Raw genomic sequence first — 72,089 nt, forward strand, 5'->3', positions numbered from 1 at the left:
GCGCACCGTGAGAGAGCGTTGTTAACGCGGGGCCGCCTGCAGGGCTTTTGCCCCTCAGGGGCCGGGTGCGTGCTGCTCGGCCCGGCTGCTCCGCTCGACACGCTGCTGCTGCCGCGGGACCGCGGCGCAGAGCCGTCCGGCTGCCTCGAACTGCTCCCGCAGGCCGGGGGTGGGGGAAAGAAGGGGACTTTGGGGCGGCCTGCGGGCACCCGCAGAGAAATCCGGCAAGGTCAATCACATCACTTTGAACCCAATGACGGCTAGGCCAGAGGGAAAGCAAACAGCCGTTGTTCATTACCTCTGCCTCACAACGATGCTTTAAACTTACATTTACGAAGTCCAAGCACGAGCAACAAGTCTGCATCAGAAAATCACAGTATAGTTAGGGTCAGAAAGAACCTTAGGATCGTCTAGTTCCAACCTCCCTGACATAGGGGGGTGTGAGGATGGAAGGCACAGACCCAGGGTTCCCCACAGTTCCCCATCTTGTTTTGTCAATGCAGTATAGACATGTCTCTCAAAAGCGTGGGATAACATTTGCTGTATACATTGTAACAAACAAGGTACAACACATACGATGGCAAAGAGAGTAAGCAAGAAGATCAATCGTGCTTTAACCGAAGTCAATAGCTACCCACTTATACCCCCTGCATCATCTTCCCTTAACTTCATCATACTGTCTTTCAACTTGTGGATACTTTCATGTATGGGTTCTGAATGGTCTGATAAATTCATGCAACACATTCCTTCCAAAATTTCACACCCATGTCCATGCACTAAGAGGAGAAAATTGACTGCTGCCCTATTTTGTAAAGTCGCATGTGTAATAGAGTCGACATCAGTGAGCAAAGCAGACAGAGCAGATGCTGTAGCATTAGTTTGTTTAGCAAGCCAACATCCTAATTTATTCAATGTTGCTAAAGCTTGAGTGCTAGCTACTTCAGGAGCTAAAAATGAGGCAGCTATTATTTCACCCAGATTCCAAAAATTTACTTTGTCATCACAGCTCGGTTGAAAAGCATGCGTTGACCTTCGAGAACGCAATCCTCGTTTATTTATTATCATAGTGTTAGTAGGGATAAACATGCCTAAGGTACCTACTGCACACAGGCCGCCCTTTGTATGGGATGGCACCCCCTGCCAGGCCTGATATTGTGGCAACTGAGGCACAGACTCCGTTTCTGGCTAGAAATGAAATCCCTTATTGAGTGAGCTTACGGGCTTTTATAGTGTTCTGCCTAGCGGTTAGTAGCGGTTAGTTTCTTTGGTACTTTTCCATCATGAAACAATCTTATTGAGCACGCAGTCTTTCAGCCAATCACATTACTGTCCATGCGCCTTTGCTTCAGTAATTATTTCTAAACATGGTTCTTTGATATCACTACTCGTTACATCATCACTTCCACTTCCCCTTGACTACACATTCTTTATCTTGTCTTAAGCATCCTCCTGTTTCCAAATTTATAGTCCTCAGAAATTATCTTGATGCTCTTTCTTCGTTTCCACCCGATGTTCTTTCTCAGGTTCTTCCTGACTTGTCCTGTTCACTTCTTCCAAGGTTTGTGGCTGATAAGAGTTCAGATGTCCGGGCTCTCATCCGGGTCTACTGGTGCAGCTTCTTGTGCAGTACTCCCCACATCTCCCCCTTCTTTACAAACTAACAAAACATTGTTAATAGACTTAGCAATCAAATTATTTATACAAGCAATTAAACAAGGAACTGTGATTAAAATATACAAAAAGATTTTTACACAGGGTACTGCGATTTTAATAATGTCTTTCAACCATGCACTGATGCCCCATCCTGACAGCAAACTTTCTAGCCAATTCCAGCTACTCTCCACTCGCAACTTCTGAACTCCATCCTTTAGGTTTTGAATTGCATCATGGACAGACTCAGAATGATCAGATACGTTCATGCAACACATCTCATCAAAGTCTTTACAAACATATCCTTGAGCTAATAGCAGAAATCTATGGCAGCTCTATTTTGAAGGGTAGCATGTTTGACTGAATCGTTATCTGTTAACAGACCATTGCTGTGGGTCAAAAACCTTCGGGACAGAGGCTGGGTTTCTTGCCACCTCTCACCGAGAGGAGTGGGCCCCCCGCCGCTCCGCAGAGCGCATCTTGGCGGGCGCAGCGCCAACCCGTGCCTGCCGGAGCACACAAAGGCGAGGGGCGAGCGAGTATCATAGCCCTCTGCCCGCGGGCAGACAATGGGGGGAGCTTGCCGGAGCCTGCTGCAGCCCCTCGGTCGGAGGGGAGCCGCCGCCGCAGCCTCCACCCGGCTCCTGCAGGAGCGCCGTTTTCCTCCCCGCCGTCCAGCCCGCGGTTCTCCTCATAAAGGACGGGATATGTAGCACTCAGTTTTTAGGGCAGGTTTACATCACCTTGATTTTTCGCTTCTTTTTAAATGTTTTTCCCCATATCGTGCGGGTCAGAGGGGTAGAGGTCGGGTTCTCTGTCAGGGTCGATTGGTGCCGGATCAAAGGGGTTATCTTTGCCTGGCTCATTTGCTGTCGCAGCCTGCCGGCGGATATCTTCCCACCAATCGGTACGCGCGGGAGGGTGCGTGAGCACCGGCAAAGCTTGCGTCTCACTACAGCCAATGCCAGGATCAGGCAGGAATAGATCTGGCTCAGTTTCTGGCTCTACTGGCCCCGGGTCGAGAGGGTCCGGAGTGTTGTTTGTTGGGACAGGAGGGGCTGATGGTGCCGATGCCTCCTGTGCTGCCTCGTCAAGTGCCTCATGGACTGAGCGCCATACAACCAGCAATTTGGGGGCCGCCACGTCATCCCTTGTGGCTGCATCCCAGAGGCAGACCCCAATCTTCTCCCATATTGCCTTCTGATAAATATTAGTTGATGCCGCCTCAGGGGCATGGGTCGAGACCCATATTAACAAGTCTTTCAGTCTGTCTTCATTCACAGTAACCCCTTTCTTCTGCAGGAATTTTACTAGTACTCTGTACACCAACTTGTGCTCAGGGATACTGAGTTTCCCATGTTCCCGTTCCCAGCTGCTTACCTCAGTCAGAGGTATCAGTTAATTGCTGCAGCCTTTTGGAGGTCGGCTGGGCGTCCTCACTGGCCACTGAGCCACAGGTGTCTGTCAGGTCCCTATTCGGGAGCCATTTGTGAGGATGGAAGGCCTGGACTCAGAGGCAGAGTACAAGCTGGATCGTTTATTACACTGATCACACGATATTTATATGCTTCCAAGCAATTAGCCAAGCACATCTGTGTCTGCCTTGCGGTTACAGCAGGTGAAAGGTCTATCTGATTTTCTTATCGACATCCTCTTTCCAGTTGCGATGTTCTTGTTCCTTGCCAGTTCCAACATCTTCGAAGTACCAGTCAGGGACGGGTCACTCTTAATTGCCTGCTGTAGTTCCTCCTTCCCATGGTCTCTAACAGTTTCAATGCATTCCAACCCCCACAGGTAGGGATGGCTCAAAGCCCCCTTCAACCTGGCCTTGAATGCTGCCAGGGATGGGGCAGCCACAGCTTCTCTGAGCAACCTGTGCCAGTGTCTCACCACCCTCACAGTAAAGAACTTCTTCCTTGTATCTAACCTGAACTTCTGCTTTTTACGTTTTAACCCGTTACCCCTTGTCCTGTTGCTACAGTCCTTGATGAAGAGTCCCTCCCCAGCATCCTTATAGGCCCCCTTCAGATACTGGAAGGCTGCTGTGAGGTCTCCACGCAGCCTTCTTTTCTCCAAGGTTGAACAGCCCCAGTTTTCTCAGCCTGTATGTATGGGAGGTGCTCCAGTTCCCTGATCATCATGACACCTGCTTTGGGTACCTCATTCTGGGGTTAGCTGTTTTGAAGAGCTTGGTAGTAAACATGCAGATGTTTTTCTTTTTTACATACATAATTATGCCACTACTGTTTGATGAGGCACAGTATTTCTCTCTCACAGATAAAGATAGCAAGTGTATAAAAGAAGTTGTATATTCTTCACCTACACAAAACGTGTCTTTCACACACCATTACATACAACTTGGGTAACCATCCTCAACTAAAGCACAACCACTGAGAAGTATGGGGCTTAAGTGCCCCATCAGCCTGAAGCTGAAGTCAGCAATATATATGCTTGGAGGGGGGAGGCTTGTATATGAATGCAACTAATACCTTCTTCATCAGTCATGGTCTACCATGCAGGCACAAAGACCTTTACCCTCCTGTACTTCTTTAGGATGCTTCCAATCATCACTCCTTAGTCACTTGTCTGCAGAATGAATCTCAGCAGTAAAGACTGAGCATGGACTGGAACAGCAGCCTTGTTCTAAGATGTTTTTCATGTTCAGTACATTACCAAAGTAACATAAAAGCAAAAGTCAGTATTAAAATCTGTATAGTTCAAGTAAATAACAAGAAAATTTTTTGATAACTTTATCAGTATAGGAAAAATTTTAAAATAGTTTCTTTGCTAGTAAGCTCCCATTCTAAGCAACTGTTTCAGGCCCCAAAAGGTTACCAGCAACTTCACTTTTTATGTTGCTTCTGCAGTTCTTATAAAAATTTGATAATAAGGTTTACAAATCAATGGGTATTTAAATACATTTACATAAAATTTTGAATGGATGAAAACCTGGTTTTATTCATAGCTATGAAACAAATCCTACCAGAACAATTAAATTAGGGGAGATGACACATGTTAATCCTTCTCCATTTTTCGACACTGATAACTAAGTACTCACAGGAAGTTTTCCAGCTTTGGAAACAGCACCAACTCAGTGTTCCCCCATATAATTACAGGGACTGAGAATACAGGTGGTTCAAAATAGGTCTTTTAGTTTATTAGTATTTATTGCTACTTTTTATTAGGATGAATTTAGTTGTAAACTATTATCTTAATTTATTGCTATTACTTCCGATACTGTTCTTTTTCTAGAAATTTTTATTAATGCTGTGTGTCCTTTCGAGTTTTCCTTTGTATGTGGGAAGTTGCTCTCTTGAGGAAATATTCCCATAAGGCAAACACGATCTTGGATATCAAGAATTGTGAAGAACATACTTTTCTTCAGTGTTAGTTTTGAATTCATTCCCTGAATTTTACAACTTAATGTAGTAGGTATGTATGCCTCCTCAACTGTGTTTCTTCTGTGTCACATATAATTCTGTAAATTATGGCTCTGCTCTTTTACTACTCCTTAAGCAAACAAAGGATTTATTGCTTACTGGCTTAATGCTTGTAATATATATCCAATTTTAGGGCTATGAGATTAGTGGCTATAGAGAACTTGTAGTTGCAGCAGCTTCAAAGTGAGAAGATGGGTGGAAGCAGAGTGAGTTTTCACTCTGATGCAAGTTTAGACATTTCATTGCTAAACTACAAAGTATCACAAATGGAAAGGGTGAGTATGCATAGATCTGTTTGTTCCTGTCTGCCCCTTAAAATAACTTCTATTCTTGAGATTATCACATAGTCCCTTAGAAGCTTACATACTTAATTCCCATCAGCAAAACTGAAAGTAAGTCTGAATAGAGGGCTGAATAAGGCATACATAGTCATGTCCATCTGCTCTGGTTATTTTTTAGTGTGTTGTGTTTTTTTTTTTTTGTGGTTTTCTTTGTGTATGTGTGGTTTTTTTCTTTTTTTGTTCGGGGGTTATGAATTCTACAAGAATTATTTTTGAGGGAAAACTGACTTTATTTCATATGAAATATGCTAAAGATGACAGTTGGAAGTATTTTCTAGGCTTTTTTGCTAGCTAATATTTTGCTTGAAAATATGTTGAGGGAAGTATACAAAAGAAATTATTTGAGAAAGCTGCACATCTAAAAGTTTACAGATAGGTGGCTACAGATGCATTAAAACCAAAAGAGGAGTTAGGGTCCCAGTTCCCTAAGACCACTTTAGGTCAATTCTAGCTTTCAACTTTAATAAAAACAGATGAATACGGAAAAAAAAGAACCATGACATTTCTAAACCCACATAATTCTACTAAGTTGTTATTAATTCTACATTTAAGTCAGGAATACTAAAAAATACAACCTAAGAAGAAATAAGAAGCTTAAGTCTGACTTTAATTATTATTATTTTTTTTAATTTATTTCAAAGTCATAAATAACAGTGGTTTCAATTTCACAATGTAACTAATTCTTTCCTGAACAAGAAAAGACAGTACGTTGCCAGCTCTGGAAGCACTTCAAGTAAAGCTCAAGTTCATACTCTTAATTAAGTTTGTGGCTAGTATAAGGATCTTCTTCACATTTTATGAAAATGGACATGTGTTTTCCTCAGTTGCCAAATATAATACCTCTATTCTTTAAAGCATTTTTATCTGTATCCTCAAGGGCTTGAAAAAGATTCTTAGCAGCATCAAACAGGACTGACCTGCTTCTTAGTTTTTCTTGTTGCACACAGCAGCTAATGAACTCCCATAAGAATCACAGAATAGAAAAACCCCCACGAAATCTCAATGGCAATGCTTGTCCAGAGATTGTTTTATGTATGTTTACTAACTTCTATGTTTTCAGTTCTCCACAGGAAAAAAAACCAACAAACCAAAAACTTAGCAGTTTACAAACATTTAGAACACTTTTAAACAAGGATTCAGTATACAATCAACATTAATAAATATTATTTGCTGCTTCAAAAAATCAATTTTTGAGTATAATGTATTTGGCTTGCACTCAATTTTAAAATGTGCATTTTAAAATGATCAGATGAAATGACAAAACCTTGCAAACAGTCCATTTTTAATACCTGCCCTTTTTTATATGATTTACAAAAAAAAAAAAGAAATACAAAAAATTATGGCTTTCTATTTAAATACTCCAACAATCTATTTCAGAGCAGGGGTCAGTATTGCTTGTACTACCAATCTAAAATAAACCACCGATATTTCATTAAAATTAAGTTGAAGGTTGTCTATTCTTCTGTCCTGTGAGTCCAGATGCTTTAGACAAAGAAAATTTTTTAGATGAATGAAGGGTCTGTATTGCAATTTAACAGTGCTTAATATCCCTCATGATTCTTGTTGGGTCCTCTTCTGTGAGGCTTTTCCCTGAGTCATGTATTTGTTGGAAAGGCTGCCTAAGATCGGGAGTTTAATGAAAAAAGAAGAAAAAGACAGACAAGACATAAACCAACTGAAACAATCAGGAGAAAATTGTTGTTAAGTCGAACGAAAAAAAAAGCACACACAGTTCAACTTTAGATCATTACATGCTGGAAGACAGTATGAAATACAGAAGTACTAGAATACAAAAGTGAAAAGTAACATTTTTTAACTAAATACCTCGCCAAATGACAAGCACTTTGTGTTTAAAAATCCCCAAACTTGGATTTGAAAAAGCCTTGCACTGAAAACAAAAAATACTTTGTCTTCCAACAAAACTGAGAATTTAATTTGAGATAATTAATTGCAGTATATTTTTCCATAGTTTGTAAAGACTACTTGGGTTCCCCCCTTCAGATGTCCCAGAAGATATTTATGTATTTTATTAAAAACCCTTTTAAAATCTTCATGATACCTCTTAGTAAGTTTGTGAAATTACTGTAAAGAAGCTGCATTTGTAACCACACATCTAATGTAGAACATCTCCAGAGAGAGTACATAAAGGCCTTTATACTGTCATCTGAATGCTACTTATAAGTGCAATTTTAACTTCCCTTCATTTTCTCAGCTCAGACCAAAGATGTGCTTTGATAGCCTCTCAAGTTAGCTGATCATATGGAATTCTAGCCAATTACTTTGAAGAAGCCTTAAAAGAAAGTGCTCCAGAATTTCTGAATTGAAATGAAGATATACAAACCTGACTGGGGACTCAAAAATACTTTTCCTTTTTGTTTCTTTTTTTCTTCATGTATAAGCACTCCCTGTAAACAACAGATACACATTGATGAACCAAGAAAATTATATTATGTCATTCCACAACTAAGAAAAAAAAGGTTCTCCTTGAAAGCTTAAGTAAAGCTATTTTTAATTACTTTATATGGACTTTAGAACATTTAAGGAGAAAAAGGTCAAAGAAGAAGGACACTTAGTGTTTACCTGATTTAATCTACCAGCATGTTTGGAAGCACTGGGTAACAAAGGGGATCCATACAACACTTCTGGTTTTGAACCACCTGAAAAAGTCATAACAAAGATTTGCTAATTTAAAACTAGATTCTATTTCAGGTATTTTAAGATACAAAAATACCATGATATTTACAATCTACCTTCATAGACAGTAGAATGTAGGATATTGCTGTTTTTCTCATTTCTGTAAAATGGAAAACTGGCACAATGAGATGAGGTGCTGTCCTGGGTTCAGATGTAGCAGTTATTTTTCTCCTTCCTAGTAGCTGGTGCAGTGCTGTGTTTTGGCTTTAGTCTGAGAACAAAGCTGGTAACACATGGATGTTTTTAGCTGTTGCTCAGTAATGCTTACCACAATCAAGTACTTTTCAGTCTCATGCTCCGCCACTAAAAAGGGGCACAAGAAGCTAGGAGCAAGCAGAGACAGGACACCTGACCCAAAGTAGCCAAAGGGGTATTCCATACCACAGCATGTCATGCCCAGTATATAAACTGGGGGGAGTTACCCAGAAGGCCAGACTGCTGCTTGGGTCAGGCTGGGTATTGGTCAGCAGGTGGTGAGCAACTGTATTGTGCATCACTTATCTTTTTTGGGTTGGTTTTTTTTTTTCTTCCCTTGCAAGTTTTATATTCTCTCCCCTTGTTATTTCCCTTATCATTATTAGTGGTAGCAGTAGTAGTTTTGTATTGTACTTTATTTACTGGAACTGTTCTTATCTCAGCCCGTGGGGTTTACATTCTTTTGATTCTCTTCCCCATCCTGCTGGGAGTGAGCAGGGAGGAAGGGAAGAATGGGGGGGACTGAGTGAGTGGCTCCACGGTGCAGTTACCAGCTGTATTTAAACCACAAGAGTCCTTTCTGGCACCCAGAGTGGGGCCCGAAGGGTTGAAATAAAAATAGATCTGACCAGAGTGTGTCTAAAAATATTTGTGATAAACGTTCATTGTTTCAGACTAATAGTCACTCCTTGTAGTGTTGATTTATTTGGTCTTGGAGTTGTTGGCCTTGATCTCACAGTGTCAGCATGCCACACCTTACTTGCAGCCAGCATTTGCTGTTTTAGCATTTATTGGCTTTGGGGTCTGGGCTAAGGTTCTTGTTTCGTTGCACTTTACAGTAATGGCTTGTAATACAATAGAATCATCGATCATTAAACTGATGTGGTATGCATTCTCAGCATGGCTATCAGCTCTATATTTTGGGAAGTGTGTAATGGGAATCGTTAACAATTGCACCTCTTTTTTCCCTGCCTCAGGGGGCAAACGTAGGAAGGAAACATTCTCTCACACTGTCTCTCCTGCCCTGAAAGACTGTTATGACACATAAAGCCCAACATCATGTACTGAATGAATTCAGTGAACTTCACAGGGATGGTCCATGGACTAAGGAATGATACCTTTCTCTTTGTGTGTGTGTATATATATATATATATCTCAAGAGACAAAAAGTGATGGTATACTGAAAAATGTGGGATGTGAGCATAATGTGAATGGTATGGAATAAGCAGTGGATACTGCCCTGGGTTCAGCTGTAACATTTTTCTCCTCCCTAGTAGCTGGTGCAGTGCTGTGTTTTGGCTTTAGACTGAGAACAAGGCTGATAACACACTGATGGTTTTAGCTGTTGCTCAGTAATACTTACACTGATCAAGCACTTTTCAGTCTCATGCTCTGCCAGTGAGGAGGGGCACAAGAAGCTGGGAGGGAGCAGAGACAGGACACCTGACTCAAACTACGCAAAGGTGTATTGCATACCACAGGACGTCACGCCCAGTACATAAACTGGGAGGAGTCACCTGGAAGGCCCAGATCACTGCTCAGGTCGGACTGGGTACCTGTAGTCAGATGCCAAGCAATTGTGTTGCGCATCACTTGTGTTTATTGGGTTTTTTTCCTTTCTCTTTTTAGTTTTATATTCTCTTTGTTATTTCCCTTATTATTAGTGGTACTAGTAGTTGTTTTATTATTACTGGTGGTGGTAGTAGTAGTAGTAGTATTGTTTTATATTTTAGTTCCTGGACTGTTTTTATCTCAACCCATGGGTTTTACATTCTTTTGATTCTCCTCCTTATCCTCCCCATCCTTCCTCCAGAGTTGGGGGGAATAAAGAGGGTGGATGAGCAAGCAGCTGCATGATGCTGAGTTATGGGCTGGGCTAGAACCAGATGCATATATAGTTATGCATCTAAGTTAGGAACCTATAATAAATTAAGCTCTGTACCCTTCTCCACAATCAGAGGGACATAGGGAACTTCAGAAAATGAACGAAGATAATTGAACAGGTAATTGAATTATCCATAGTCTTACAAAATGGAACACAACAAAAAAAATATAATCTCTTAGGTCTACTTGTTCATAGTGCTCTATTCAACTAGACAGAATATTCTGGGCACAAAGCACACAAAAAAAAGCAAAGCTCAACCTACAGCAATTCTCTTCAAACTCAAGTATAGTAATTTGTAAAATACAGATAACAGACAAAAACCACCTACTCCATAATTCATGAGTTTAGACTTACATACCGTACAGCCTTAGCATAGTTCTCATATGATGTTATGAGATACAACCATGTCACTAACTACAAAACAGTCAGGCATATGCCCCTTCATCTTAGCAAATTTAGCACCATAGAAAATTGAATGGTAGAAAGAAAAGCTCAACAAGACAAGGTCAAAGATAAAGAAACTCAGAAGTTAAATTTAGACTTGACATACAGCTTCAAAAGGTCAAAAGCTGAATAAAACATGGCATCAATTTTTAAGCACCTTTTCTATCCAGTCAACACTTCTAGTGACCTATCAAACTAAGAACACTTCTAAGTATATTGGCACCATTTTCCTCCTACTTCCAGTACTCTGTTAGCACAGTCTTATGCTCTCTTGCACCAATTACATCTGATTAAGAAAAGTCTCCTGATCTAAGCCAGAGAGAATATTGTTGCTAGTACAGGTTTGAAACTATGTTTATACAAAGGATTCCTGTTTGTTACTTTCAGAAGTCAAGTCATGACTAATCTGTAATTCATCATATTATAAGCAAATTAATCCAGCATGAATTTAAATGTTCCTAGGTTTACCTCCAGGGAAATAATACTACTACCTTTCTTTGGAAACTAACTAAAAGTACCATTCACTGCCTTAAGGAGTCTCAGTTTATCTTAGAATGATAATCTTTACAACACAGATGATACGAGATCTGTCTTATCTGAAGGATGACTTAGATGTTACTAAGCAAGTATTTAGTTATTTTGTTCAGATCTGTCAGGATCTGTATTTTGGGGCATTTGTGCAGTAACATTTTTTATTTTTTAAAGTCAAAGTTGCAAACTGACTCTATGAAAAATAAGACAGATTGCAGTATCCCTCCTGCTGAGTTGGCAGGAACATTATTTCATTCACAATATTCTATCTTGTGTGATTTCATGGTCTACAGAATAATTCTGGTTTAGGTGATGTGAAGAGCTATAAGGTGAGCTTTAGTTGCAATTATGATGTACTGAAAGAGAAGCTGTAATTTGAAATGTTAGCAAACTCTTACACAGTGAGGACAATGAAACCAATGACAATATATTAGACATTCATATCTTTTATATTGCAAGCACCTTACCTGCTATGAGAAACTATGTTAAATCTATTGGGATATGGCAAAGTTCTGAAAGGTAGGTGAGGGTGAAGAGAAAACTGGCTAATGTAAGTACATTAAAAAAAAAAAAAAAAAAAGTTAGCATTTATATAATGCAATTCAAAGCAAAACCCCTACATGTCAGTCAACCAAAAATACCGAAAACCAAAAGCTCTGTTTAGACTGCTCAGCTTTATCTAGTTTCATACCTGCAGCTCCTTTATACTCTGGGCACTCCTTTTTAATATGACCTTCTCTTCCACAGATAAAACACCGTTTTTCTCTTAAGTCTCTATCTTCCAGGCGCTTCCACTTCTCTGCTGATTGCCTTGGAGTCTTTTCTCTTCCAGTTTCCACTATTGCCCTTCCTAGTTTCCTCTTCTGAGGTGTACAGACATGCAACTTTCCCTCCTTGATTAAGCTCTCCTTTTCTGTTGTTCTAATCTGAGTTTCTTTGTCCTCATTGCTTCTTTTCTCCTTGCTTTCTGTGTACCTCTGGTTTTTCGTATCTTCATAACCACGCCGCCGTCTTAGTCTGCAGGAGAAGAAAAATGCTGTAGAGTTCATAGGGCTTACATATATACATGGAGGAAAAAAAAAGAATATCCAACAAATCAAGGGCTGTCTACAGATAAAAGACATATTTCATGTATTTCTTGAGTGGGTTAAATAAAGTGAATTAATGCACTTGTCCCCTTGACTTTTCTACCAAATAATGCTACACTGATGTAAAATGTATTTAATAATCTAACTTTACAACAATATTACAATACAGCCCAAAATTCTAAAATATCTTAAAAAATATGAACACAACAGAAAATCTGTGTGAAAAAGATAGGATTATAGGTTGTTGGGGTTTTTTGTCTACTTACACAATTCAATCAGAACTCCCTTCTCAAACTGTGTATTTTTACAGTATCTCTAAAAGTCTCTTCTACTGGGACAAGCTTTTAACATTCTACGTGATTTTGTATAGGACATATTTGCATGTGTGCAATGAACTGGGGTTTCACTCCAGAATGCAAGATTAAAAATCTATTGCGTCTGATACAGAAGTTTAGACATTGAGTAGGCTTTCATACCACCACCTCCAGGATTCTTTATTTTAAAACTACCATCAGCTACTGTACTTGTAGTTGCTAAAGTTGAATAAATTCCCAAATTAACAGTCTCAACAATGTAAGTTCACAATTCTCTATTGTGTAGCAAAAAGATGATTTCATCTGATCCGATATAAGTAGCTTTTTACCCACTTACATAAGATTGCAGGTGATTTTTAATTACAGCTCTTAACATAAACAGACCCTAAGGGTACAAGTTTCCATTCACCTTACAAATGAGCACAAAGGCTTTCAAGATTTCATACTCTTGAAGTTTTATTTGCCAATTTTCAATATTTTATAGCTATAACCCTAATCTTTCTTCTGAACAAACCCATGAAAAAGTTCCACACTGTCCTGGAGTAGCAGGAGTTAGTTAGTTTAGCAGCAGCAGTCAGTTTTTCTCCTTCTTAGTAGCTGGTGCAGTGCTGTGGTTTTGACTTTCGGCCTGGGAATAATACTGATAAAGCCGATGTTTTCAGTTGCTGGTCAGAATGTTTACCCTGACCAAGGACTTTGTGAATCTCATGCTCTGCCAGGGAGGAGGAGAAGCCGGGAGGAAGCAGGGACAGGACACCTCACCCAAACTAACCAAAGAGGTATTCCATACCACAGCACGTCATGCCCGGGGATGTAACTCGGAGTTCCCTGGAAGAGCACGTCTTCTCTGTCGGGCTCATTTTCGGCAGGTGGTATTGTATTCTCTTCCCTTGTTATTTCTCTTATCATTATTATTATTGGTGGTAGCAGTAGTGATTTGTGTTATACCTTAGTTACTGGACTGTTCTTATCTCAACCCGTGGGAGTTACATTCTTGGAACCGACTGCCCCAGGGGTGGAAACACAGCCCTACCATCTGTCATGGACTGATCCAGAATGCACTGGAACAGGGGCAAGTTCCAGAACACCTGCAATACATTGATGACATTATTGTGTGGGGTGATACAGCGGAAGAAGTCTTTGAGAAAGGGAGGAAAATAATCCAAATCCTGCTGAAAGCCGGTTTTGCCATAAAACGGAGTAAGGTCAAGGGACCTGCACAGGAGATTCAGTTTTGGGGAATAAAATAGCAAGATGGACGTTGCCAGATCCCCACAGATGTGATCAACAAAATAACAGCAATGTCTCCACCAACTAATAAGAAAGAAACACAAGCTTTCTTAGGTGCTGTGGGGTTCTGGAGAATGCACATCCCAAATTACAGTTCGATTGTAAGCCCTCTCTATCATGTAACCCGGAAGAAGAACGATTTTAAATGGGGCCCTGAGCAACAACAAGCCTTTGAGCAAATTAAACGTGAGATAGTTCATGCAGTGGCCCTTGGACCAGTCCGGAATGGGCCAGATGTAAAAAATGTACTGTTCACCGCAGCTGGGAAGAATGGTCCTACCTGGAGCCTCTGGCAGAAAGCTCCAGGGGAGACTCGAGGTCAACCCCTCGGCTTTTGGAGTCGCGATACAAGGGATCTGAGGCCAGCTATACCCCAACTGAGAAAGAGATACTGGCAGCCTATGAAGGGGTTCGAGCTGCTTCGGAGGTGATTGGCACTGAAGCACAGCTCCTCCTGGCACCCCGGTTGCCCGTTCTGGGCTGGATGTTCAAAGGCAGGGTCTCCTCTACACATCATGCAACCGATGCGACATGGAGTAAATGGGCTGCACTAATTACACAACGAGCTCGAATAGGAAACCCCAGTCGTCCAGGCATTCTAGAAGTCATCATGGACTGGCCAGAGGGCAAAGATTTTGGAATTTCACCAGAGGAGGAGGTGATGCGTGCTGAAGAGGCCCCACCATATAATAAACTGTCAGAAAGTGAAAGGCAGTATGCCTTGTTTACTGATGGGTCCTGCCGTATTGTGGGAAAACACTGGAGATGGAAGGCAGCCGTATGGAGTCCTCAACGACAAGTTGCAGAAACTGCTGAAGGAGAGGGTGAATCGAGTCAGTTTGCCAAGGTGAAAGCCATCCAGCTGGCCCTGGACATTGCTGAACAAGAAAAGTGGCCAGTACTTTCTCTCTATACTGACTCATGGATGGTGGCAAATGCCCTGTGGGGGTGGTTGCAGCAATGGAAACAGAGCAACTGGCAACGCAGAGGTAAACCCATCTGGGCTGCTGCACTGTGGCAAGATACCACTGCCCGGGTGCAGAACCTGGTGGTGAAGGTACATCATATAGATGCTCATGTACCCAAGAGTCGGGCCACTGAGGAACACCAGAACAACCAACAAGTGGATAAAGCTGCTAAGATTGAAGTGGCTCAGATGGACTTAGATTGGCAACATAAAGGTGAATTATTTTTGGCCCGGTGGGCCCATGACACTTCAGGTCATCAGGGCAGAGATGCAACATATAGATGGGCCCGTGATCAAGGGGTGGACTTAACAATGGACACTATTGCCCAGGTTATTCACGACTGTGAAACATGTGCTGCAATTAAAGAAGCCAAACGGTTAAAGCCTCTCCTGTATGGAGGACGATGGCTGAAGTATAAATATGGGGAGGCCTGGCAGATTGATGATATCATACTCCCACCAACTCGCCAAGGCAAGCGCCATGTGCTTACCATGGTGGAAGCAACCATTGGGTGGCTGGAAACATACGCTGTGCCCCATGCCACTGCCCGGAACACTATCCTGGGCCTTGAGAAACAGATTTTGTGGTGACATGGCACCCCAGAAAGAATTGAATCAGCCAACGGGACTCATTTCCAGAATAACCTTATAGACACTTGGGCCAAAGAGCATGGCATTGAGTGGGTATATCACATCCCCTACCATGCACCAGCCTCTAGGAAAATCGAACGGTACAATGGGCTGTTAAAAACTACACTGAGAGCAATGGGTGGGGGAACTTTCAAGCACTGGGATACACACTTACCAAAGGCCACCTGGTTGGTCAACACCAGGATCTGCCAACAGGGCTGGCCCAGCTCAGTCAAAACTTTTACATATTGTAGAGGGGGACAAAGTTCCTGTGGTGCACATGAAGAATTTGCTGGGGAAGACAGTCTGGGTTATTCCTGCTTCAGGTAAAGGGAAACCCACTCATGGGGTTGCTTCTGCTCAGGGACCCAAATATACTTGGTGGGTAATGCGGGAAGATGGGGAAGTCCGATGCGTACCTCAAGGGGATTTGATTTTAGGGGAAAACAGCCAATGAACTCAATTGTATGCTGTTGCCTCCTATGTAATACTTTTATAACCCATCAACTAGAAGTCTGCAGGGCACCAGCGACTGGCCCTGACTTCCCTCCGACCATCATCCCAACAGAGAATGAACTTTGATAGAACCAGACGAGTTCTACAGTAAAGGAACGATCAGCATCAGCAGGCAACGATCCACCACTGCACACAGCCTCTCCTGCCCTGAAAGACTGTTATAAGAGATGGAGCCCAACATCATGGACTGAATGCAATCAGCAGCTTTATAGGAATTAGTCCATGCACTAAGACAACAGTGCACTGAGATGAGAGTGAGGGTATATGGAAAATGTGGGATCTGAGCATGACGTGAATGGTATGGAATAAAGCGTGGATACTGTCCTGGGTTCAGCAGCAGCAGTCAGTTTTTCTCCTTCTTAGTAGCTGGTGCAGTGCTGTGGTTTTGACTTTTGGCCTGGGAACAATACTGATAAAGCCGATGTTTTCAGTTGCTGGTCAGAATGTTTACCCTGACCAAGGACTTTGTGAGTCTCATGCTCTGCCAGGGAGGAGGAGAAGCTGAGAGGAAGCAGGGACAGGACACCTGACCCAAACTAACCAAAGAGGTATTCCATACCACAGCACGTCATGCCCGGGGATGTAACTGGGAGTTACCCAGAAGGGCACGTCCTCTTCTCTGTCGGGCTCATTTTTCGGCGGGTGGTATCGTACTCTCTTCCCTTGTTATTTCTCTTATCATTATTATTATTGGTGGTAGCAGTAGTGATTTGTGTTATACCTTAGTTACTGGACTGTTTTTATCTCAGCCCGTGGGAGTTACATTCTTTTGATTCTCCTCCCCATTCCTCAGGTGCAGGGGGGGGGAAGGGAGTAGAAACTGCGTGGCTGACTTGCCGACTGGCTTAAACCAGACACACACACATGCCAAAACTATACTCACTTTCTCCTCATGGGACAATCTCTCATGAAATGGCCAATTTTACCACAGGTTCTGCAGCATCTATCATTTGGTGCCAGTTCCCCTTCTGTTAGTACCTCAGGATCAAAAAAGTACTCCTAAGGAAGAAATAACACATTTTAAATGAAAATCCATACACCTAGGAATCAAGACAGATAGGCAAGTGTTAGAACAGCAAAAAGTTACAGACAAGAGTAAGTGTGGTGTGCGTAGCTGAATTCCTGAAAGATCCAGTGAGGTGAACTGACTGCTGGCCTCTTTTCCTTACAGGCAGCCTGCTGACCACTAGGTCTGCAAGCTCTCTTCTAAAACTGCAGTTTTAAGAAACAGTAAGCTGGTTTTGATAGGGACTAAAATATGTAAGCCTCTACAATAAACCTTTGACTTGATTAGTATTCTGCATGCCAACAAATTTTACATGCAAACAACACAAAACCAGTCCTGAGTAGTAACTCCCATAAAGATTTTTAGTGGACAGTTAAAATTTAGGAGAGAAGAGCTTAAGGAGAGTGTAACATTACTCCTGCAATTGCTAAGTTATACACTCAAGAGCACGCACCTACTGATCTTAGAAGCAACTTACCATTTTTGATGGATATTCTTTAGGAAATACTTTTATAGGGGTACCAAATAACCTTCTGCCATTGATAAAAGCCTTCATTATAAAATTTGTCACTAGGAAGAAAAAGAAAAAAAGAGGAAAACATCAAACAAACCAGTAAAGTATGATCTAAGACAAGATCTTCACTCTGTAACCAGATTTGTTAACAGGAGACTTACTTTTTCTTGACAGTCCAGCTCCAAGATTGTGGTTCAAATCAAAGGGGTCTGTACAAAAAGCATTACAGGCATTAATTAAGCCCAGGACTAGATCAACAATGTATACATACACATTAACAACCCAAGGCAGCTATTTCCAATGCAGAATTAAGATACTGAAATTGAACTGTTTGCAAATCTGTTGAAAATAAATTGACTCCATGCACAAAGGATCACAGTCATCTAGCTCCGAACTGACTGAAGTATGGTAAAAGTTATTCTGAAAGTTGAATGCACAGACAAGAGAGTAGAAATTCTTTCCATGAAAGTCATAGATGCCAGAAAGTGGTTTAGGGAACATTTCTAAAATGTGTCCCTGTATTTTCTTGATAGAGACCATGGTATTACTTAACAATGTAATAACACATACTTTTAAATCCCTCATGTAAATAGCAACTCAGCTAAACTTGGTATTTGAGAGAAAACCTCAACTACAATACAGGTAATTTCTTTTCCAAAGAATTTAGTTTAATCTATTTCAGTTGCTGTCATCATGGTAAGTATCATGTTTGCTTTGCATGTTCTTTTCAGTAGAGAAAAAAAACCCCTAAGAATAATTTTTATAACTAGTGAAACTCAATGGAAATTTTGCAATGATTTCAAAACATCACCAAATAACAGATTATAATCTAGTAACACAAAAATAAATAAGCCTTGTGGAGCAAAGTTTTTCATGTGGGCATTAAAGAAACCCCACATATTCATTTACTTCATATTTTTACCTTCAATTACAATGTATTTGGAGGTCCACTGCTTTTTGAAGGTTGTAAGCAGATTTTTACTCCGAATGCAGATAACATGTTCTTTAAAATCAAATTCTTCTGTGTAGAAACGGAGAAGCCCCAGCCACAGTTGCCCAACAGATTCAGTGTTTTTGCCATAGTCTGGCCAAACAACTGACTGAAAATACAGAAATATTTTTACTTCCAGTACTTACATTAAGCAGAATAATTTTCATAACTTGGAAGCTCAAACAATGTAAGTCTTATTTTATAAAGAAACGCAACTGAGTTACACCAGAGTACTTACTTTCATAATTGGTATTAATAATCCAATACCAATTTTTAAATGGTACATTTTTTTAAAGTAACAATGAAAGTGGAGAATTAATATAACTTCTAATATTTGGTCTTGCCTATTATACAAAGAATTTATTAATGCATTTTATGTGCCTATTTAACATAAAATTATTCAATGAGATTAAGCAGTTATGACTAAATATGCAGCTGCTATTTGTAGGAATCATCTTCACCCAGTAGTGTGATGCACACAGCAATTAATCATCATTAACATCTTAAAATACTTTTTTAAATTATTTTTTGCAGATTTCGTAGATTCCCCCCCAGATGAATTACAACCAACCATATTCTTAAAGATTACAGCTTGGTATTGGGATTTTCAAAGCAATAGATACTCCACTTCCATTTCTATATTCAACCACCACATCTGAGGACCGTATTTCTTAAAAGGAATTCTTTTTCATTTGCAAATTAACCTGATTTACTCACCAACTCGTCTATCTTATCAAAGAAATAAACATTCCAGCCATCAACTAAAATTTCAGGCTTCTTTGGTTCTTTGTATATCTGAAAGCATAACATTAAACTCATTAGAATAGCCCTACAGGTTCAGCATTAATGTTCTTCTGGTCAATACTGTGTACAGATAGTAATTTTTTTCTTGAGATACTGTACCTCTTGAAGAACGGGGATTACAGGTGGATTTCTCTGTTGAAGAAAATAAAGTACCATAAGAGTATATGCATAGGAAGAAAGGCTACCTCGAGATGCATCTCCAATGTCACATATCTAGAAAAAGAAACACCATTCGTATCTTTCATTGTTATAATCTCTTGCTGCTTGCTTCTAGAATGCCTGAAATACACTTACCTTTGTAAAGACTTTCATTGTGTAACATAGATACTTTACTCTTGGATCAATGGCTGCATATGATGACAGGAGTCTTGTGTTATGCAAGGCCTATAAAGAGAAGGTCATACACAAAATACAAGAGCTGTGAAGAAATTAAGCAGTAAGCTGAAACACAAAACCCAAGAGCTCTAAGTTGCATGCTCAAGAAATGCAGATGCGAAGCCCTGAATAGTAGAATGTGTATCGAGAAAAGGAGTGCTTGATGAGGTTATCACCTGCTCTCTTAAAAAGCTGATCAACATCCTTTATCTACACACAAAGTAGTATTCACAGAACAGTGCTTCAGAATGGGAAGCATTAATCTACCACTTCATTTTCAAAGTGTCTGGTAGAAGGTAGGTTCTTGAACTAAACAATTTCAGCCCAGAAAAGTGAGAGCTAATCAACTGACCCATATGGATGTATAACTTCAAGAAGAAAACTCTGTGGTTGAGGTATCTTTCTCAAGACTTCCCTTGAGCCCATATGAAAACTTTAGAAAGTTTAATACTGGGCTGTAAATGTTACTTTCCTATACTATTTCAAGGAACTAGCTTTTGAAGTTTAGGGGTACTGGAAAAAAAAAAAACAAACCCAAAAAACCCCACTCCACCCAAAACCAGTTTTTATAGTATTTTCCCAAAGAACTTGTGGCTTTTAATAAATTCTAACATGTTCCAGTTCAGGCAAGCTAGGTTCAAAATCATTATTCCAGGTCTCAAGGCAAAGCAAGAGCGAGCCATGATGAGAACTGGAGCGTTAGAACACTGAAGTTACATTATTTTGTCTCTCATCTACAGAAAGACTTAAACACCTAAACCACTAGTTCTTGCTATTACTGAAGAATGAATATATTTTCTTAGGGAAGTGGCAACTGTAAAGTCACAATTGTGCACTGACCTCACTCATGATCAAATAAAAAAAATAAAAGGTTATTTGAATATCTAAAAGTGCAAGAGGTAACTGGAAACAGTTGATAACTGAACCTCAACAAAGCAGTCACTTCAATCTTAAGATGATGACCCACACTTTTCTGTTAGAAAATAAATGAAAAAGGCAATAACCTTACCAGAGTATTATATAAACTGATATCTACTTCAAGACCACTTCTGACATGGAAAAATTTGACAATTGGGACTTTAGCGGTTGTTATAGGCAAGACACTTCTTAAACCTAGGATGAAATGTTTAATTACTGAATGACTGCAATACCAGTAACTCCAAACTGTAGTAAAAAGGCTACAAAATAAAAATCTTAATTGGTACCAAAATTGTATTTCAGTTATATTTTAATGTTGATTTTAGGCATTTGTCAAACATGACTAATTTGCTAAATATATACAAATATACATTTAGCTCCTCAATAAAACAAAGATCAGTCTAAATGTTATATAAAAATAAGCTTAACAGATCACTGATAGTTCACTTCAATTACATTAAATTCATGTGAAATACATCAAAGCAAGCACTATAAATTGCAATTTCTTCTAGAAAAAAACAGAATCCTCATTGCAAACTTGTATCAGCCTACCTTTTACTATTAATTTACTGTGCACTAGAGCATACAACATAACGACTACCTTGAAGCCTGAAACTTTATCCTTATGCATGCAGGTTATAAATACACTGTATGTCCAGTTCAGATGCAGTCCTATAAGATTATAACGTCATAGACTTACATATGCAAACAACAATAAATTTGAGTGTTCAGAACATATAACCTCACTCTTTGTAATGTTATGCTCTTCAGTATAGTTTTATCTTAATGATTTTAATCTATAGTGCCCCAGAATGTTGTCACTACAGCAACTGAAGTCACATAAACAGAACCACTTATTTTAATTTTCAAGAAAATTACCTGACTGTTTCTTGAGAACTTTTGCTAAATCTTCAATGATTCTGATGCAATCAAGTCCCTAAGACATTAAGAAAAAAAGTTGACGGTTGTATCTGCTACATTTAGGAAAAACTTTAATTACTTGCCAGTAAGATTGAAGCTGTATGACTGAGAGTTTCATATTATATACAATTATCTGAAGACCAGAAATAGTTTCAGAATAGCACCTGCAAAGTCAACAATATACAGTATCTCAACATAAGCTTTTAAAGTTTATATATTGCCTAGACGAACAGCAGAACCCCTTAAAATAATTTTTGTGGCACTGATTTGTGCTTTCTTCCAATCTGAAAAGCTTCTATAAAATAGTAAGTTTGTTACACTATATATACACAATATAACCATAAAATTTTGCATGTTTTAAAACAAAACAAACAAACAAAAAAACCCAAACCAATGTTTAAAACTACCTCAGCAGTTTCCCGCCCGTCAATTGTCATACAGATATCAAGGTCACTTTCTTTGAAGCCAAAGCCATTTTTTGATGAGCCAAACAAATTCAGCTTGGTTCCTGTAAGAGATATGATGGGTTATAACCCCATATGGACACAAAATCTCAAGTTGCATGTAACTTCAATCCACTGAATGTCTTTTAATACAGGCATAAAAACATTACTGTGATACATCAAAACTTATTTTCTCATTAACTTTGCTGATGTGCAAAATCTCTCACTTTCATTGCTTCAAATGAGCAGTCTGACAAATCCAGAAACAAGACAGGTTTTCTGATAATTAAATCATCAGCATGCAGCAATCAGCTGACATCTGATTGAAAAAAAAAAAAAAAAAAAGTAAGACTGTTCTCTACAGAGATTTTCAGGGTAAAGGATATATCTGACCACATACCAAGCTCCAGCCAAAAATATCTGCTGCTAATTTTAAAAGACTATGAACCAAAGTCCAGGTGTTACAGAAACACCTGGTAAGGACTCCAGAAACAAAGCAAAACAAAAAAATTCAAATAGCTAAGTACTGCAAATACAGTACCTGTATTTTAAAATGTTCCAAAATGAGTAAGTTTCAGTAGGAAGGATTACAAAAAGCTTGTTTTTAAGAGCAAATAGAACAAGAAGAAGTCTGGCTAATGAATACAGCTAAAACAATTACAGGCTGTTCCACTACTGTGTTGACAGTTTTCTCCTTAACTTCTCATTGTTCCTTCCTACTAATGTGTTGTATATATTACTAAGTAAAAAAACAACTTAAACCAAAGCCTTAAAAAACATAAATTAATGTAACTAATTATAGCAATGCTGAGCAACAATTATAGGTTAAGTGTTCAAACCGGAAGTGTTTATTATGTTGATGTTTTCTTGGAAAACACACAAGTACAAACACACCAAAGTATAAATAAAAAGCTAAAACTGACTAATTACCTGGGAAATCATGTCTAATGAAGTTTTCCAAGTTTTGTCTTATATGTTCCCGAGCCTGATCCTCCACAATACCTGGAGAAAAATCACCTTATAAAAAAATAAAAAAATTAGGCAAACTGATCTGTAGAGTCAAAAGCAAAGATTCAAATGAAAAAAGTGAGGGGTTTTCAGCAAGGTAGGGGGCAAAGAAAAAGGAAGAGAAGATTTACATGTGAAGGAAAGCAAGCAAGGATGAAGTAGAAGAAAAATACCTGTTCAAAGAAAAACATTAATTAGACAAATAATGCATTTTGTCTGGTCAGAAATGGAGAGAGAAAGGAGGAAAGTTGGGTCAGTCTGAAAAGAGCAAAAGTGGAGAATTGTTATAAAACAGTATTTTGACTAATTTTTTTCTAGAACAGTTAATTCAGATAGACCTGTAAAAGCATCAGTCAAAAAACTCACCCAAAATTAAACTCAATATAATTCCCAAGATGTCTAAATGAGTAATCATACAGCCACAGTGGGGAAGATAAACCTAAAGATTTTGTAGATAATGATAAATATCTAAATACAAACCATTATTCTCTAGATACAAACTACTCAGCAGTCCCATTAAAGCCCTTACAAATCTGAGAATAGTATTTAAGAGTTGGATGCAGTGTGGCAAATAAACTGTGTCCTTTTACAACACCATTAACGTGATTATTTTATTATTTTTTGCACTATTGCTACTGCACAGTATTTATAGGAAAAAACTTACGGTAACATTGGACACAAACTTGATCTAGAATAACTGAGAATTTGGGTGTCAGTTCTGGCAGGGGGTCAAGCTCAATTTTCTTCAAGTCTTCTGGACAATCCCTCTTTAAATGACCTTCCCGTTTGCACAGGCTACACACAACTGTAGGAGACTGCAGGAACAGAAAGCGATACTGGTTTTACATCACTGAATTTGAGCAACACTTTAATATAACTGATAATAGAACACAAGCAGTATGTTCTGATTCAGTTTGCTTACCTTGCCCTTTGTAAAAGCTGTTTTACTGAATTCATAAAAAAGTTCATATTCTAAACCCTGCTCTATTGCTGTGTTCTCTTGAAAAAGGCTTCCCTTCTCAGTAAGATCCTCTTGACTCAAATCGCTTCTCAGAAGTTCATCCACATGTTCTTCAGTGTGTTTGTTCTCACATTTATTGGGGAGGGAAAAATCATCTTCTTCTTCCTCTGACAGTGCATCATCATTGCCAGATCCAATGTACGCATTATCTAGTTCATCTAAAGCTCTTCTAACACCACACTCTCTCTGGTTTAGAAGACCAGATTCTTCCTCCTCTTCCTCCTCATCATCTGAGTCAATCATTTGACTCCATGTTAAATACGTGAATTTCTTCAGCGATTCATGCAGTTCATCAGAACCTTCAGTGCTCTCCTCATCAACATCTCTCTTGTCTTCCATTATATCACTGCACTCTAAGGCAAACTCATCAATATCTGCAAATGCAGCATTTTGAAAACCTTCAAAGTCTGAAGTACCACATGTCTCTATATCATGCTCATTTAGTGTAACAGGGGGATCTCCACTATCACTATCTTCATCTATTTCTTGCTCAGTAGTCAAGATACTATTCCACCTTTTTTGTTGTTCATGTTCTTCCTCTTCCTCCTCTTCATTTCCATTGTCTGTCTTCTCACAACTTGGTTTAAAATCCTCATTATCTCCAGAAATAACTTCCTCAACTATACAGTCCGAATCTTCAGAGGCAATTCCCAAATGATTTATATCATCAGCCAGTTCTTCTTCTGTGAAACTTTCTGAGCCATCACACAGTTTTGAAGCATCAGTTCTATGTGTCTGGGGCATACCTGTAGTCGCTATTATGCAGTCTTCCACTACTGGTGTGCTTGTTCTACTATCCAAGTTTTGCAAATCAGCATTTTTATGCTTTATAGCATCTTTTCCATGGTGCAGCATTTGGGATTTCTCTTCATGGGCGTTTAGAATGGACTTTTTGCTTGATTTTGCACTTTTTTTGTGAGGCAAGGCAAAATATTTGTAAGTTGCTCTTAGGCAGTGAAGAATATACTCATACACTAGCTGACTGTTCAGAGTTCTTGCCACATTCCTTTTGACTGAATATGGGTCTAATAGAAAGAAGAAGTGAGCCAGCAGTGCAAGAGTTAACTTCATAAAAAAGAATAAACTTACATCCTTATAAAATTTGAATATACTAACATTAGTTACTCTAAAATACTGTGTAAGGACATAAAATCTATGAATTGTGCTGAAGACAATTTTTAAGTCCACTTAATTAACTTTTGATAATGTTGAAAAAAAATCCCAAGAGAAATCTTAGATGGATTTTTTTTTTTCCCAAAACCATATTCTCCTATAATACTGGGAATCACAGTCCAATATTGAAAAATTCTAACCTATTACACACAATGTCAACAGTCAAGATAGCACCCTAGAAAATTAAAATAACAGTTCTTTGAAGTTTTATGAGATATGTGTATATATATATATATATATACCTTCTACAGCAATGCGCTTTTTAGGCCAGTCCCTTGATTCACGAGACACTGCTTCTTTGAGTCGTATGCTAATAACAAAATCAGCCATATTGAACTCCAAGGCATAGAAACGAAGCAGTTCTAGCCAGAGCTGACCAGCAGGTGCTGAACACTGCTGTCCTGAATCAAATACTAAGGGAACCTGTAAATTATAAAAGAAAACTTAAATAATATTTAATGCACAGGTTTTTGGTTGTTACACTTCCTTGTATTTCGTCTGCAATGTAATATTACAAAACTCTTAGTTGCTTCTATACTTCTGCAATTGCAAAAAAACCTGCAATTAAAAAATTGAGAGAGATAGTATAAACTCAAATTATAAAACTTCAAAATGAAAGACTGGAACAACGGTTATGAATAGCAAATGGTTATGAATAACAAACGGTTATAAATAGCAACGACTAATAACAATTGCTTATTTAAGTGTTTATGCCATAATTCATCAATTTCCAAGAAAATATCACATCTAATCTAATTAGACAGAATGGACTATATAGCCTATTTTTTACCAAAGCCTAAGCTGTATAGTTAACTGTCATAACATGAAATAATATAGTGATATTGTTTCTTTCAAAGTTGTTATAATTTGTAAGAACAGTTCAAAGCTAAGAGGAAATATTTTTCATATGCTTAAACTAATTCTGAGATAAAATTGCTAGAACTCTATAAACTCTAGCACCAAGAGTTAAGCATAGTAAATCTTGTATCGAGCAGTCATGCAATCTCTTAGTTCAGCTCATGGTTTTGCAACATAAACACAAAACTAAACTAGAAGATGGTTCTTTTTTTGAGAATACAAGTAAATTAAATGGTTCAGACCTTGCCCCTTCTAGGGGAAGTTTCTTGTAGCAAATCAGAATCATCAGTGGGGTTATGTTCCCAAACTACCGCATCATTTTCAACTTCTTTCAGATGAAAATTAGTTAATTTGTTTAATGAGAATCCCTCAATCTAAAGGAAACAGAAAAAGAAACATACTAAACATTACATGAACTTTAAATCTTACCTCCCCATGGTAGTAAGACAAACTAAAACAGAACAAAGTTTAAAAGTAGCCTGTAGTATGTGCCAACCTGCTTCTCTCTTCTCCCTATGCAAAAGGCTCTCAAAAGTTCAGTGCTTTTGGAAGGGTACCCATGTGCCATAGACACTTGTGCTTGCACGTTACACAAGCACGAATATGTATTTTTTAATTATATGAACATATACCACATGACATTTCTCCTCCACTGCAGAGAGTAGAGAGGCTTTGGGAATGAGCCAGCCATGTACTGAAGGAAAATGTTAACTACAAGGCCCATGTAAGTGGAACATGCACACTAAATACAGCAGGTGACTACAAGAACGAAAGTGGGTGTCACAAATATAACACTTGGACCATGTCCTGGTGAACTGGATTCTGGATGTGTGTCCATAACACAACTCTTGATACTAAAATGCACTTGAGCTTCTACACCCAAGAAATAAATGCTCTAAACCCCTAGTCTGATCCCTTGGGCAGGTATCATACCAGTGTGCTCCCCAGCTGTGGCCTCCATTTTGAAGAATTAGGTGTCAAAATCCAAGACACTGTTTAGGGATGTAGCTATGTAAATTCAAAGTTCTCTAGAGTCCGGAAGAAAGACTGAAGAAATGAGGAAGCAGACTGTTATGAAGTGCATTCAATGCCCAGCTCTCCTTATTTACAAAAGGGGCAATCAAGCACTTAGTTCAGTGACTAGGATTGTGAACGGCACCCTTACAGGCAAGCATACAAATGTTATGTGCAGTCTCGCTGAATTAACATCTCTCTGAAATCCTGCAGAAATGGCTCGCTTATGGCTTGTTCAGAACAGCAAAAACCTGATAGGTTACAACACACCACCACCACTGATTTGTCCTCTCACTCATACTATTCAGTGTATTAATACACATACCCATGATCCCAAATATACAGGTAGAAAAGGCTGTCTCCTCTGTTGTAAAAAGAAAATAACCATCAAAGCAAACACATATGGTGACAAGCCTCCCTCTTCAGGACGATCAACACAGCACAACTGTGAAAATAAATTGTGCAGTCATTAAGGTTTCAAGCGATACTATGAAAAAATACTCTTTTCATTACTGTTCAGAAGTCTGTCACATTAAATACTAACAGAAACTCAGACATCTTTAAGCTCTACTGGGATGGACTTTGTTCTCAAGGCCGGAGTATTTACTGGTGTCTTGTTATTGCCACAGTATTTTAATTTTAAGAGCCACAGGATGCAGACTGGCAAAACAGACAGCATACAGCACATATGCAAAAAATGATGATTCATTTTATATAGATACAGTACAAGCCAAAAGCATTTCTTAAATACTGTTCTTTTTCTTAAATCATGTTAGTTGCAAGCACACAAAGTTTTGAAACAATTTATTTTAATTCACATTCAAGTTTTCACCTACCTATGGAAAAAGCAGCTTTTTCCTATCATTTTTTCCCATGACGGATTAAGTATATGGGAAACTTGTAATTCCATTTCATATAAATTCCATTCCATATACATTCCCATGAATTGTTTGGTACCAGGGCAGGATACTTACATTCTGCATGCTACTGGCTGAAGCTTTAAATTCCACTTTGAAATTCAGTGGAATAATACAATACACAGATGACATTTACATAAAACTTCAAATTTATAAAAAATTTAGAATCCCTTTTCAAACTCTTTTTTGAAAGACAGTTTCAACAACTGTTTTCTAAACCACATCGACAGTCTTATGAGCATAATATCAATGTTCATTCAATATTTATTTACAGATGGGAGAATACAAATTACTCTTACCTTTGCCCAGTACCTGAAGACAATCACTAAAGTTACTACAGTAGGTTCCAGTTTCCCAAGTGCAGCCAAATGGTTTGTTGTCAGACAAGCATTCTCATTCCCTGCACTCACTTTACAAATAAGGCCACTAAAACCCAAAAAGAAACAAAAGATCCTGGATGTTTCGTAAGAACAGACACAGGTCAGATAACATCTCACAGAACAGTTCAGCAGGAGGCTGTAAGGTAAGACTAAACAGCCTCTCAAAGACACCTTTTCTAAATTGAAAGCAGCATGGAAAAATCAGATTGTTTTATTGTTAGGTTGATAATATAGCATTGTAATTTTCTGTAAAAATGTTTTCAAATACAATTCAAATTTAAGTATTTGTTTCTAATGACTAAGTCACTGAACTAAAAAAATTACAGTACTAATTTCATTCATGAATCAAAAACATTTTCCCATTCCACACCCATCAGAAAACAGTTTCTATGCTGATTCTACAGCAAAACAAATATTTTCAAACACTGAAAAACTGAGGTAGCAGCAAATAACTGGCAAGACTTCTGTATCAATAGCTGTTGATAGAATATTTCATAATTCTTAAGTGATATCCATTAAATGGGCAAAATAAAAATTTTTCACTTGTTCTCAAAATACTAGTGAGGCCAAGCAAGCTGATCTTGCCCTTGCAGTAACCCATAATTTAACATGGTATCCGCATCACCTACACGGAAGGAAAGTTTCTGTTTGAGCAGTTATCCCAAATGGAAGGGTAAGGGTACATGCTGGAAGCCATAATGGTGGAAAGGGTTGGGAAATACAGCTGAGGACAGAACAACCCTTACCCTCTTATTCTAGGCTAGGAATGACTTGCCCATGAGTGTTAGTTTGTGTTTCAAGATCCATGGAACTGTAATAATTTAGTACAGAAACGTCATTTTTCAGATGTTGGTACATATATTTTACATTGCTATATAATATTAGAACACACAAAGTGACAACTGAGACCTTTGCTTTTCTCTGCACACCACCACTGGTACTCTAGCATGGAAATCTGCATCAACTTCCGTAAAAGATTCTAGGTGGAAGAAAGAAACAGAAGAACCAATGTTAAACATGATGTTGACAAAAAAATGTGTTGAACTGGATGCAGCTAGAGGAGTACAGCTAGAACCTCAACTTTTTTAATAAAATGACTGATTTTGAGACAAATAACTCAGTGCATTGAATAAATTAATCCTGCCACGCTTTTAAAGCAAGTTTTTATATATGAAAAGTATGGTCTAGACTGTATGATAAGCACTGTTAAGAAAATACTCAAGAAAAAAAAGCAACTTTTCATAATTCATATAAACAGTAGGTATAGTTAAGTAGGTATATTCTGGTTAAATGCTGGCTTCAATGATACAGGCATACCCAGGCCAACGACATCTGTAAAACAATGTTAGTGTGAAAGATGAGAGCATTATGTCAGTACTAGACAGAAAGAAAATATCCAAATTTATTTTCCCTGGTAATCTAGAAATGTTCTATGTACATATAGAACAGGTTTACTGACATGATGTGATTTCTTCTTGCAATGCTTTTTTTTATTTCTTTTTTTCTTATTCTTTACATGGTTTCCAAATACAATTCAGCTACATTTTTATCTTAACACTAAAAAAGTTCAGATGCCACTGTAGCCCCTTCTCCAAGTGGAGTTTATTGGTCAAAACTGGGCTTATTTTTTGATGCAACACTATTCCACTGGGCCAGGGAGAGAAGAAACTATGAAACAATTTTAGATACCCAGCTGAAAAATTCTGGAATGACAAGGTTTTCTTGATGTTATCTAGCCAATTGGACATCTGGCTTATTTGAAAAACATCTTGCTTTTGCCACTGGGGTACCTCAAATGCCTAATGCTCTATCGCTATATTTTCTCACTCACAGAAAAAGACTTTGCACAAGATGTTAATCCAAGTATTGCTTGTTTTCCAAACACATTAGGGATCCTAACTTTCTATGGGATCTGGATCTTCATTCCTCCAGTCTGGTTCGATTCTCAGAGACCATAATGGTTATCTGACCAGAGAAGAAGATGCAGATACAATGGGGGCGGTGATGGCAATGAGAATAACCTAGCTAAGTAAATATATTCATGTTTAATATACGTGTTTGGAACCATGTGGTCTGATTTCCCAATTGTGGGCATGAAGCAAGGGAAGAAAGTAGTAGTTACTTTTCCCAATTTGCATTTAAAAAGGCAATTTCTTTCCCACCTTTTTTTTTTTTACCTGCATATGCTTGAACTGTTTGAGTAAATGCTTTTTTTTTTTTTAAGATCTTAAATTTCACTTGCCTGTATTAGTGCAGAGAGTTATACTCGTTACCTGAAAAACATATGTATCTGTATGCAGTCATTTATACACAGTCTCACTGCACTAACAAGCACGTGCACATTATAGGAAAAAAGACCACAACCTGAAAGGACACTACCAAATTTCTGTCACTGTTAGAAGAGTTTAGGCTACTTTCTCTTCTATGTATGGCTAATTGAGCAGTCTAGGAAATGAAAGGCAACACTGTCTACTATAAGTTTGATGACATCTTCACTCATAATGTAGAAGAAAACCTCCCACTAGGAGTTTCTCATACGAACACAAATAATGCGACTTCAATACTCCTAAAAGTGAATACTGAAGTAAGTTCTGACAATATATTATTTCCTGCAGTATTTTTCTGTCTCACATCTTTCTAAAAAACACCCAGAATAGCACATGGTTTATCTATTCAAGGCAGAATTCAACAATATTAAGCAGTTATACTTTAACAGAAATGAAAAAGCAGCAATTTTTTCTTACCACTGTTCAGAAGACTTTCTTGCACAAGTAAGAGAACATCTGGTTGTGTCATCTGCCAATAAAAATAATAAAGCTGTTTTCATAGCTGTCAAAAAAGTGATTTTCCACAACTCAAAAAAACATTAAAACATCAGCTCTAGGCCACTTCTGTTTTTCTTCCACAACGAGCAGCAAGAAGAGAACTATAAAACAGCACCTGAGAAAAACCTTCTTAGTCTTTGGCTATTGCTAAATTTTGTGGAAGAAACACAGTTTTGCTTATTTTGTAGAAACTAAAAAAATCCTGAAGTAATGGCAAGTAAAGCTTTACCTCTGTCAAAGACCTAGTTGTGGAAAAAGGCCACCAACAGAAATACTACTCCAGTGTGCTTAAATATGATTGCCTTCTGACACAGCGGATCTACGACATGTCAAAGATTGGAATCATCAGCCTTTTGAATCATTTTGAATAAGCCTTTTTGAATTATACGCACTTTATCAACTTTTTCCTACAACATTTCCATCCTTTTTTCCTAGAGGAAATACTAAATTTTAACTATAAAACTGCCAAATTAATTATATCAGGAATAAGTTTAAGTATGGAAACAAAAGCTGTTCACAGTCTCTAATTTCTTTTCAGTGTTCAGGCACAAAGTTGTATACAAAACAACTAGCATGACAAATCAAGACTTTAAATTACTTCACATATAAATGACATAAGATGGTTTCATGTCTCGAAAATATCCCAGAAATCAAAAACTCTGGTGCTCATGTATCAGTACAGAAACAAGACCATGGAAGCGCCTTTCATTTATTCCAGCTATAAGAGAAGGTAAATAATGATCCATCTCACAGGACTGCATAGGTGTATGGGTTTAGCAGTAGTAGTAATTTTTTTTCCTTCTTAGTAGCTGGTGCAGTGCTGTGGTTTTGACTTTCAGCCTGGGAACAAAGCTGATAACACCAATGTTTTTAGTTGTTAAGTAATGTTTACTCTGACCAAGGACTTTTTGAGTCTAATGTTCTGCCAGAAAGGAGGGGAAGCTGGAAGGAAGCAGAGACAGGACACCTGACCCAAACTAGCCAAAGGGGTATTCCATACCACAGCACGTCATGCCCAGTATATAAACTGGGGGCAGTTACCCAGAAGGGCAAGATTGCTGCTCAGTTTGGGCTGGGTATCAGTTGGCAGGTGGTGAGCAGTTGTATTCTCTTCACTTGTTATTTCGCTTATAATTATTATTATTGGTGGCAGCAGTAGTGTTTTGTGTTATACCTGAGTTACTGAACTGTTCTTATCTCAGCCCATGGGAGTTACATTCTTTCGATTCTCCTCCCCATCCCTCCACAAGCAGGGGGAGGAAGAAGTGGGGGGAGTGAGTGAGCGGCTGTGTGGTTCTGAGTTACTGGCTGGGCTTAAACCATGAGAAGACGTTTCAATTTTTGAGAAGGAAGATTTGATATAACACAAAGCTGTATTAAGCTGCCTGACCACTACTAGCGTACGAAGCAAGGAATGTTTTAATGTGATAGCTCTCTTGTACCCCCATGCATTTTCATTAAAAGTGCTATAACCATGCCACAAATTATATTTAAGCTATAAACTCATAAAGGTGCAAACATTTAAAACCACTTAGGCATGCTTAATAAAATGGTCTTACTTACATTGGCAGGAAACTGAATATCTATGTTTATGTCTGAAGTTCTGAAACCAAATCTGCTATAGGAGGAGCCATACAATCTTAATGAGCACTCTGAAACAAGAAGAATTATACTGCATTTACACTATACCTAATTCTAAGTCTGTAACTATTGTACAGCACTGTCAGTAGATTTTAAGCCTTATTTATTGCTACTCCTTATTGCTTTGGACTTGATGAAAACTCTTTCTTGTTGAAATATACCAGTGAAATATACACCAAGAAGAATACACACAACTAGTCTACAAGAAGAATTATAGAACAGCAAAACAGAACGGTCAGTTGGTACCATGTTTTTATTGTACTTCAATCACTACTAACAAAATATTGATATGTCCTACTTTAAAATGAGGACTTATATGAATAGGCATGAAAAACTACAAATTAAATTCCAAGGCTGAGGGTGAAGGCAAAGTCCAGGTCCTAAGTTTACTCAGTTTACTCTTTTTACCATTATCATTAAGCAATTATAAAGTTTAAGTAGATTTTGGTTTTGATAACTACAGGAAATTAAGTCTTCCAACAGCACAGAGCTGTGTTAGTAAATCCTGCCTTCCATACTGTTGCTAGCAAAGAGTTACCAGGAAGGTCAAATGTCTCCCATGTCCTGTTCATCTTCACTTTCTACTACAGGTCTGTTTGGGTCATGAGAACCATGGTAATTTAATTCTTTTTCGGTCATCTCCTCCCCCCTTTTTTAATACTATATTTAAAGCTGGCATATCTAGCACTTAAACAAATTGCAAATAATACCTGGCAATTTTTGATGCAGTAAGTTTTCCATCACTGTTTTAATGTTGAGCCTTTCTTCTAGATCTCTGTTACTTAAGCCAAACTCCTGCACTACATTTTCAATGGCAACACCAATAGCTTTTATCTGGGAAGATGTTGGAGGAGGCAGAGCAGTCAGCAGCTGTTCTTCTTGTTTTTCCTTTAAAGATAGTAAGACCGGTGTTTTAATGATTTTCTTGAGATGCTTAGTATGCTAGAATGAATGCCTGCAACTCCTTACAAGTAACACCACTGCATGTTTTCCAGATAGTGGAGGTAATTGGAAGCAAGAACATCAAGAGAGAAACTGTGACAGGTATAAAGAACTAGATATTCCAGAAGGCTTCAGTAATGTGCAGAGTTACATATACACATATTTGGAACATTAAGAAAAGTCACCAATTCTTTCACCATCTATGAAGTGGGAAAGGGTAAGAAGTAAAGAGGAAGAAATTGAAAACCTGAAGACTACAAATATTTTTATCCACTTAAAGCTGAGAAAGTAGAAGGAACAGATGTTTAACTAAAAAAAAAAAAAATAAAAAATTCAATTTTTGAATTGAGATCTTCACTATGACATATAGGTTATAATTTCTAATTCTGTCATACCAATTGTATTTACTTATTGCTACTCCTTATTGCTCTGGACTTGATAAAAACTCTTTCTTGTTGAAATATACCAATGAAATATACACCAATAATATACACCAAGAAGAATATATACAACTAGTCTACGAGAAGAATTATAGAACAGCAAAACAGAACACTCAGTTGGTATCATGTTTTTATTATACTTCAATCACTACTACCAAAATATTGCTGCATCATACTTTAAAATGAGGACTTATTTGAACAGGTATGAAAAACTACAATGTAAATTCCAAAGCTTAGGGTGAAGGCAAAGTCCAGGTCCCAAGTTTACTCAGTTTACTCTTTTTACCATTAAGTAATAATTTTAAAGAAGATTCAAACACAGCAAAAGAAAAAAATCAGTGCGGAATGATTTTAGAAGCAGTGCAGTCTCAGTGTAATTAGCAGGGTGAGGACAGTTTCATAAAAGTGCATTTTGAACTTTTTCGTGTCTTTAACTCACCTTTAGGCTTTTCTTGTGTCTTTTTTCTCTAATATGCTTATGAGCAAAAGCCACCGACTCAATCAAAACATCACACAAACTGCAGATATATTTTGCTGATGGGTAGCTTCGAGATTGCTAAAATAAAGACAGTAAAAAAACCTAAAATATAGAAAGACATTACTTTCATTTCATTCAATACCCTTGCTAAGTTGAATGACTAACTCTGAAGTCCATAAATACTCACTTTAGCTTTCCTAATTCCATTTTTACAGTCAAAAAGGTCATGTATCAAATATAACATCCAAAGAATGGTAGACCTTTGTCAATCAAGATCAACACGTCTTTCACAGCGGAAAATACCCAATGCTTATGAAATAGAAAAACTGAATGTCCTGGGTTCAGCTGTAGCAGTTATTTTTCTCCTTCCTAGTAGCTAGCTAGTACTGTGGTTTTGACTTTAGCCTGAGAACAACACTGACAACACCGATGTTTTGAGTTGCTGTTAAGTAATGCTTACTTCCATCAAGGACTTCTAGTCTCATGCTCTGCCAGGGAGGAGAGGCACAAGAAGCTGGGAGGAAGCAGAGACAGGACGCCTGACCCAAACTAGCCAACCATAGCATGTCATGCCCAGTATATAAACTGGGGGGAGTCACCCAGAAGGCCCAGATCACTGCTCGGGCTGGGCTGGATATTGGTCAGCAGGTGGCAAGCAATTGTATTCTCTCCCCTTGTTATTTCCCTTATCATTATTATTATTGGTGGTAGCAGCAGTGGTTTTATGTTATACCTTAGTTACTGGACTGCTCTTATCTCAACCCGTGGGAGCTACATTGCTTCCGTTCTCTTCTCCATCGCTCTGGGAGCAGGGAGGGAGAAGGGGGGGGCGGGAGAGTGAATGAGCAGCTGCGTGGTTCTGAGTTACCAGCTGGGCTTAAACTACGACACTGAACAAACACACAACAAAACTTTTCTGGTCCACTACCCCAGCATCTAGTGATATAATGTTAATTCATGAACTAAAGGAGCAGCCATTTTTTGTGCTTAAATTGCTTAAAAAAAATACCCAAAGCATAATCTACCTTTTCTTAAGAATTCATTAACAGCACCTGTTTTGTATGTTACATCAATTCTATAACTAGACTTTCTAGCTACAACCAGAGAAATTGCTCAAAGTGTACCCTTTATGTTGTTCTTACAGACAAAAAAAGGAGAGGTCTACACAAGTAAAGACAATGGCACCTTCTTCAGTCTATAAATGCAGTCTCGCTTCAATCGTTCTTCAGCTTGCTGCAATCCTAGAAGTTCTTTTTCTGACAGCACAGATTCATCTATGACTGGACCATCCGCTTCGTCTTGATCGTACTCAGCTTTTCTATTTCTTCTCAATCTTGGTTTCCTAAGCTTCTTCGTTTCTTATAAAGAGTTATGAGAGCAAATATGTCAAATAACTTCAGAGTACCACACAGCATTTTTTCTTTTTTTCTTTAATTTACCATTCTACTTCTGTGCAAGTCAAAGTTAAGATACAAATCATATACCCTGCATGGTTGCAAAATCTGCCATTTGCAAGTGTGATAATAGCAAAAATATATTGTGTCATAACATGTATTAACTTTGCTCCAAACTACTATAAAACACTGATTTGTCCCATTGAAGTCATTGACCTTATTTAAATAGCTTTGTAAAAATTGGCTAAAAACATACAATTAGATGCAATAAATTTCACTGCATAGGCGAGACACACCTGTATGTCACTATATTGAAAAAATAGAAAATATCCAAAGATTTGAGGATGCCTGATCAGGCTGAGGTAGATGAACAAACTAGACAGTGAACTGATCCATATAACACTATGAGTATCAGAGAATCAGTGAGTGTAGGCCAATCTGAATGATTTGTATGAGCTAACAGCATTTCCATGGCTTAGGTGACACAGAACAATTTATTATCACCAGCAATAAAGCCTGTCAATGTCACTTGCCTTTCAATTAAACCAGCATATGAATCAGTATTGCCTTTACCTTATTAAATAGGCAAGTGAAAAACAAAACAAAAAACCAAAACAAACCATAAAAACCCAAACCCAACCTCTACTGGCTACAGAAATCAGTAAATAAAGAACTTGCTAAGTATCTGCACACATAGCTTCATACAGCTATAAAACTGGCAGAATAAACATGCTTAGAAAGCTTGTTACGTTTACAGCAAAGTTCTGGCACAAATTAATAATTTATTATTAATTTAATATTAATTATTAATTTAATAAAAATTAATAATGTAAATACAACGTCTACTTTTAAGCAAACTTTGTCATTATTTTGAAGCAGGAATTGCTATTGGTCCAAAGAATACCTGTAAAAAATAATCCCAGGTATGAATATACAGAGGCCACATCTTCACACATTACTTTAGATCACATCTTACCACTCACTTGAACAGCTATACAGGATGTCCAGATGCATGGAATTCCTAAAGTTCCCTGCTTCTGAGAAAGTTCATGTAACTTCTTAGACTACAAAACCCCTACCATAGCATTAGGTTTTAATTTACAATAATTAAAAAGGTAACACAACTGCTCTAGCAAACACATTTAAAGTTTCTATGCTGGGACCACAGTTTTTGCCTCTAATAGTTGGCAAAAGAGAAACAATTTGGTTGTGTATTTTCAACCAGTTGTTTGACTCAGTTCAGTAAGCAGCATGCATGTGCTAGCGTTGTAAACAGGACCAGATCAAGAATGGCAATATAATTTCTTTCAGCAGCAGCACAAGTTTATGCTGGAATAAACAGAAATAAGGCTATGAGGGCTGCAGCAACAGTACTCCGAAAGAAGTTCAAGGAGCAGAAACAGAAATCTGAGTTTCTAAACTTTACCCATCCCTTCCATTTTTCACATTGACTCTCCTGCTCAAACTCCAAAGACCTGCCATGGTTGTTTGGTGTCAATTTTACTGAGCAGCATAGATAGAACTTAAGACAAAAAAGTTTATTAAATTAACGTCTTTGCAGGAAAGTGTGTCACAACTACCTACTTATCAATTATTTTAGTAACCATGAAGTAACTTAAAAACAAATTCCAAAGTAAATAAAAACAAACTTCCAAAGTAAACAAACACTTCTAGTATTTGGTAGTTATGGTAGTGGCAATCTGATTACAGGTTAATGACTAAATAAAGTACCAAAGACAAGTTAAAGTTAAAGCTTCTGCAGAAAAAAACAGTGCCTCAGATCTGGTGAACTTTCTTATAAGCTACAGTAAAAAGGTATAAAGGGAAGAGACAACTGCATGGAAGAGTTCAAGTAAAAGGAAATGCTGAGAGACACATTTTTAGTAATTGTTTGCTACTTGATACAGAATTAGAGCTTTTGAAGAGACCTCAAGAGACGGGCTATGCCATGCCAGTGCTTCTCAGCAGAATGAAATGAACTTTGTCAACCCTGAGCAATGCTCACCTAACCTGTTCTTAAAGGCCCTCAGGTACATGCTCCTGACCTGCCCAGACAACCTCTCCAGTACTTCCCCTACCTTTTATTCTAAGAAACATTCCCTTTATTCCCCTCATTCCTTTATTTCCCTCATCTGAACCTTTCCTGCTCAATTTTAGGCCCCTTGCTTTGTGTTCCATGTATTGCAGACACAAGACAGGTTACCTCATCAGCTTTTTAATACCTTTTCTAGACAGCTGAAGACTGTTATCATGCCTCCCTAAGCTTCCTTTTTGCAGAGAGAATGGTGATTGTTTATGGTTTCTGTAGTTTCCATCCTCTATGCGACCTGGCATTATATTTGCTCTTCTTTGGACTGTTTCCATTTTACTCATTCAAGGAGGATGCAAAGCTGGACAGAGTACTGCAACTGAATTTACCAGAGGCTTACAGCAACAGGAATACTTCAGGCTGTGAGTCTGTTTACATACCTCACAGTGCCATGACACTGACTACTGATGATCATTTTCTGATTCACTACAGTTTCAGATTCTTCTCTGAAAAAAAGAAACTACTTTAAAATAACTTTTCCTCCTTTATTTGTACAGTTGACATCCCTACTTAAGCAATGGCATTTGCACGTGTATTTTGTATTTCATCCTGTATGTAGGTCATTTTGCCAATTGTACAAAGTTATTTTAATTGACCTTCCTGCTTTTCTACATTCTGTTCCTACCAGCTCCACAGCATACTGAAATTTAAAAACACACAATTAATAAGCATGCTGTCTTCATTCATCATCAGACTAACTTAATAAACATTGAACAGAACAGAATTCTCACACATATTTCCCATCATTTTGACAAAATTTTTGGTAAGCATTTGGTATATATCTGATTACAGCTCTGCAAGTCTCTTGCACTAATTTCATCTGGAGAATTTTCCTCTACTTACAGAACTGTCACAGAGTGTCTAAAGTGCTAGCAGTATCTACCAACTGCTTCTCCCACATCCACAGGGGACTGACCACTATTTTAAAGAAATAAGTAAGAAAGAGCTGGCATACTTTCTTCTTGGAAAATCCATGTTTACTGCTACACATCCCTTTGTTTGTAGAATCACAGAACAGTTAGGGTTGGAAAGAACCTTAAGATCATCTAGCTCCAACCTACCTCCCATGGGCAGGGACACCTCACACTAAACCATGTCAACCAAGGCTTTGTCCAACCCGACCTTGAACACTGCCAGGGATGGAGCAGTCACAACTTCCCTGGGCAACCCATTCCAGTGCCTCACCACCCTCACAGTAAAGAACTTCCTCCTTATATCCAATCTAAACTTCCCCTGTTTAAGTTTGAACCCATTAACCCTTGTCCTGTCACTACAGTCCCTGATGAAGAGCCCATCCCCAGCATCCTTGTAGGCCCCCTTCAGATACTGGAAGGCTGCTATGAGGTCTCCACGCAGCCTTCTCTTCTCCAGGCTCAACAGCCCCAACTTTCTCAGCCTGTCTCCATACGGGAGGTGCTCCAGTCCCCTGATCATCCTCGTGGCCCTCCTCTGGACTTGTTCCAACAGTTCCATGGCCTTTTTATGTTGAGGACACCAGAACTGCACACAATACGTCAAGTGAGGTCTCATGAGAGCAGAGTAGGGGGGCAGGATCACCTCCTTCGACCTGCTGGTCACGCTCCTTTTGATGCAGCCCAGGATGCGGTTGGCTTTCTGGGCTGTGAGCGCACACTGACGCTGGCTCATGTTCATTTTTTATCGACCAACACCCCCAAGTCCTTCTCTGCAGGGCTGCTCTCAATCTCTTCTTTGCCCAACCTGTAGCTGTGCCTGGGATTGCTCCGACTCAGGTGTAGGACCTTGCACTTGGCATGGTTAAACTTCATAAGGTTGGCATCAGCCCACCTCACAAGCGTGTCGAGGTCCCTCTGGATGGCATCCCTTCCTTCAGCGTGTCAACCGAACCACACAGCTTGGTGTCATCGGCAAACGTGCTGAGGGCGCACTCAATCCCACAGTCCACGTCACTAACAAAAATGTTGAACAAGACTGGTCCCAACACTGATCGCTGAGGGACACCACTCATTACTGGTCTCCAGCTGGACATTGAACCATTGACCATAACTCTGCATGTCACCCTCCAGCCAGTTCTTTATCCACCGAGTGGTCCACCCATCAAATTGATGTCTCTCCAATTCAGAGACAAGGATGTCATGTGAGACAGTGTCGAACACTTTGCACAAGTCCAGGTAGATGATGTCAACTGCTCTACTCCGTCCATCAGTTCCCTAACCCCATCACAGAAGGCCATGTTAGGTTATATTATTTGTTCCAGAATGGATTTCTAAGATTAAAGTTGCATACTTTAAAATCCCAATTTTAAGAGATGTTTGCCCTTTCCTATATGCCAGTAGCTCACTTGTAAGTTCTCCAATCATAACTGAGTGGTTCCAAAAATCTACTTCAGCGAGTTCCTTAAGTTTCACAGAAAAAGTTCATTCAACCCAGCAATTTCAAGGACAAATGCATGAAAACATTCTACTTTGCTTTCTCCTCATCTGGAGTTTAAGTGTGCAACTTGGTTCTAACAATAAGAGACACTGCTCACAGTTATACCATGGGAAAGGACATTTAATTCCTGGACTTCCCAGTATCAACCATCAGTAGCATTCCTCCTCAGTTGGGGGGGGGCAGACCAATACTGTCTTTGGCCCCCTTCTTAACTAAAACAAGACTTCACGTTAAAAGGCAGTTGTCCCATGTTAGTAGCACCTCATCTACACTTTAATCATTATTTAATTATATTCTTTTCTTTAAAGACTCCTCTGTCCACTTACACTTCCTTTTAGTACTCGCATTCAATGAAGATATTTTGATATTAATCATTTTATCCTCCCTTAGCCTGCCTTTCCTTGTATTTCAGCACTCAGGGCTTACACTCTCATTATTAGTATCAACTGCCCATAGAGAAGTTCAATATGCATGGAGAATTACTTTTGTGTTATTGTTGTATTACTCTTGCTAGTATTAAGTCGTCACAATACCTATGCAGCATTGTCTTCTATCTTCGTTAACTGTTGTTACAGACCTTATCAGTAGCTCTAAAATGTCACCATGTTGTCCTGGTTTCAGCTGGGATAGTTATTTTAATTCCTAGTAGCTGGTACAGTGCTGAATTTTGGCTTTAGTCTGAGAAAAAGGCTGGTAACACATCAATGTTTTAGTTGTTGCTTAGTAGCTCTTACCCTGATCAAGGACTTTTCAGTCTCTCATGTTCTGTCACTGAAGTGGTGCACAAGATGCCAGGAAGGAGCAAAGACAGGACTCAAACTAGCCAAAGGGGTATTCCATACCACAGCATGTCATGTCCAGTATTTAAACTGGGGGGAGTCACCCAAGAAGGGCAGATCGTTGCTCAGGTCAGGCTATCAATCAGTGGGTGGTGAGCAATTGTATTGTACATCACTGTTTGTTGATTTTTTGTTTCATTTTTTGTTTGTTTTATTTTTCTCTTTTTGTTTGTTTTTATCTTTCTTTTTCGTAATTTTCCATTTCATTATTATTAGTAGCATTAGTATTACATTATACCTTATTTTAATTATTAAAAACTGTTCTTATCTCAACTGACAGGTTTTACCTTTTTTCAGATTCTCCTCCCCATTCCACTGGGGGAGGAAGGGTGAGTGAGAAGCTCTGTGGTAATTAGTCTCTGGGCTTGGATTAAACCACAACGCTTGCATCACCTGAACTTAAAGATCCCTTATCAACCTTAAGAGATTCAATCACATCGTACCTGGAAAACTGCAAACAGGGGCACTGCACAGATGTGGCAATCTACCTACTCCTACCACTCATAAGCTAGCAACACAATTTATAGAATAATTTCTGTATCATTCACTGTAACAATTTAAACAATTGTTTAAAATGCTGCAGTATAGTACAGTCCATAGTTTGCAACATTTGACAGAGCAAAAATTATTTTTTTTGCTTTAACAGTGAATCTTGAAATTTTACTTTTCAGTAACTGACACAGCAAACTACTTTACCGGACAGTTGCGCAAAATACCCCTGAAACCAAACATTGATTACCAGAGCTTCCTTTCTGCATGTCTGGCACATCTTCAGTCATGAAGTCTTCCTGAAGTTGTCTTCCATTTCTGGTTCTAGCACCTTCAATCTCATGAAGAGAGTCCTTTCTTGTCCTGCTATACACAGGAATCCGGGCAAGAGATCGGTATTCTCTCCAGCTGTCATAAGTACCATGGTGGTCATCAGATACCCACTTCTTTATTTGGTCTCTTTGGGTATCATTGAACTTCGACTTTTGACTGTATATTGCATTTTTAATTGAACTTGGGCTACTGAAAACACTACGTGGCCCTCGTCTGGGAATGCCTTCGTAGTGACCCGGTGCTCTCTTTTTTTTTGGCAGGCTGGTATATGTTTTCTTCCTATGGCCATTTCCGCATTCGTCCATGAAGTCATGGTACGCTTTCTGTAATGAACTTCCTTTTAATTCTTGCTGATGTAAAATTTCCTGTTCCTGATTTTGTTTGGCAAAGAGAGGTTTTGCAGCATCTCCCATGGTTATTGCTGTTCAACTTAGTAATTCACACCTAGAAATAAAAAAGTTAAAAGTTGTATTTCAAAATCAATCAAGTGACAAACACTGGTTACTATTTGTTATGGAAAAGCCAACAATCAAAGCCCTAGCTCTGTAACACCATAAGCCAAGCAAGTCTTTGAGAAAAACAAAATTTTCTTCAATGAAAGGCAGTTCAAAACTCTGCTAAGTTCCTTCTCTTGAAATGTCTAATGTTCATGGCTGGTTTACTAAATACAGAGACAGCTATTGGCTTTTTTGGGCATAAAAGTCTAGATGCCTTTAGCACAGATGACTACTTTCAAAAGTCCACGTGACAGTCTCAGCTCAGCACAGGAAAGGTTTGAAAGAATGAACAAAGGAACTCTGTAGCATGTTGAATATGTAAGAATATAAGAGGCAGTAACAAGGGTGGCCCCAAAACCATTCTCCATCATCTGAGTATCCCCTCTCCCCACACTAGACACTGTTCGCCTTGTTATGAACAAAAATTGTTATCAGAGGAGATAGGTTGCTACTCAATTTCTACATGTCTGTCAGGCAGATGTGACACAATGAATAAGAAACAATGTTACACTCCTAGTGTACTCTGCACATTTTACGCAGACCACCATTCTGAAGTCTCACATCACTCAGTATTAAGCATTCCTATTTCATATTTTAGTATTCTCCAAAACATCTGGGCTACTGATTTGCTCCTCCTCCTCTCTCAACAGTTGGTCACATCCATGTTCTTTTTTGTAAAAAATTTCCAGGCAGCTACAACTCCATGTTTGCGTAAACCCTTTGTGGATTGTGAAAGGGGGAGTTACTTGGAAAAGACATGGGCAGACACATAAGCAGGAGTGGTCACATCAACACTGAGTATTGTATTAATTAAATATAGCAACATGCAACCAAACAAAAAAGGTTTGCTCTTTCAAAAGAGATGTATATGATTATGGACATAGAAAAGGCTGCAGGGCACTTACAAGAAGTGCTGAAACAGCAGGAAATGTGCTGTTGCCCTTAATATGGGAGTAGGGTACCTGATTTTCTTAAACATTTTCTGTGTTTCGCAGACCCCAAAGGCACCCTTAGGCATCTCTGTGTCTGCTTTCTGTAAGCTTGAGGCTTTCAGTGTCTATCCTCCCTTAAGCAGTAGAGGTTGTTTTTTTTTTCTCTCAAGTGAGTGACAAAATGAATAGGATTCTTATCCTAATGACCTGAATTCACAGTATGTTATGTACGACTGCAGAGATGTAGCTATTCCAGCTAGGATCTGAAAGAAAAGTTTCAGCTACACAAAGTGAATTTGCTTCCTATTTTAGGAGAGAAACTGCTGTCACACGTGAATTTCACTGAAACCAGCCTGTTTTAGAGTCAATCCCAGAAGCAACGCCCACATCCAGCCACCAGCCGGGATGACGACACACTGCTGGCCCCGGAAGGGAGCAAAGAGTCCCAAATTCACGCTCGCCTCTGGCTCCCAGCCACGAAGAGAGGAGTTGGCCAGGAGCTGGGCGGGGGCTACACTGCGGTGGACTGCCCCAACGACTCACAGCCACGCCGCTATGTGACCGCAAGGCTTCACGCGGGGCCAGACGCAGCAGGCACCACCAGCGAAGTTGTCAACGGGTTCCTGACGGTGGTGCACGACACCGGCCTCAGTCACCACAAAGCAGGAAACACGTTCCGTGGGCCGGGGCTCCCCTGCTCGCACGCCGCGGCTCCCTGCCGCATCCCTCCCGTCCTCCCCCCGGCTGAGGAAGGCCCCCAGCCTCTCTTGCCCTCTTCACCCCGTACAACTCCAGGCTCAGGAAAAGGCCTAGAGGAGGCGGGGGGGCGACTGGAGCAGGACAGCTGCGGCGCCTGTGGTGCAGCAGCCTCCTCTCCGGGCCAGCCCTGCCCTGCACAGCCGCCTCAACCGGGCAGCCTGCGGGGTGCGGGACCACGGGCCAGGCTCAGGAGAGGAGGGCAGGAAAGGGCCGCGGCCGGGGAAGGCGTCGCCCGGCCGCCACCCACCCAGGGAGGGACACTCACCGGCCGCCGACGGCCCCGCCGCTACCACCGCTCTGCCATTGTGCACCGGCGGAAACACCACCACTTCCCCCGCGCGGCCCAGCCGCCCTGGTCTTCCGGCAGTGCGGCCCGACCCCGCCCCGCCCCCCACGGGGGCGTGTCGTGACGCTAAAGGCGGGCTCGAGGGCTCGGCATGGGGGTTCCTTTCGAGCAGTGGCCGAGCCGCGGTGCCTTGTGGGTCGCCAGGCGGGCTAGAGTGGTGGATAGCCGCCTTGTTTTTACAGGTAGAAGAGTTTGCTCGTCAGTTGGAAAGCTGCAGGCACTGCCACCCCGCTGGATACCAAACGGTGTGTATATATATATATATACACACATATACACACCCTATATATCCTGTGTATATCCTGTATATCCTGTAGCTAATGTTCAGAGCTAATTACTCACGGGAACTAGAAACGCAAATTACAGGAAGTGGGAAAACCCGGGACAGGTGGGGAAGTGGACACGTAGCTGTAAAAGCAATGCTCCTAGTTCCCTTATCACTAAATGACCCTTCTTACCGAATTAGGTGACCTGCCTGTTTTGTAAAGGTTGCTTGCACTTGCTTAGCCATTTCTTCCTCTTTATGCATGCCCTCTTGTCGTGGTTTAAGCCCAGGCTGTAAATCAGAACCACTCAGTCTACTTCCCTCCCCCCCCCCCCCCGCCCCCTGCTCTTTTCTTCCCCCTGCTCCTGGAGGGACCGGGAGGAGAATTGAAAGAATGCAACTCCCACGGGTTGAGATAAGAACAGTTTAATAACTAAGGTATAACACAAATCACTACTGCTACCACCAATAATAATAATGATAAGGGAAATAACAAGGGGAGAGAATACAACACCTCACCACCTGCTGACCGATAACTCATCCCCACCCAGCAGCGATCCCGCCCTTCCCAGAACTCTCAGTTCTACATCCTGGGCATGACGTGCTGTGGTATGGAATACCTCTTTGGCTAGTTTGGGTCAGGTGTCCTGTTTCTGCTTCCTCCCAGCTTCCCCTCCTCCCTGGCACAGCATGAGACTCACAAAGTCCTTGGTCAGGGTAAACATTCTGACCAGCAACTGAAAACATCGGTTTTATCAGTACTGTCCCCAGGCCGAAAGTCAAAACCACAGCGCTGCACCAGCCACTAAGAAGGAGAAAAATGACTGGCACTGCTAAACCTAGGACACCTCTTCATCACCGCCTTACTGACTAGTTCAGGAGGATCGCTTCCAAATTCTTTTCTGCTTTCAGATTTATGGAAAAAAGCTGCTCTTAACCTACCTCATCAGATGGACCTCATGGAAATTCTCCTTCCCGTGCTAATCCAGACTTCCTCAGCAAAATGTGTACAAGTACACAGGTTCTGAAGGGATATACATAGCAGAGACTTTCCGAAATGACTTATGGTACCTTTCAAAGACAGGACATGATAGCTTTATAGCCTAGTGCTCTGCATCAGCACTTGGAAGTGACCTTTTGCCTTCTCCTATATGACCCCTTCAAAATAAGAAAGAACTCTGGGCAAGACATTCTTGGGAGAGATCCTGGTATGGGAGGGTAGCTTAATTTACCAAAGCCACTGTTATGAGCAGATGTGCCTGGAGGAGCCAAACACGGAAACATTTCTGAGCCTTGTCTTGCCTCCTTCTTCCATAAAGTTGTTTTGGGTGGCTGCAGGCTCAGCATGTTTCAAGTCATCATGACTGCAGTGGGTCAGGCAGTGTCTAGTCTTATGTCTTAGGGCCTGGTGTCACTAGTACACGCATGCAAGACTCTCTCAAGTTCCTGTCATTTTTATGAACTAAAATTCCTGTTGTCTTTATGAAACTCAAAGATTCTGTTTTAGATTTCAATTAGACAAATAATTTACACTTACTTACTAGCATTTTCTATGATCAGACTAATACAAGAGAAAGTAAGCTAAAAGGGTCATATGTCCTTAATACACATGATACTTGGAAGACCCTAACATTTATTAGCTGAGATTTTGTTCTAAATAGGTAGCATCAAGATATAATTAGCTTTTGTGAGAAAAAGTAAAATTAGCATATTGAATACAAATATACTGAAATGGGAGAGTGAATTAGCAAATCTTGCTAAATTTACCTGGAATTAAAGAAAACAACAGGGAGAGATTGAAAAATGTTAAAAGAGTACAACTCACTAACGTAAGATGAGCTTGATACATATAAATGATAAGACTGAACACAAAGAACAAATCACAGTATTGGGCATCACAGAATAATTTATTTTGTTTTTTAAGAGATGTAATCTCTGGCATTTCTGTGCGCTGATCTTGAATCTGACACAGACTTTTTGCTCCAGCTTACAGCAATTCATTGGATTTCCAGTTTCTCTGTAACTACATTTACTTAGCTCCCACAAGTATTTGGTACGTCTTTTAAATAGTTTTTGTTTTGTGTTGTGCAACAGATACTCTTTTCCTTTATGAAAACTTGCCCACTGAGGCAAAAAAAAAAAAAAAAAAAAAAAAAAAAAAAAGAGATTGAGGTTTTCTGTGTATTTTTTTTGAGACTGGGCTAATTTGGGATCAGAAACCTGCCAGACTGGTACCAATGGGGATGAGATTGCCCAGGCATAAGATTGGTAGGAAGCAGAGGTGGAGTGCCTGTTTCAGTTGTGACTCAGCCATCTCCTTGAGCCTCACCCCCTAACTGCTGTCTTTGTCACCTCAGCATGTCACTAGTGTAACACTTTCCAGCTTGAAAAGCTACTAAGAAGTATTGAAAATGCTGCTGCTTGTCTACAGCAGTGGAAGATTACATCACTTCCAGATAGCTCAGGAAACCTGTCTGCCAGATATTTATAGTGAAATTTTCCTGAAGACAGTGCAGTTGACCCACTTATAACTGGAAAGATCTTGCCCAGTGTTGTGTCCGCTCCCATGTGTCTTGTGCACCCTGAGTCTACTCACTGGTGGGGTGAGGAGCAGAAAAGCCCTGGACTCTGTGTAAGCACAGCTCAGCAATAATGAAAACATTCTTGTGTTGTATCTGCCTTTTTCAGCACAAATCCAAAACATAGCCCCATACGAGCTATTGTGAAGAAATTTAGTTCTGTCCCAGCCAAAGCCGGCACATTTACATACCTTATTCCACACCATTTACATCATGTTCAGGTCCTACCCTCCCCTCTTTAACCACCCTGTTCCCCACAAAATGTGAAATGTCCATAAATATCCACAAAATGTTCATTGACTTCATTTGGTCTAGGACTTTGGGCTTCACCTGTTACGGTGTTCACTCAGGCAGGAGAGGTGGTGTGTTGTGCAGAGTTACTGGGCACTAGAACTAGCTCAAGTTAGGTCACTGCTGCACTAGCAGTGATTCTTGTGAGGTTCATCCTTTTTTCGTTCAGGTGGTTTGTGCTGTAGTACTTTCAGTAACATGTTACTCAAATCACAGTTTACAACAATTTAAAGGTATATCCATTACATTCTCCAGCCCTGGTTCCTTTGGAGTAGGACATAGCATTGCAATAAATTCCTCCTTTTGGCTCTATTCTGCCTAGTAGTGAGAATTCCTGCTATAATACAGCATTATGTAACACTGCTATCATACAACTTAAATCATGGATTATTTTTATCCAGGTTTAAATCACACTGGACTTCCCCATTCTTCTGCATTACCTACCAAGTGCACCCAGGTCCTTGAGCGAAAACAAGCCCATGAACAGGTCTACCCTTTCCTCAAGAAGGAATAACCCACACTGTTTTTTCCCATCCAGCTCCTTTTATGTACTATGGGGATGTACTACTGGGATCTTATCTCCTTCCACAGTGCACAGGGTTTTTGATTGGGCAGGATCAGGTCAACTGGCAGATCCTCTAGTGTTAACTAGCCAAGTAGCTTTGGTAAGTGTGTATCCCAGTGTTTGAAAGTCTCACCACCCATAGCTCTCAGTGTAGTTTTTAACAGCCCATTGTACCATTCGATTTTCCCAGAGTTTGGTGCCTGGTAGGGGATGTGATATATCCACTCAATGCCGTGTTCTTTGGCCCAAGTGTCTATAAGGTCGTTCTGGAAATGAGTCCCATTGTCTGACTCAGTTCTTTCTGGGGAGCCATGTTGCCATAAGACTTGTTTCTCAAGGCCCATGATGGTGTTTTGATCAGTGGTGTAGGGCACAGTGTATGTTTCCAGCTAACTGGTGGTTGCTTCTACCATTGCAAGCACAGTGCTTGCTATGGTGGGTCCATGGTAATGTGATATAATCTATCTGCCAGGCTTCCCCATATTAATATTTCAGCCACCGTCTCCTATACCAAAATGGCTTTGAACACTTGGCTTGTTTGCTTATGGCCCACCTTTCACATTCATGGGTAACCTGTGCAATGGCTGCAATAGTCAAGTTCACACCTCAATCATGAGCCCATTTATATGTTGCATCTCTTCCTAGATGTCCTGATGTTTCACAAGCCCATTGAGCTATACACAGCTCACCCTTTGTTCCCAGCTGAGATCCACCTGATCCACTTCAATTCTAGCAGCCTGGTTCACTTGCTCATTGTTTCAATGTTCTTCAGTGGCCTGACTCTTATGTATGTCAGCATCTACATGACATACTTTTACAACCATCTTCTCCACCCAGGCAGCAATACCTTGCCACAATTCAACAGCCCATATGGGTTTATCTCTGCTTTGTGAGTTGGTCTGCTTCCGTAGCTGCAACCACCCCCACTGGGTGTTTGCCATCATCTGTGAGTCAGTATACAGATAAAGTACTGGCCATTTTTCTTGTTCAGCAGTATCTAAAGGCAGCTTGTTAATTTTCATTTCCACAAGCTGACTTGATTCACCTTTTCCTTCAGCAGTTTCTCTGACTTTTTGTGTAGGACTCCACAGAGCAGCTTTCCACTTTTGATGTTTTCCCACAATATGACAGGATCCATCTGTAAACAGCACATATTGCCTATCATTTTCTGGTGATTTATTATACAGTGGGACCTCCAGCACAAGTCACCTCCTCTGGTGACACTCCAAAATTGGGCCCTCTGTCCAGTCCACAATCAATTCTAGGATTCCCAGGCAGTCAAGGTTTCCCACTCAAGTCCATTGTGTTATCAGTGCAACACACTCCCAAGTTTTGACATCAGTTGCATGACGTGTAGAGGGGACATGCCCTTTGAATATCCAGCTGAGCACAGACAGTTAGGGTGCCAAAAAGAGCTGAGCTTCAGCACCAGCTGCTTCTGAAGTGGATCGAATTCTTTCACATGCTGCTAAAGTTTCTTTTTCAGTGTTACGGCCTTCGGATTCTCTATATCCCCAGCTCCAAAACGCTAGAGGCCAACCTTGAGTCTCTCCAGGAGCTTTCTGCCAGAGGCTCCGGGTGGGGCCGTTGTCCCTGGGTGAGGTGTAGAGCACGTTTTTCACATCTTGTCCTGTCCAGACCAGCACAAGTGCTACTGCACAAGCTGTCTCCCATTTAATGTGTTCAAAGGCTTGTTGCTGCTCAGGGCCCCATTCAAAGTTGTTCTGGATTACTCAGTAGAGACTGTTTATGATCAGACTGTAACCATGAATACACATTCTCCAAAACCCCAGAACACGTAAGAAAGCTTGTGTTTCTTTCTTGTTAGTTAATGGAGACATTGCTGTTATTTTATTGATCACATCCACTGGGAGGCGCCAATGCCCATCTTGCTATTTCAGTCATAAAACCTGGATCTCCTATGAAGGTCCTTTGACCTTACTTTGTTCTATAGCAAAGTCAGCTTTCAAAAGAATCTGGATTCTTTTTCTCCCCTTCTTAAACACTGCCTTTGCTGTGTTGCCCCACACAATGATATCATCACTATACTGCAGATTTTTCTGGAGCTCCACCTTGTTCTGGAGCAATCTGTATCAATCCATTGTAAATGGTAGGGCTGTGTTTCTGCCCCTGGGGCAGTCAATTCCAGGTGTATTGGACACCTCATCATGTGAAAGCATACTGTGGCCTGCACTCTGCAGCCAGAGGGATCAAGAAAAACGCGTTGGTTTTGCGATATCAGTGGTTGCATACCATTTTTGACTCCATATTGAAGTTCTAATGTGTCTGTTAGCTCAGTGGTGGTGTGACCTTGTTCAGGTCACAATAGTCCACTGTTAACTTCCACTGTCCTTTAGATTTTTGCACTGGCCGTGTGGGGCTATTAAAGGATGAGTGGGTCTTGCTGATCACTCTCTGACTCTCCCAGTTGCTGGATCAGCTTATAGATGAGAATCATGGATTCTCGGTTGGTGTGATATTGCAGCCAGTGCACTGTCATGGTAGCAATTGGCACCTGCTGTTCTTTGATTTACAACAACCCCACAACAGAAGGATCTTCTGAGAAACTGGGGAAGTTAGACTGCTGTTTAATTTTCTCTGTGCTCAAGGCAGCTATACCAAAAGCTCACCAGCACCCTTTTGGGTCCTTGAAGTACCATCTCCTTAGGAAGTCTATGCCAAGGACACATGGAGCCTCTGCACTAGCCACAATAGGATGCTTCTGCTACTCGTTTCCAGTTAGGCTTAGCCTCCCGCAGAGACAGTTCTTGGGATCTTCCCATCAGTCCAGAAATACAGATAGATTCTGCCCCTTGGTAATCTGATGACAGTAGAGTACTCTGGGCACTGCTGTTCACAGCCCTCCCATGGGGCTTATGTGGTAGACCATCAAACCCACACAGTTCAGTAAACCCAGTTGTCCCTTTCCTCCACCTGGCCAAAGGCAGGACCCCTCTATTCCTGCTCAGAGTCTTCGTTACTTGAGTTTTGTAACTCCAAAATAGAAGTCCCTTCATCAAGGTTCTACTTGATCAGCTGTTCTACTCTGCCCAACTGGAGCAGTAATTTTACTGAATTGATGCCTTTTGGCTATTGTTTTTCTGTGCAGTTCCTGTACTTGAGCTTCTAGTCTCCTGCTAGCTTCACCATCCCGCTTCCTTGTGTCCTCCCCCTGGTCATGCAGGAAGAACGACAGTATTGCATGTGGGTACCCTCTCCCTTGAACAGAAAAAGGCTGATTCATAATTGGTTGGTGTGGGTCCCTTTTGGATTGCTCATACTATTTTTGGGTTGGCTCCTTCACAGCTGAGACACAGGCCGTAGGAAGGCAGCAGGATTGTGTTTGTATTCTTGGAGCTATTTGGCCAATCCATCCATTGTTGGTGCCTCCATGTGGAAAAGAAGAAGAAGGAGGAAAAGAAGAAATAAAATAAGAAGGAAAAGGGGGGAACCTTCCCCCATACTCCTTATGATGCAGTCCACGACACAGTTGGCTTTCTGGGCTGTGAGCGCACACTCAAGCCAGCTCATGTTCAGGTTCTTGTCAGTCAGCACCCCCAAGTCCTTCTCCGCAGGGCTGCTCTCTGTCCATTCTCTGCCCAACCTGTAGCTGTGCCTGGGATTGCCCTGACCCAGGTGCGGGACCTTGCACTTTGCATTGTTGAGCTTCATGAGGTTTGCACAGGCCCATCTCTCAAGTGTGTCAAGGTCCCTCTGGATGGCATCCCTTTCCTCCAGCATATCGACCACACCACACAGCTTGGTGTCATTGGCTCCTAAAGGGAGCCTACAAGAAAACTGGGGAGGGACTTTTTACAAGGGCATTTAGTGACAGAACAAGGGGGAATGGCTTTAAACAGAAAGAGAGGAGATACAGATTAGATATTAGGAAGAAATCCTGTACTGTGAGGGTGGTGAGGCCCTGGCACAGATTGCCCAGAGAAGCTGTGGCTGCCCCACCCCTGGCAGTGTTCAAGGCCCAATTGGACTGGGCTTTGAGCAGCCTGGTTTAATGGAAGGCATCTCTCCCATGACAGGGGGGTTGGAAACAGATGATGTCTAAGGTCCCTTCCAACCCAAACCATTCTGTGATTCTGTGATCCTATGTCTTAGAAACTAAAATAAGGAAAAAAAAAAACCAAAAAACCAAAAAAACCAAACCAACCACAAAACTGCTGCTGGCCGCAAACTCCACGCATTTCAGCTTGGTTTCTGTTCACTAGATGGCAGCAGATTCAAAAGAATTGCGGAAAAAACTAGAGCTCAGAGTTGCCCATGAAAACAGGGTTTAAAGACGTGCTTATGTAGTGAAATAAAGGTACGTTATTAAAATATGATTAAAAATTAAGCTAGTCTGGGTAAAGACAACGGGCAGCGGTGGCACCACAGCCTCCATCTCAGTCTGGCAAGTAGAATCTTCTGCCAGAGTGCTTTGCCTGCCCTCCCAGGCTGGAATTTCTGCCATTCCCCAGGTTCACTAGATTGAAGCTAGCATGCCTGTGCCTCCTTGTGCCACATCCAAGTGCTCATTATCTGTGTCAATAGCATCTAAGAGAATATTGTAGAATACGTTCCCATTCTGTGGAAGTCTTTTTTATTGTAATATATTTTCACCTGAGTACTTTCTTTGCCATGAAGCACAAAGACTGTGAAGAAAAGGCAAGTAAAATAATATTAGCTAAATATCAGCATTATCTTAAAAAACTATAGATGACCACTATATCTGATCTTTTCTTGAGAATGGATTCAGTTGCCTCAGGTAATACAACAAGCCTATACCTGTTATAACATTGATAATGTGAGAAATAAGGGGACTCCGGAGAAATTCATAAATGGAAAGGGTAAACACCTGCTGACACAGACGGAGTTAGAAGAGGTGTCTGTCCAGGGACATAGATCTGTAAAAGGCTGAGTTTGGAAGGGATCACATAGTCTACCTGCCTCTCTCAAGCAGACCCACCTGGAGCAAGTTACCTGGGATCATGTCCAGTTAGGTTTTTAGTATCTCAAAAGATGGAGATGCTGCAGTCTCTCTGGGCAACCTGTGCTGGACTTCGACCACCTTCACAGTAAAAAAGTGGTTTTTTGTGTTAAGATGGAATTTAATATGTTTTAGTTTGTGCTCATTGTCACTTGTCCTGTCAGTGGGCACCGCTGAAGACAGCCTGAATCTGTCTTCTCTGCCCTCTCCCATGAGAAATTTATACACACTGATGAGATCCCCTTGAGCCTTCTCTTCTCCAACTGAACAGTCCTAGCTCTCTTACCCTCTTCTTGTATGAAAGATGCTGGAGTCCCTTCATCATCTTTGTGGCCCTTTGTAGGACTTGCTCCACTATGTCCATGCCTTTTTGATTTTGGGGCACTCAGAGCTGGGCCTAGCACTACAGATGTCTCACCAGAGCTGAGTAGAAAGGAAGGATCACCTCCCTCTACCTGCTGGCAATGTTTTTCCCAGGAAGCTGCTCACCTTCTTTGACACAAGGGCACACTGTTGGCCCATAATCAGTTAGGTGAGCACCACGCCCCCAGGCCCTTTTCTGCAAAGCTGCTTTTCAGCTGGTTCAATATCCAGCACGTACTTGTGCCTGGGGTTGTTCCTCCCTATGGGTAGGACTTTGCACTTCCATCTGTTGAACTTCATAGAGCTCCTCTGGGCCAATTTCTCCAGCCTGTCCAGCACCCTCTGGCACATCAGCCTCTCCTCCCAGTTTTGTACTGTCTGCAGACTTGGAGAGGGTGCACTCTGTACCCAATGCCCAGGTCATTCATGACAATGTTGAACAGTAGTGGCCCCAGCATCAACCCTTGGGGCACACCGCTAGGAACTGGCCTCCAACTGGACTTTGTGGCACTGATCGCAAGCTGAAAGCTAGAAGGTGAGAGAGAGCTATGCAGGCAAATCCTGCTAGCAGAAGCTTACGTGGCAAACCTGTGGCACAATATAAATGGCAGAACTGTTTGTATGCTGGCACAACCTGTAGTCATCCCCTAGTTGAACTAAATAATACTGGCAAGAGGACTTTCTAATCTGTAGGACTGCGTCTACAACAAGGCTTTTGCTGGCATAAGCTGAATGTGTGATTTTCCATGGCACTGTAAAGTGTAAACTAGGCTTAATGTGTGAAGGGGTAATGAAGCCTGGTTGTGACGCCGTCTCATGGCAAACATTCCAGGATATGTGCTCACCCCATAAAACAGATGTCTCCTGCTCTCAGAGCAACCAGGGGATTTTGACAAGATTGCTGATGTTACGGAAAATATTAAGCAATAATCCCTTCCATCAACCTAATTCCCAGGTCCTCAGCTAGCTAAAAATGTTGTAAGTCTTTTATTATAGTGGATAGTTTTACAACCCCCACATTTTTTTGAGTTCCCAGGTTAATGGATTTTTTTGAATATTACAATAAATTAGAGGTACAGAGCATGACAAGTTGCTCATTGTGAGAATTTCTTGTTGTAAAAAGTATATAGTATTAAATTCCCTAATTTACTGTTTATAAGAAGCACTACTTTGCAGAAAGAATTAAATTAAATAGTTTCGTTAAATACAGCTTATATACATGCAGGTAGATGTAGATACGTGTGCATATGTGAATGTGTAAATATGAGGAGTCAGATACTCAGTTCATTTGAACTGATGTATTTCTATTAACTTCAAAATTAGAACGTAACCAGAATTCAGGAAACAGTATGGATCGAAGATCATCTTACACCAGGATTTTCTCAAGATGATTGCTGATAACAACTGGACTGTAAAGTTCAAAATTGTGCATTCCGTGCAGTCAGAAGTGCTGATCTTCCTCTAATTCAGTTAGAATCTCTAAAAGTCAGACTAGCTATGTAAGAGCCTGTGTTTTCTGGCATTTAAACTGGGAATGTTTACTTCCATTTTAAAGTGAACTCTATGGTTGTGCTTTTGTACTATATAACTTGTATAGGCTATACATGAGAAGCTACAGGCAGATGAGGAGGAATAAGTCTTTGTAATATTGTTCATTCTGGGGGGCATTTCCCATGTTACTCCTCCAAAACCCATTTTTGGAGCACTAACATTGTACAGTTACACAGCAGGACAAGACCCAGAGTATTACTCAGCTCTTAGCAGTATCCTGTGGGTCATGAGGCAGCATGGTGTAGGTGCAGGTGAACACAGCTATGCTGGAGGTGGTCCCCATAGGGCACAAACAAGGACCTTTGCTTTGCCCTGTGGCACCAGCCCCTGAGGTGGAACAGCACGTCTTCTGTGCCATTGCAGCTGTAGCTCCTCTCTCTGACCACTCTGGATAAATAAGGAAGGACGGGCTTTCTGTTGCACATTGGAGGTTGGATGCTGGATGCTTTGTTCATGCCTGAAGAGCATATGGAGGGCTTTTAGCTGTCTGTTGGGAGCAAGCACTGCCATTCTGCTAATTCTGTTAGATACCTGGAAATGTAATGTAAATGTCCAAAGTTCCCCAAAACTCCCCTGAAAAGATTTCAGGGTGTAAAAGAGAACATAGCTGAGAAAATCAAAGAACAGCTCTGTTTGAAGATATGAAAAAGGAATAAAGAGAACTATTGAAAATGTAACTTTTTTGAACTAGTTTTCCCTTGCAAGTCTATGTATTCTTAAGAGAACAGCTGACATGAGGAAACGTGGGTTAGCTCCAGTCAGCTATGACTACACAATGCTGGCATTTAGGGAGTTGTTAGCATTGCTATGGGGTGGTTTTCCAAGCAGTGGAGACACATTATCTTTATGTGGAAAAGGTCTGCGTTCCTCCTAAAGGAAGCAGAATAACAATTATGCATAAAAGACAAATTCTACTGTATTCTTTGTCTTCCTATCACAACATTCCTCATAGAACATCTAGTGTTAGAAATAGATTGTATTATCTTTTCATATACATCAAGTTATTTGTATTTAGGGAAGTTTAAAAAGCCCCTTGAGTATATGGGGAATGTAGGAAGACATATATATTTCTGAAATGGGGAAACCAGGAAAGTGGACAGCCTTAAGCTGAAAGCTTTAAGGTTGCCTTTCTGATGCTGTGTCATTACATATGTGGATTAGAGGATTATTTGAAAGAAACAATGAAGTTTTAAATAGACATATTGATATATGCATATTGATACACATAGTTATTTATAGTTTCCAAGAAAGTGTGTAGGCAGCTTGGTTGCCAAAATCAGAGATGCAATTTGTTACACACAACACTGCCAGTTTGTTTGATATATGTACTAGTACATTTGTCCTTAGTCTAAAGCAAGTAATTTCTGCCTTTAACAGTTCCTTTGTGGCAAGTAACAGTGAGCCAACATTATATATAAACTCATAGTGTTTTAAGGCTTCTCTGTAGCATAGGAAAATTGAATTTTACTTCCCTATGAATTTTGCTTCCCTATAGCACTTTTGCGGGCAGAAAAGTATATACATGTTTTAGTCAATGGAAATAATAGATACATTTTTATGTTTATGAAAGTAATTTCCACCAGGAGGTGGGGGGAGATAACTAGCGATTATTTTACTGCAGTGACAGCTCCTTGTTCTTCAGCTGAAAATCTGATGCTAGTGAGTGGTGATGTGGTAATTTGGCATCATTGCCAATGACAGAATACTGTAATAGAGTGCTGCATCTGGGTAGCATCCCCCATCTGAGATCCAGTTGAATTACTGTTGTTAAAAAACCCACTTGATGTGTTCTTGAAGGAGGTAATTCAGTATTACCCATGATTTACTGATAGGACAGGTGGGCCTAGGAAGTGATTTCCTTTGGGTCAGGGAAGAACAGGACTGAGAAGAGTCCCATTCTTGGCTGGGGAGGAGTCAAGATGGTCTTCTCCACAGCCTTGATCTTCTGCTGTCACCCTTGTAAGTAACCTTCCCAGGCTGAGAGGTGCCTCAAAGCCATATACATACAATTATGCATTCTCTGTGGAGATTCTGCAGGGACTTTTCTCTGTCCATGCTGAATTCCGTTCAACCCAAGAAGGCTACAAGACGTCAGTTTGTATTTTCACATATATATTCCTGCATACAGGGAATATGCAGCATAAAGTGCAATGATAAACTGACATTAGAGACGGTTCCCTTCCCTCTCTGCTTTTTCTGGCAGCAGCTGAACATGCACCAACAACACACCTTCCATTACTAATATTTTGAAACCTAGAGCAGGAGAGTGCCTCAAACCACAGCCTTATAATGTAATGAAGAATACACACAGCTGCAGTAACAACCACATAATTATTTAATTAGTTTTTGACAGCTTCAAATTGCACAGGCAAAGGAATGCATAAACCACACATGGAAATCTGCCAGCAAAGGTTTTACACGTGCACAGATGGTTTTAGCTATTGTAAGCGCTAAGCCAGGTTGCTGTTCTTTTACTGAAAAACCTAATAGCACATTGTGCACTGCAGAAGTCGTATCAGGGGAATGAAAATGGCACATGTAATTATTTTTTCTCCTTTATGCCATAGTGTTGCTTTCATTGTATTTAACTTCCCAAAACTGAGCCTTGTGAGACCAAAGATGGGACTGTTTTAGCACTAATTTAAGTAACTGTAAAATAACAGCTTCTTTGGACTTTTGGAATAAGGACTTATAATACCACTAATTAACATTACATAGAATTTTCTATTTTAAAGTCCTCTTATGGATATGAATGAAATAACACCTCTGTTGGGAAGTTAGGTATTGGTATTTTTATTTTGGAAAGAAAGAAAACTGAAGCTTAGAGAAGTGTAATAATTTGCCAGAGGCCACAGCATGACAAAAGAGACATCACATTAAGAATTTCCGCAGTTTTCATCTGACTCTGCAGAGAGCTAGAGAGCAAGAAATTGCAATACAGAAATGAAGGAAAAATAATTGCCTGCAACAAAATGGACGAGGAGGGCACTAGCATTAGTAGTAATCTGTCTTTGGAAAACAGATTATTCCAAAGGGGAAGATAATAATTTGGAAGTGAAGCAAAGCATAATGTACTGTAAATATTTGCTCTTCTGCTGCTGCAAAGCCAACACCCATCTCCCAAGTCACTCCAAAGTGTTTATAATTTCCATGTGTCGCGAGAACCAGGATTTTATATTAGAGGGGAAGTGATTTCTCCTGAGTGCACCTAATTAAGGCTAACAGTTAAAATAAAACACAAATTAATTCAAAACTTCACTCTGTGCTCTAAAATGAACACAAACGTTGTCTGAGGTTTAAAAAGTTTTTTTCCACATAATTGTAGTTTTCATATTTTCCAGCTTTTGCTTTTTATGGTTCTGGCTAGGATAGGAAATGCTAAAAGCCCACAAGAAAAGGCTATTCCCATAGAGCTGTGTAAGATATTCTCAACAAAAACTTAAACCATGTGGAACACATGTGGTTTCAAGTTTCACAAGAAAGTCAAAACCCAGACTCTGTTGAAGTTTGTAACACAGTTTGAATGAAACTGGGCCTGTTTTCAAGAAAATTTGGTTAGATTCCTGGTTTTGAGCAGAAACCATCCAAAATGTGCAGTTTGGCAGGGTCTGAGAAGAAGTCTTGGGTCTTGATCCCACTTGCTGCAGATGGGTGATGAGTGAAGGGGATGGCAGGGCAAGGGCATCAGCTGGGGCTTTGACTGGGGCTGTGAAACAAGCACAGCATTGGTGGCTCTTCTGATGTAGAGGATGGTGGTAAAGAGCAGCTGTGTGAAAGACATGTGGCTCACATCCAGTGTGAGATCCTGAAGAGCTCCAGCACACCCCTCAAAAGGCACCTCACTATGCAATTTCATGTACTCCCAGAATAAGCCTGAAAATAAAGGTTAGGAGACCCCAAATACTTGAGGACTGTACCTGCCACTACATTGCATTTTGTAGGATTTATGTGGATATCATTGCAGTCACAGGGAAAACACAGCTTTATTTTACTTACAGAGATCTCTCTGACTAAGGAAATGAAAGACTGTGAAGAAATACTTAGCACATATGATGAAGCCACACACAGAGAAATCTTTGAAATAGCTAATTCCCCTTAAGAGTATTTGCGTCACTGTCCTGCAGTAACATCTTGGGAATTAGTGTCAAGAGGTACACACATTTCTAAGAGCTGTATATAGGAGTCACTTGTTGATGCCGTAACCTCAATCTTTAGAGGTGCTATCAACATAAAAATTGTGAGCTAAATTCTGGTATTGTGAGGATGGGTATCAGAGCAGAACTTTTTCTTGTGTATTCCGAGAAACGTCTTTAGCTGAGCTACTAATACTACTGATTTGTTGAAATTAAAGGGTTTAAAATCAACCTTTAACTTTCTCTGCTGCTAATTGCTTTTAAATATTCTGTCATTGCTAAGAATGAGAGTAGGCTAGAAAACATACAAGCAAGATTAAAAAAAAATAATTGCTAGAATGGAGTATTACCCTTGTAGACGGGTTTATTTCTTGATCTCATACACATACATACCAGTACATTCTCCCACATACATTGCTATGCTGATGAATATTTAATGGTGGAAAAAAAAGCTGGTTTTTTTTCTGAGGCCAAAAATTAAGCAAAGAACAGAACAGATGGTTTCTTAAGTACATGGAAAACCAGCATATGCCTGTGTACGAACTAAGCTCCATATCAGAATAATGAATCCTAAGTATAGTTTTCCTGTTTAACAGTATTTTGTATGAGCAGTTCCACGAGTTAAGCACAGTGAGAGTGATAGTTATGCTCACAAATGAAATATAGCTCATTACAGCTCCAGTTCTTCTGTATGCACTCTCTTTGATTAGCCATAGATCTGTCCTGTGCACGAGAATTATTTAGTATCCCTTTTTTTTTTCCCCTCAGGTGCCCATGTTTTGGGTTTAGGTGGTGTGACAAACTCCCTTTTGACAACAAATCTTTTAATACAGCATAATTCTGCTCTGAATCTTAAAAAATATCCATGGTGTGCAACTTTCATTATTCACACCTGCTGTTGTTCCTCTTAATAAAAATACTAAAGGAAGCAGACATCATCATCCACCAGTTTGCTTCCCCAAGATTCAGCCTGACCATACATTCATCTTGTCCAGAACTAGCTGAAAATGTCCCAGATGACTGGGGTTTCACCACTTTCCTAAGTGACAAACAAGTGCCTTTGTGGTTTCTGTCATGGTGCTGTTCTCTTGTTCAAAAAGAGCTTGTGGGAAACACCCCCAAAGCAGCTTTGTTTTCTTTTAACACCATCCTTTTCCCTGGTGCTTCCAAGAAGCAGGCAGCAGTTGAGCTTTGGGGATGTTGAGACTGCTAGCAAGTTAACTGCTGCCCTGAACCAGGCTGTCTACATTCTCTGCCAACCCCTTTCCTGCAAATTTTTGCAGGCAGAGGCTGCTTGGACAGTGGTGTCCCCACTGTAATGAGCAGAAAAAGAGCATCTACTGCCTCATGGAGGTCCACTCCAATGCCTTGCTTGTCTACACACTGCTCTGGAGCATGGGGCTGGTTCTGGACTGGGCACCCGTCAGGCATACATCTGGTTACACTGTCTCTCTTAACAGGGGCGCAGAAGCAAACTGCTACCGGGGTATTCTGAGGCTTTTATGGCATGGGATGAGAACTGCAAATGCTCATCTGAGCTCTGTGTCCTGGGTTCAGCAGTAGCAGTCATTATTTTCTCCTTCTTAGTAGCTGGTGCAGCGCTGTGGTTTTGACTTTCGGCCTGGGAATAATACTGATAAAGCCGATGTTTTCAGTTGCTGGTCAGAATGTTTACCCTGACCAAGGACTTTGTGAGTCTCATGCTCTGCCAGGGAGGAGGAGAAGCCGGGAGGAAGCAGGGACAGGACACCTGACCCAAACTAACCAAAGAGGTATTCCATACCACAGCACGTCATGCCGGGGGATGTAACTGGGAGCTACCCGGAAGGGCACGTCCTCTTTTTCTGTCAGGCTCTTTTCTGGCGGGCGGTATCGTATTCTCTCCCCTTGTTATTTCCCTTATCATTATTATTATTGGTGGCAGCAGTAGTGATTTGTGTTACACCTTAGTTACTGGACTGTTTTTATCTCAACCCGTGGGAGTTACATTCTTTCGATTCTCCTCCCTATCTGTCTGGGGGGCTGGGGGGGGAAGTAGACTGCGTGGTTCTAAGTTACGGCCTGAGTAAATTAGAGTAGTACCAGGAATGGTAGCCTGAGAAGGTCCCAGAGTATGAAAATACCCTTTTATTCATAGGGCAGTGATCAACTTGCATGTCTTTAGGAACAGAAACAGAAAATGTAAGAGTCTAATTTAGTTCACCATAGCAGAGTGGAAATGCAAAATTCCACCTGTTCTGTTTCGCCACCAGAATTTATTTTATACTTATGCTTCAACATTTGTCACTCTAACAAATAGAAAATATTAACCAAGCTATTAAAAAAAACCAGTAAGGGCATATTGCTTTTAAAATTGTGTTAATTTGTAATGGTTGCATTGCAGAATGGAAGTATTTCTGTTTATAAAGTTTCTTACTCAATTCTAAGATTCAGGTATGCTGAATTACTAGTATCTAACAGTAAGATCAGTAGAGCTTAAAAAAAAGAGAAAGAAACAAAGCAGAATCTGCTATGGATACTGCCAAACCACTTCTCAGCTTTGTAAAATCAAGCACATGGGCAAGTTTCCCACCACAAAATCAGCATAAATACCTTTTCAAATTGCTTAAATTTTTTTTGGGAGTTTCCACCCCAGTATTCTGACGGCAATTTGATAGCCTATCAAAAAATCTTTAAATAAATTTTCTTTCAAAAGGAGATTTAGAAGTATTTTGTTGTTTGTTTTTGCAACATGTCTTTTGTATTTGTTAATGCTGTATCAAAGGTCCTGGCATTCTTTAGCTTCTAGGAAACCTGATTCTGTCTCTTTCCCTCAGGTTGACTGGCTTCTTACTTGACAAACAGTTTCATTCACGTCAGCAGCTTGGTGGAAAGAAACATAGCACAATCTTACCTTTCATAATTAGTGCTTATTAAATTGCCTATTTTTTCCCCAACGAAAAGGAAATATCACTATCACAGATTTTTCCAGTGGGAATTATTGTGTGAAGTTCTACAGTCAGTGTCACTCCATGCTTGAAAACTATTTGAGGTACCTACTTTGGATTACAAGTAAACAGCAAGTTTTGATTGAAAGAATGGCTGTGACCCAATCGTTAACTACCATACATGTCAATTTGAAATGATGGAAATAATTGCCATTGGCAGTTTTACTTCGTAGAAGCCTATTTTCCTCCCTTCAGATACTTTTTTTCTGGGTTTACTGGAAAAAGTGAACAAACACAAGGAAACGCTTTCAAAATTATCAGCTTCTAAAGAACACCAGTAATCACTTTGCATAATCCACATCTGGGCTCAATCCAGTTTTCCTTAATTAACTACAAATGCAATGCCTGCTGCTATGTCTCAGATTTTCACTGCATGTACCTATTAAAGTGGAAAATGAATTGGATTCTCAAGTTAAAGAGTATTACTTAGGTGGCTAAGTGGATTTAGAAACTATGGCCTTGCTTGTACTATAAATAGTGCAGAGGTGACTATTTTTTGCTTTTAGAACCAGGGCACTTCCATGTGTAAAGATCACAATCGCTACATAGCCTAGCAAACAGAAATTAAACAGGTCAGTAACCAGTAAATCACACACAGATACTCAGGCCTTCTCTTCATCCTGTAAACACAAATATAATTTTAAAACAGTGAGTAACTACAGCTTATACATAGAGACTCTGAGGTCCTTATGACTGCCTTTCGTATTTCCCTTGTTAAGGCTGGATGTGGTATTCACATACATTGCAAAGTCCATGCTGTGCTTATATCAAAGTGCTCCTGTTACCTGACACACAGTGCTTCAGAGGTGACATTGTTGCCCAAAGGATGGGAAGATTGAGCAGCTAACTTGCCCCAGAATATCCTATTGCTCTGTGATCTGGGATAAAGGATACATGAAATCATATATGTGGCTTGCAGTGAGAAAAGAAAACAGGTCATCCTCAAATATCTGTTGGATGTGTTATCAAAGGAGAATGTGCCCTACTAAACATACTAGTGGCCTAGGAGTAGTGCAAGTAGGTGAATAGCATCTTTCAGCCCTCTGCCATTACTAGTTTTCATTACTTACTATGTCATTTATGTATATATGTATATGTATGGCTTCAAGTTGTGCCAAGGGATGTTTAGATTGGGTATTAGGAAATATGTCTTCACTGAAAGTGTTATCAAGTGCTTGAACAGGCTGTCCAGGGAAGTGGTTGGCTTACCGTCTCCAGAGATATTTAAAATACATGTACAGATGGTGCTTAGGAACCTGGTTTAGTGGTGGACTTGGCCATCCAGGTTAACAGTTGGACTTGATCTTTTATTATGGGTTTTTTTCTAACCTAATGATTACGGGTCTTTTCTAACCTAAATGATTCTATGATTTCATGATTCTATGCATCACTGTCCAGTCACAACTTCCCATTTTTACCAGTGGTCGCCCAAACAAGAAATACAAGAGTGTTTTTTGGTGTCCTGTTGACTGCAGAAGAATTCTGAAGTGCAGCACCACATGTGTGGGACCCCTGGAGTCAGTCTTATCTTCGTCATTCCCCAGTGCTCCCTTCTCTGAGCCTGTGCCAAACCCTAGCTTTGAAAAGGGAAAAAAATCTGCTGTTGAAGAGATATGTTTTTTTTTTAAATTCAGATCTGCAAGGGAAAACCCAACAAAACTTGAGATGATTTCCTGTCTCAGCCTCTGCTTTCTTCACCCCACAATTTTTCCTCACTGATGCACTGTTAAAGTCATGATTCAACCCTTAGCCAAGCCAATGGAAGCCTTTCCAAGGGCTTGAGAATATGATAGATCTATATCTAAATGAAAATATAAAAATGGCTTAAAAGCTAATTTTGTGAAAGGAAAACAATGAAAAAGCATTTGGCACTTAGACCAAGAAATACAGTTGCTAGGTTTCACCTTGATTTCTAAATCCCTGGGAACAAATCTGGCAGGCCACTGTGCTTCTTCAGCTCCTGGCTGCAATATACAGGAAGGAAACACAGACATCAGGTTCAGGTCTGTGTGCATGCATCCAAGGATCTCCTTGCTTCCTCCTGCTTCCAATCTGCACATGCTATGCACCTTTTTCTGAAGATAGACTCAATTTCTGAAGATAGACTCTGAAGATAGACATTTGTAAACATTTTGCCCTTAAGCAGTGTGCACAGAAATGGCTTAATTTAAATAAAATAAACCATTCTTTGAATCTTTACCTTCCTGCCACTTAAGGCCTGTGTAAGCCTGATGTAGCAGTTTGAAAATCTGTGGAGTTATGTTGCTGTAACTATGGGACAGTGCTGCAGGGAACAGCTAGCCCCTTTCTCATAATCCATCATACAGAGACAGTAAAGTGGCCCCAGAAGGTTTCTAATGAAGGAGCACAGACACAGCTGCCTCCACTGCAATTGCCTGGGACAGAAGCAAGATGTGGAAGTCCAACCCGAAGGAAAGACTCTTAAAACCGAGAGTTTGGAAGATGTTTCTATTCTAGTCTACAATAACTTCTTTCCCTTCCCTCCCCTACCCCAAATGTTCCTCCCTGTCCTTCAGAATTTAAACCACACACTAATCTCACACTTACGATACATGTTTATGAGGTACCCAACCTCTTGGGTGTCATGGGACAGTTCTGGTGATTTGAATGGAACCAGGCTGATTTATATGAGTGGAGGCTCTGGCTGACTGTGTCTGCTCAAAGCTTGGCCCATGGCTGCAAAAGTCTGCAGAAAAATCTGTCCTAAAATATGCTGTCCAGCTGTTTCATACCCCATTTATTAGTGGCAGCAGCTGGGGCTTATGCTTTTCTGCTTTCCCAAATGTGCTACTAAGGAACTGAAGATTGAAATAATTTCTTTGTCTGTTCACATTTTCAGTTGGTTGTCTTAGGTAAGATGTTCTCTTGGAAATGTTGTTTAGTAATACCCACAAGTATTTCCAAGTTAACTAAGTTAGTTTTCTAAAGAAGAATTAAAAAAAAAAAGGACAAATTGGAACCTTATGGACTATTAAAACCCTCTGCTAGAATGAAATGTCAGCATGATTGATATGTAGAAATTCTCTTTTTTAAGGCCATTAAAAAGCTCTGTTCCAATCTTCAAGCTCTGGGGAGAAACCTCACTAAATTGCTTCCTGTTGTCTAATTTCTGAAAATATCCTGCCCAGAAGCAACACAACAGTAGGAATACAAACACCAGGTGAGCCACATGCATCAGCAATTGTGGGAAAATGGCTTAGTTTGTTTGTTATTCAAACGTTTTGTTGGGTAAGAAGACGAAACACTAGCTGGAGTCTCTAAATGCCCCCAGTATATTGAGTAAATCAGTCACTTTGAAAACATTGCTGTGTCAAGGACACTTAATCCCTTGTATCCTTGAAAACCCAAAACGTATCTGCTGAACTAAAGTAGAAAAAAAAAAAAATTAAAAATTTAGTTGGTAAAGGTCATCTCTGTGCAGTTATTTGGTGATATTTCAACTTTGATGAAAAGCATTTACCTTGAAATACATACACACAAGGGCCTTGGTGTTTCTTGCAGATTTCATGGTAAGCTGATGTGCTTTCTTCGAGTATATTTCCAATTCAGCAAATAAACAAAGGACTGTAAGGTAATTTTGCAGGAAGCCTCAAAACTGCCGGGCTCTGTTTGTTCTTGAGACATAGATGTGTGCTTGTTGCTACCTGTGAGCTGGTTGGAGCTGACGGTAGGCTGCAAATGTGGTAGTGCCAGCTTGGCGAAGTTAGAGCAGCAGCAGGCAGCTGCCTCGTTTTCTGGCTCCCAGCAGTATGTGGGTGAAGAAAAATAATGTTAGCATTTGGCTAACATCACATGATGGCTTCCCAAGTATCAGTTCAGCAGGCTTCTCTCATCCAGCAAAAATGGGCTCTTGCTGAGTATGAGCAGTAACACACACACACACACACCCATAATCAGTGGGTGTGAAATGTGCAAAGGATGTTTGCCAGGGAGCTTTCAGATCCAGAGCTGTGAATGGGAACTGCATGCTTGGAACAGAGGCATGAGAATGCTCTTGCTGTTTGTGTCCTTTTGTTCCTCTGACATTTTGGGATTTTATGTGGGTGTGATGACAAATCCCCCTAAAGCCCGCAGAACCAAGTCACGGGTTTCAGTGCAGGCTAACAGAGGAGGATGGCTCCTCAGAAATATGGCTGTGGGGAAACAGAGAGCCAGCCCTGGTGTGCCCTGGGAGGATTAAACTGTGCCCAGGCTCCCCTAGCTGGAAGCACTCGAAGTGAAGGCAGAGGGGGAAGCACTTCAGTCCTTCCACTGCTGCCATGCTGCCTACTTCCGACTGCCACTGCCGCAGCATTGCTGGCTGCTCCCCAGCTCAAAGTCTCACAGGATGCTTGAGGCCCAAGCACATAAGCACATTAGCACAGCTCATATCTGTACAACTGCATTACCTTTCGCACAAAAGCATGTTGCTTCTGGCTTGCACTGAGCTGTAGCATAAATGAAAATCAGCTCCAAACCACTTAGGAGTACTGGTCCTGGAGGATTTGTTTCTAACAAGCCTCACTGACAGCAGTATTAGGCTATGCATGCAGCTTCATAGACAACTCCAAAGATGGAAAGCGCAAGTTTATTGCAAGGCTAGATGGACATGTAATAGTTTAGCAAAGAAGAAATCAAGCCAGGAATTGCGGAGAGATTTGGGGACCTCGTCTGAGAACCTGGCTTGGAACATTGTCTCAGGGAGGGTCATGCAGCAGAGGAGAAGGAAGAGTGAGCATGATGCCACAGACAGCTGCCTGAGTGGTGTTCTTGCTGAAGCATTGCGTGAGTCCAGGGAAAGACAGTGAGAGTGGGACGTATTATCAATCATCCATTCATTGCTATAGCAGACTTTGCAAAGAAGAAAAAAAACAACCCATGTCTCAGTTATGGAAACATTTCCTGCTCCAAATGAACTTCAGTTTAATACTATCAGCAAGTAAGCTAGGGGATTTGGGTGAGACTCACTCACCAAGTGAGGAATTTCACATCTGAGATTGTCATCTGTCAATACTAGACAGACTATAGGTCTGCAAAAGAAGAAATTAAAAATGCTGGCGGTTTACTGCATGTGGAAAAAGAGTAGAATTCAGCTGCAGAGGACTGGGCTGCAAATCAATTTCCTTTAAACACTTCTTTTGCACTATGGAAGTCTCCATCTTTTTCTTTCATAATGGAAAAGAAATTACTTGGATTTAAAACCTCACATAAAACATGTGAAAGAAACAAAAATTTAGACCAATATTGATGTTTAGACAGAAAGAAAAATGAATCTGTTATGATACAATTACATTGTTCTAATACAATTAGAACAATTAAAAAGTTCTAATTATATGCTATAGAACTGTTCTATAGCATATGATTACATATGGATATATATGATTGTGCTGTTATTCAGAGGTTTAAATATATAATCCCTGGCATATGAAAATAAACATAGATCTCTTTGCACTTGATGTCATACTGTGCTTTGCCCAGGATGGCAAGGAAGAGAAAGAAAGGCAGAAAATGGAGACAAAGTCATAAAAAAATAGAAAATGAACTACTAAGTAAAAAATAAAACCCCTAGGACTTACAGAAAAACAGAGTGGTGAGAGGGGATAAAAAGCTTAATATGAAAAGAATCTAGAGCTGTAGAAGACACTCTTTTACAAGCTTTTTCTCTTTATATTAAGGAAGAATGCCTTTGTTTTCTTTCAGTAGGAGGAAGAGGAGACTCAAAAGCTGACCCTCCATCAATGTCCCAGAGACGGTGGTGTGCTCTAGGAACATTCAGCCTAGGAGAGTCCTTCTCCAATAGGCCTGCCTCCATAAAGTCATCATGTCATGCTCATGAATCAAAATTATGCTTGCATTGAAAAGAAATCCAGACTCAGGCTTCTAAATGCACAGAGAAAGAAGCAAACCATCTCTAACAGTGCTAGCAGTGATACAATGCAACCGGTTTTGACTAGGATTAAGATACTTTATTATTTGTGGCCAAATACAGATACATTATCTACTGTCCAACCTATTGTACAGCCAGTGCTGTATTTTTGTTATCAGACTACTACTTTATTCCTCATCTCCACCATAAACTTCAGCTATGTGTCATCTAAAACTCTTCAGATGATAAATTTACTTCCATGTGTTTTCTTCTGACACCTCTATCGTTGCAGATACTTGTTATTACTAGTTAAGAGCAATGCTACTATCTTTAGCAGTAAAGATTAACACAAAGAAATCACACATCTTCTCATCAATATCTTCATCTCCCTTAGTTACTCTCTGTAGCCTGTCTAGTCATCAGACCTCTCCAATTTCTTTCACAGGTTCACTGATTCAGGTGTACCTAAGTGATCTGGTAGTGTTTGTTTTTAAGCTTTATGCTATTTGCCATGGAAAATCCATCTTAATCCTTTTCTCTCCTAGATCCTACTCTAATTTCTGTTCTTGTTTATTTACTTCATTTATGCTAAATTTCTACATTCTGAAGACTTTCTCTTTTCCTCAAAGGACTGTGCTGCTATCTAGTTACACTGGTAAGTCTCTTGCCTTTCTGCTTTCATTTCTTATTTGGTGGTGCATGCATTTCCTGAGTCTCAGTAGTCATGTTTCATATCTAAACTACTTTTTGGGGTTTTACACTCATTCAGTTATTGGTCCTTTGTAACTAATCTTGACTTTTTAGTGAAGTCACTGTCATAAAATATTGATCCTTTCCAAGTCCCTTCCTGGGTGTCAAACGTAACTATCACAGCTGCTGCTAGTTAGTGGCATGAGTCCTCTTCTTACGTGAATTAGCTCCTGTATGTTACTTGAGACTAGATCAAAACTAGCTTCACCTTCTGCTTTGAAAGTCCTCCAAATAGCATGTATTTTGAGCATTAAGAAATTGGGTATTTACCTTTGGGGCCATTTGGAAAGACTGTAAGAGCAAACCACAGAGCTCTGTTGTGAAGATGAAAAACTCCTAGTTAGAAGAGATTTGCCCCTAAATGCTTGAAAACCACTGCCAATTTTGCTAATGAAATAACTGATAGCGACAGATTGTCATCCCTTGTGTGGAGCAGGCACTGAAGAAAGATGAAATCCAGCTGAAAGAAGATGAGCAGAGGGACTAGAAGACAGGGTTGTTCTCTGGACTCCAAGGCAAGGGTGCACACCCTGTGCCTCTGTAGCTGTTGAGTCTCCCCTTGGTTTACTCTGTCCTTGTTCCCATTCCCCCTCTTCCTGGCAGGCTTGCCAGCACTGAAGGCTCAGCAGCAGATGCTGCAGCTCCCCAGTCTGCTGGAGGGGCCAGCAGTACCTGCTGCTTTGAGAAGGGAGGCTCCCTGCGAGGGGCTCTCCCTCACCCTGTCCAGGAATTGGTTTTCTCCTCTGTTTTCCTTAGTCTTCTGTTTCCTTCTGCTCTCACACACCTTACCCTGGCCCAGCCAGCTCATCTCAGTTCCAGCCCCCAAACCAGCTAGCCTACCAGCTTTCCAAAATCCCTGTGCCTAGTCCCAATGCCTGCACAGCTCTAGCTCCACACCCCTACCACCCTGCTGAGGCCCCTCACTCTGTATCAGGTCTCTGGTTGTATCCTGCTGCAGATCAGATGGCCAAAGCCCATCCACTTCCAACTACATCCTGTGGCACCAGTGCCACTGCCAGCTGCCACCTGGTTATCTCATTTAAAACACCCATCCACTTGACATGCCAGGACTCAGCTGGCATTTTAATTACATGCAGCAATGAATTACAGCTGGCCATTATAATTGCAGATGAGCACACCCTTTCTGCAGCGCCTCTGCTTTATTCAAGCAGTGATAGGTGGATTTAACTCCTTGTCATCACCTTTTAGTGAGGAGGCTCTGACATGTCTTCCACCGTGGTGGATTTGCATGTAGATCTGGGTGTATGTCAGAGGAACACTATGGAGGCCCTGGAGTTAATGGCCCTATTGCTTAATGGGAAATACATCTCTCAGGCTCCTCTATCCAGCTTCGTGCATCGCTGCTGCCAAACATGAGCCGTGGGCTTGGGTTCCTCCCCAGAAACCTGTTTAGGGTTGTGAAACTGGCCCTGTTTCTGTCCTTTGTTGTGAACAGCTCATTTAGTCTGGTGGTACACAGGAAAAGAGCAGGTGAGTTCAGCCTCCCATCCAGATTGAGAAGTTATATAGCTCATTTTGCACTGTGGACCTCTTGAGATCCAGGGCAGTGAGGATCATGAATGAATCTCTACACAAACCTAGCCACACTTAAATGTCCCCCGATGGGCTGCATATTTCTTGTAAACTTAATTGCCTGGGATTAGGGTCTATTTCCTGGCACTGCTGTTGAGGTTAGAAATACTCTGGTGCCTGAAAAGCTTCTGCTCAGTGCTTCACGTCCTGTCCTCGGGGAGTCTGGGGCTGTGGGGCAGAAGCAGCCACTCTTTGCATCCCCTGCTGAAGTGCTCTTCACGAGAAGAACTGGCGTGGGTGAATGTGGGAGCAGGAATCCCTGCGCCAGGGATTTCCCGGCCATCGGGAACCTGCTGGATTCCTCTAGGTGGCAGGAAGCGCACATCCCGCTACCAGGGTGGCGCCGCCGCAAACGCCGCAGCTTCCCAGGCGCAGGAGTTTATGAACTCGTAACAGTCTCCGTGAGGGTTATTCTGAGACGAGGATTACATTTTATGAGTTGCTTGTCCACCAGCAATCTGACTGACAGGCCCCGACCACGGAGCTTGTTTGCTCTGTACCGCAAGCTTTCGGTTTCGTGCTAAGGTTAGCCACTAAGCCATTCCCTTCCCTTCGCCCTGGGTAATGCCGTCCAAGGTTTACTTACCTATGCAGCAAGAAGAGGTTTACATGTTTTCAAAGCAATAAAGTCAGGCTGTAGCAGACAGATATAATGAGCACCACATAAACCAGTTGGAATCTGGGTGCCTGCTCCACTGGTGTGCTAAAAAAATGTTGGTGTGAGCTATAGTGGATTCAATTTTAAGGCACAAACCAAAAGACTGGATTTTTTGTCCCTGGCTGTGAACTCTTTATTTCTCTTTATCCGAGTTCGTGTTACTCATGAACACCAGAAGATGTCCTTCAGACAGCCCAGAGCATTATTTCGGAGAGTGTCAAAATGCCTAAGTGACTGTGCTGAGTCTGTACCGGTGTGGTCTGGTCCAGACGCTGTGACCAGAAGGGGGGAGAAGGCTGCCTTTCTACTCCCACCGACCCCCTACTGAGCAGAGGCTGACACAAACCCTTTGCTCATGCAGGGCCCTTTTCTGGCCTCTCCTTCATCAGCTAGCAGAACCTTCTCCCCAGGCCTCCTCTCTTCCATGAGTGCTCTGCATGTGGTCTCAACCTGAGCTCCATCTTCTCCCCTACAATTCCTTGCTCTTGCAGGAAATGAAGCAGCTGATTGAAAGCTGTATGCTGCAGAGGAGCTCTGCTTTATTTTTCTGCAGAAAAGGTCCTGTTGGGCATCAGCTTTAAGTCATCCTTTCTCCCCTGAGCATGATGAAGGGCCCCAGAAGGGCTGTGGTTCTGGTTGTTTGCTGTGGACCAAGTTACACAATGTACTGAGGGGACATCTGGAGATTAAGTTTTGGCCCGTTTCTTAGGGCTGTAGTTAGCATCCACATGAGGGATTCTTTTTTTTAAGAACAAGAAGCACT

General features: G+C 40.6%; 1 protein-coding gene across 5 annotated transcripts; it reads right to left on the minus strand.

Annotated features, from left to right (window-relative positions):
- Positions 1–6,093: 6,093 nt before the first annotated feature.
- On the minus strand, positions 6,094–44,780 carry TUT7 (terminal uridylyl transferase 7). 5 transcript variants are annotated; one of them, XM_080638705.1, is made up of 29 exons: positions 44,664–44,780; positions 42,128–42,654; positions 35,840–36,012; positions 34,616–34,732; positions 33,505–33,682; positions 32,717–32,805; positions 31,073–31,124; positions 29,238–29,307; positions 28,248–28,374; positions 27,357–27,476; positions 26,260–26,391; positions 25,402–25,582; positions 23,888–25,011; positions 23,630–23,780; positions 22,888–22,959; positions 21,922–22,022; positions 21,473–21,530; positions 20,685–20,788; positions 19,595–19,684; positions 19,400–19,513; positions 19,214–19,291; positions 18,428–18,605; positions 17,667–17,714; positions 17,470–17,561; positions 16,869–16,984; positions 11,872–12,197; positions 8,012–8,088; positions 7,773–7,836; positions 6,094–7,050 (listed from the first exon to the last, which is right to left on the minus strand). In XM_080638705.1, the coding sequence occupies exons 2-29, from the start codon at positions 42,621–42,623 to the stop codon at positions 6,983–6,985; spliced, it is 4,596 nt and encodes a 1,531-aa protein (XP_080494831.1). In that variant the 5' UTR covers positions 42,624–42,654; positions 44,664–44,780; the 3' UTR covers positions 6,094–6,982. The 5 variants fall into 5 exon arrangements, with proteins under 5 accessions (XP_080494831.1, XP_080494832.1, XP_080494830.1 ...); XM_080638706.1 differs by having other exon boundaries at positions 6,094–7,046; positions 22,888–22,974; XM_080638704.1 differs by having other exon boundaries at positions 22,888–22,974.
- Positions 44,781–72,089: the final 27,309 nt, after the last annotated feature.

This window comes from Psittacula echo, assembly GCF_963264785.1.
Source record: "Psittacula echo genome assembly, chromosome: Z".
In the NCBI taxonomy this organism is placed as follows: domain Eukaryota; kingdom Metazoa; phylum Chordata; class Aves; order Psittaciformes; family Psittacidae; genus Psittacula; species Psittacula echo.

Excerpts from the sequence above, each read along its gene's own strand:
- TUT7 (XM_080638704.1), bottom strand. The coding sequence starts at position 42,623 with ATGGGAGATGCTGCAAAACCTCTCTTTGCCAAACAAAATCAGGAACAG. Across the intron at positions 19,514-19,594 it reads CAATGAAAGTCTTTACAAAG|ATATGTGACATTGGAGATGC; the intron begins GTAAGTGTATTT and ends TTCTTTTTCTAG. Across the intron at positions 17,715-18,427 it reads CAAATACATTGTAATTGAAG|ACCCCTTTGATTTGAACCAC; the intron begins GTAAAAATATGA and ends CTTTTTGTACAG.